Source organism: Populus alba, chromosome 14 (genome assembly GCF_005239225.2).
Source record: "Populus alba chromosome 14, ASM523922v2, whole genome shotgun sequence".
Lineage (NCBI taxonomy): Eukaryota > Viridiplantae > Streptophyta > Magnoliopsida > Malpighiales > Salicaceae > Populus > Populus alba.
This window is the reverse complement of record NC_133297.1, coordinates 19516386-19588474: the sequence shown is the minus strand read 5'-3', so window position 1 is coordinate 19588474 and position 72089 is coordinate 19516386. Positions and strand designations below refer to the sequence as shown.

At 35.1% G+C, this 72089-nt stretch overlaps 1 protein-coding gene and 1 pseudogene across 1 annotated transcript; one reads left to right on the top strand and one right to left on the bottom strand.

Moving 5' to 3' along the window:
- Nucleotides 1–51266: 51266 nt before the first annotated feature.
- LOC118050914 (glucan endo-1,3-beta-glucosidase 7) lies at nt 51267–53446 on the top strand. Its single transcript, XM_035061380.2, has 4 exons — nt 51267–51362; nt 51535–52199; nt 52291–52548; nt 53044–53446. The coding sequence occupies exons 1-4, from the start codon at nt 51296–51298 to the stop codon at nt 53308–53310; spliced, it is 1257 nt and encodes a 418-aa protein (XP_034917271.1). The 5' UTR covers nt 51267–51295; the 3' UTR covers nt 53311–53446.
- A 1008-nt stretch (nt 53447–54454) lies between these two features.
- Nucleotides 54455–57008, bottom strand: LOC118050913 (deoxyuridine 5'-triphosphate nucleotidohydrolase-like; annotated as a pseudogene).
- Between the last annotated feature and the right edge of the window lie 15081 nt (nt 57009–72089).

The window sequence follows — 72089 nt, the reverse complement described above, 5'->3', positions numbered from 1 at the left end:
TCTACATCGTCTTTGAGTCCATCTGTGCAGAATGTTTGGGGAGAAGGCTAACCTAAGAACATATTCGCCAAAATAGAAGAATGAAGCCTGCCTTCATATTGCCTTTTGTTTAATGCTTTTGAACAAGACTTTCTCTGTCAATGAGCTTTTCTTGTGAAATAAGATCATGTGTTTTCTTGTGTTCATATCATACTCTTCATTGTTGTTATTACATGTAAATAACATTTTGAGCATAACTTTTTCTCACAAAACTACAACATGAAGAATCCTTTGGTGTTCCTTTCTTCCAGAACCATACATATCTCATATGTTTTTAAGGATATTTTTTGGGACCTCCAAAGTGAGTACAAAAAAAAAATCATGTTGATATTTGTCTAAAACAAATACATTCTGGAAATTCAAGTGCTTTCTTAGATAGGTAAACATATACCTAGAAAACTTGAAAGAAAAAAAGAAAAGAAAAGAAAAGAAACCATGAGGTGACTTAAAAGCTGAGTTTTATTTCAATGAATAAATCACTTTCCATACGCGCATGAAAGCAAGACTTATCGATCCTCAATGCATTGAGTTTGAGATGAGGAAAGGCCATCTTTTATAAATCCTTTCACGAGGCTGAAATATATCCTTTGCAGTCCCATTTTGAGCTTATTACATTTTTTGAAAACAAACCTTGACTAGGATCACTCCCCACACTAGGGGGTAAATAAGAGGTGTTTTTTATCATTTAGACAAAGCAGTGAAGATGGGTGCTGGAATTGATCAAGTAATTTTTAGTCTTTCATTATCATCCAAATGAAGCAGTGAAGATAAATACTGTGATTGGTAAAAAAAAAAGAGAGAAGAAGATCTAAATGATCTAAAAGATTTGAGTTTCTCATAAAAACAACTAATGTGATTATGCTCAACCAAACAAAAATGAAGAAAACAAAGAGAAAAAGCCCAAAACCCGACACTAGGGTGCATGAAGACAATGTTGGGAAAAAAAAATCCAAAAGACAAAGGTCAAGAAACAAGCACAAGTGATCCTTAGTCTTGAAATCCCTTAAACACCTTTTGAGCCTGTAAAATATCCTTTCCTTTGTAACCAATAGCCAAAGCCAACATTACGTACCTAATCAAGCCCTTTCTGATCAAAGGCAAGCAATTTGGATTGGTAGGTAGTGCTTTCACGTGTGGGTCAAATCTTTATTCATGAGTCAAATCTTTATTCATGTGAATAAAATGAATGCTTTGAACCGGTTTGGTTCTTAATAACCCTCAAATTGAAATTTAAACCTTTTGTGACCAACCAGATGTCACTTCATCTTTAAACCAAAAGCAAAAAGCTTTCATCACTTCAAGAAAATTATCCATAGGAATCGCTTGAATTTTTTAGAACAAGTTTGTTTTAAACCAATGTCAAAATGAGTTTTGTGGTTGGAATAACTTGGAAGTTCCAAAAATTTTGCATGAAAACATTTCATTATACAAAAAACCCAAACTTACTCTCACATATCCTCACCCCAAAGAAAACCTGAATTGAACATTTTGGGGGGCATGCTCAAGCTGGGGGGCAGTCAAAAACACATGGTAGGGCTGGCTCCAAGATTCCTTTTCTAAGGAAAATGTTGGGCAAAATTGGCAACCCTTGAGATAAAGGGTGAAGGAAAAAGATGTATGATGGCATCAAACCCTTCCCAGAGGTCAAGATCACAAGATGTGACTTGAGTAAGCAAGAGTGAAAAGGCCATCGAAGTTTATTATCAACATTCCACTTTTGAGAAAAAAAAGACACCATGAAGAAATTAGGGCCTATATTTCTCAGGTAAGTATACATGCATATCAATCATAATGCATTTGCTTTCAACATTGACAGATCAGTGTTTCATGCACCCTTTTTTTAGTGTGCCTTTGAGCCCTCACCTCCATTTTGAGTGCACCTTTGAGCCCTCATCCCTTTGGTAGTGCGTTTTCTAACCCTACCTCCTTTTGAGTGCGCCTTTGAGCCCTCACCTCATTTTAAGTGCGCCTTTAAGCCCTTACCTCTATTTTGAGTGCGCCGTTGAGCCCTCATCCCTTTGGTAGTGTGTTTTCTAACCCAACCTCCTTTTGAGTGCGCCTTTGAGCCCTCACCTCCTTTTGAGTGCGCCTTTGTGCCCTCACCTCCTTTTGAGTGCGCCTTTTAGCCCTCACCTCTTGGGTAGTGCGTTTTCTAAGCCTACCTCCTTTTGAGTGCACCTTTGAGCCCTCACCATTCAATTTTTAGGTAGGTCACCCATTATAATTTGACCATTTCTCCATGTTTTTATCTGGGTAGGTCACCCATTACAATAAGACCATTCCTTCACTTGGGTAGATCACCCATTACAACACGACCACTCTTCCTTTTTTTTTTCTATTTTTGGGTAGGTCACCCATTACAATTCGATCAATTCTCCATGTTTTTATCTTGGTAGGTCACCCATTACAACATGACCACTCTTCCTTTTTCCATCTGGGTAGGTCACCCATTACAACATGACCACTCTTCCTTTTTCCATCTGGGTAGGTCACCCATTACAATTCGACTATTCTCCATGTTTTTTTCTCTAGGTAGGTCACCCATTACAATGAGACCATTCCTTCACCTAGGCAGGTCACCTTTTACAATAAAACCACTTTAAGTATGTGTGGGCAAGTTGCCCATGAAAATAGACCAGGGTAAGTGTGAGTGCATGGGCAAGTCACCCGTGAAAATAGACCATCTTTCTTAAAAAAAAAAAGGATTTGAACATATAGGATTTTGGTTCTGGTTAGACAGGATTGGCAAAAGGAATCTCAGTCTATCCTAACCATAATAGGATTTTGGTTCTGGTTAAAGGGGATTGGCGAAAGGAATCTCAGTCTATCCTAACCACACACATAGGATTTTGGTTCTGGTTAGAGGGGATTGGCAAAAGGAATCTTAGTTTAGCCTAACCACACACAATATTTTGGGTTTTGGTTAAAGGGGATTCGCGAAAGGAATCTTAGTTTAGCCCAACCACACATAGGACTTTGGGTCTGGTTGAAGTTTTAGAAAACCAATTTTGTTTATCTTTACAACACTTACTACGCAAAATCTTTTCTCCGTAAGCATTGTAAAGAGAGGCAACTGTTGTAACCCATTTTTAGGTCCCCACACAAAAAATAATAAAATAAAAAATATATATATAAAAAATATTAACGAAAAAATATGACAGTGAAAAAAGATGTCAAAACACTCAAAAAATGGTCAAAAATTGGTTGAGGAGGTTTAAAAATACAAAAATTAAAATTTGGCAATATTTTATGGACTGATGATAGCTCTGTTAACAAAGAAAATTCAATTTGAGGAAGAAAAGTCCAAAATCAGATGTTTATGGACTCAATTAAATTTTATTGAAGGTTTAATTGAATTTATAGAGTTTTTAATTGCAAGAAAAATTGATTTTGGAGTTAATTTGGGCTTTAATTGGAAGAAATTAAAGTTCTGGAGTCAAATTATAATTTTTGAGAGTTAATTTGGTCAAATTAGGGGTTTAATTGCATAAATATTGAAGTTTGATAGCCAATTAGGGACTTAATTAAAGAAATTCGAAACTAAGGACCAAAATGAAAAACACGCGTAAATAGAGGGGCTGCAATTAAAACCGGATCAGGGGCCAAATTGAAAAAAATAGAAGTTTATTCCTCAATTGAGGGTCAAATTGCATTAATTCAAGACCAAAGATCAAAGTGAATAAGGCGGCCAAATTCAGGGCCATAGTTGGATTTTTGGCAGGGATGTAATTGCATTGTTTTTTTAATCAAAATTACAATTTAGGACTTGATTGAACAAATTACAAATTGAGGACCAATGTGAAATTTAACACATTTTGCCGCCTTTTTCTTTTAAATGAAATGGCGCGTTTTGTTTAAAACGACGTCGTTTCATGCACTGTTTACAAAAAAAAGGGCCCAAAATAGTGCCATTTTGAACGACACTGTAACCTTTGACCTATTGGTGGTGCTTCATCAGGTTGAGTAGACGTTCTCTCTCCATCTCTAGCTCTGAACATTTGCTTTAGCATACTGGTCAGGTGCACCACATCATTCCGAACTCCTTCAAGCTCTCATTGGTACTGAGCTTCTAGTTATGAGCTTTCTTTGTTTTCCATTCTTTTTCTTTGTCGAATGTTATGGATTCTAGAAGGGGGACCTATGTTTCTTAATCTACAGATGCGTGCATAGATGTATGAGAAAATGCATGATTGTAATAAGAATGCTTTATACATTGGGTATGGATGTAGCCTTCTTGTGAATGAATAATAGCGATCGCATTATAAACATAGGTTCTCTTGTCACATTGCTTTGATAGGAGTACTGCCTTTCGAGTCGTTTGCTTGAATCATATTAACCAAGAGACATATTTTACATAAGAAGATGTGTCAATGCCTTTTTCATTAATGCTTGATAAGTTTATTACATTTAGAAAAAAAAAGAATACAACATGTTAATCCCTTTCCTCCACAAACTCTCTAGCCAAAGGTAAGAAGACAAAGTCGTGGTTCTCAATCTTCTGTAGAAAGGCATCGGTTTCAGCTAGGCTTCAACGATAGCGAATGATGTCCCCTCCCACATTGTGTGCATTGATTCTAATAATACGAGCATGTGCAGCAACTTTGTCCATTTTCTCATCTATCTTGGTCATCTTTTCTATGAGCAACATATTAGTTTTGTTCAAAGCAGCGTTGTTGGCGTCAATTTGATCCTTGTGTTTTTTCATTGCTACTAGCTTCTCGTCCAAATACTTCACCTATTCAAGTTTCTTGTCAAGTTTTATCCTCATAACTTTTATCTCATTCTTCTTAACCGCTAACTCTGCTTCAACACCCTCGAAACCTCTCCTTTTACTTTCTTCTTTTGCAATCCCCATCGAACGGCTTTCCAACTGCATATATTTGTTGTTTAAATCCTCATACTTCCCAATCCTATCCATTAGTTCGAATGGAACTTGTGCAAATTTTTCTTGGTAATATTCTGCACTTCCTTGGCAATCGTTAAAGTCAATCTTCATTGCTTCAAGTTCAAAGCAACTTTGCATCCAATCCAAACTCATCCCTCCTAGCTCCTTCTCACTTTGTTCCCTAGCAATCTTCTCCTCACCTAGCTTTAACTCAACCTTTGTTATTCTCGCATCTATAGATTGTATTTGCTCATCTAGAAATGCTCTCCTTTTATCCCCTTCCAGCATCATTTCTTCCAACATTGCCTTGTCTTTTCTGCTCTTGCACAACTCTATCCGAAGTTTTTCCACTTGTCTTCTCAACTCCTCTTCATTGTTTACCCTTTTTCTCTTAATAGGTTCTTCTACAGTTTGGGGAGATTTGGCTCCTACACAAGGCATGGCTGAAGCAGCTAAGTCTCTCCATCTTGCATATCCTTCGCTTGCACTTGGATCCTTTAAACCTTTTATCTCAACCAAAACCAAATGCTTCCAATCTTGTTTAATGATCTCCAAAACTTCTTGTGCATTGAGATCTTTGAACAAACCAAAGAATTGAGCAATTCCCATAGTCATTGGAACAAACTGGATGCCCCCAAGTTGTCTTACCACTAAGGCAGAAGCATAACTCACATAAGCTGTAATCCCTACCAATGGCACCCTCTTTGTCCACAACTCATTAGGACTTTCACTGTCGTTACTCATGGAGCTCTCCACTTAAAATCACTATTAGGAAAACATTCTAATTTGTCAACCCAACCTTGGTTGTCTAGATCTCCCCATTCTTCTTCTTTTACTAACTTCAGGGGTCTTTGGGTGAACCACAAAAAATTATTGAAGACAAGCTTTTTTGTTTTGATATGGCTAACCATCCAGATATACAACAATTACGTGTAGCATCTCATTGCTCCTTTTCTGGTCCTCCTACAATGGTTAAGTGTCAAGATGGTTTCGGCTAAAATAGCAGCCACTAGATTGATTTGTGTATTCTCATACTTACATAAGCAGCAGCGACCTCAAATATGCCCAGGCAATCAATCTTTCTTTTTCTAATCCTGACTTCTTTTCTAGTTCAATTTCTAGCATCCTCCATTTCAAACCGGTAGCATTCTTTTCCAAAAACTTTTCCAAGTTGGAGATTCTGAGCAATTTTGACAGTTCGGGGATGATCTTGTCAAATCTTAAAGGCAAATAAATCCAATACAAATTGTTTGGAAACTCAGTCAACATCCCATATTCCTCAACAGTGGGACATAGGTTTATGCTTCCAAAAGAAAAACACCAATAGTCTGGATCCCAAAAATGAACTAAAGCTCACACAGTTGGGCTTAAAACTTCTACCCTTGCAATTTCCACCAAACGTCTATATTTCCTAAAAAATGCATCTTTATCAACATTCTGAAAATGAGTCGTTAACTTGTTCACCTCATTCATAATGCAATTCAGGTTCTTGATTGGTGACATCTTCTTAGCATTGCTTCTAAGGCAGTCTTCTTCAGTCAATTGTGACAATTTAGAATTTTTTCAGGTTCTTGATTGGTGACATCTTCTTAGCATTGCTTCTAAGGCAGTCTTCTTCAGTCAATTGTGACAATTTAGAATTTTTCCCATACTCTATGAAGGAAAATTTAGCGATGGTGGCCATTTTGTTCACAAGTCCTGCAATTCAAGATGCATTGGGATTAGACTTGTTTTGATGCAAAAGATATTATGAAGCATACACCCTAAGGATAGGTTCTAGTTCCTTTACGTGAGATAACACGACCAAAAGATTGATGTCTTCTCCCAAGTGCAGGAGTGTCGAAGTAATAAATAACTCGGCAAGACCGGGGTCAAACCACAATGAGGTTAACTATATAAATTATAAATAACAACACAACAACAACAACAACAACAACAACAACAATAATAATAACAATACTAATAATAATTAGTAGTAGTAGTAATAGTAGTATAGTAGTAGTAGTAGTAGTAGTAGTAGTAGTAGTAGTAGTAGTACTAATGATATTAATAATAGTAATAGTAATAATAAAGAGGACTTTGAGATGTAAGATTAATTTGAGGATTTAACAATAATAAAAAAAATATCAAGGGTAGAGGATCCATTAATGGTACTTCAAACAAGTATAGTATAAATTCTTATTACTTAATTGGAAACCACACACAAAGGAGGTTCCAATCAAATTATAATTGTTAACATGATTACATTAATTATCTTGTTCGAGTAATGCCAATACTTGAAAATATTATCAGGTATTCATGGTGATAACTTATGTTAACAACAAATCAAGTTCCTTTCATAGCACAGGTGTATGTTATACCATACGGTTAGGCTATGAAAGTGCCAAGCATTTGTTGTAGCAAGGGTTGTTCAACACAAATCTAGATTAACCATTTAACAAGCAAGGTATTAAGAGTGAGCAAGATAATAAATATAAAACATGTTAGTATCAAGCATTAAAGTCCATGTTAAGTTTATACTATATTTATTCTTGCACCATTAGTGTAACCTTTTCACCTTGACATAATAGATTTCGCTAAACATAATGAAAGAAAGAAACATAAATAAACAATAGAGTTAGCTAAACATAATGAAAGAAAGAAACATAAATAAACAAGATAAGAACATAATTATATAAATAAAGGAAAGGAAATGAAAAGCATAAACAAGAGTTTAATATAACATAAAATAAAACTTAAATATTACAAAATACAAAGAAAGAGAGCAAGAGCATGATCTTGATCTGAACACCAAGATGCCTAAATGCATGCCAAATGCCTCCTTTTATAGGACAAAATTTGGAACTATTGATAGTTGTAGGCCTATGTCTTACCAAAAATTGAGATCATTTGGACATCTAGAACTCGAGATATGACCCAATTATCGAACAATGTTCTAGTTTGGACTGCACCGACATCTCTTTTCTAAGTTTGGCCCTCTCTTTGTCCTTTCAATTTCAATACTTAAACTCATCAATCAATATTTTTATTTATGTGATAGGCCTGCATTTAAGATAAACATTTACCATAAATTAAAGGTATCTTATATTATTAGGTATGTTATTATAAAACATGCTTTAGTTAAGGAGTTATTGATACTTCAAGTGCAAAATGATGATATAAAACCTTGATAAAAATGCACTTTTAAGTACCAATCATGAGACATAGGTAAGTTTACTACTTGGTCTCTAAAAAAGGGTCTCTTGCTGTCCCAATGATCGCCCTCGTAAAGACAATATGGGGGTTCAGCAGATAGTGGGAACGCACGTGTACTAATCACTATCAATCCAAACACTTAGCAAATAGTTGGAGTTTACACAAACTTAAACCTTGACTGAAGTCACAATGCAAGCTGCTAGTTCCCCACTTAACTTAAAGTTAAATGTGTGTGCCCTCAAAAAGATAATAATAATAAAGTGATGCATAACTATACCATGTATGACAAAATATCAAGATGCATGCTAAAGCTTTTAAACAAAGTATCATTCATATAAGAAAACAAAAACCAATAACACATAGCATAAACAAACAAATTACCAAGCCTAGTCCTAAGTCCCAGTGGAGTCGCCATCCTGTCACACCCTCGCAGCGACCCTCGATTGATTTCAAGTTTTTTTTTTTTGTATAAAGGAGTCGCCACCTGGTATTATGGTCACTAGGAAACCTAACTGGTCTTTCAGAGATTCTAACTGGTCAAAACACAAACATCACAATTAGACGTAAACACCAAAATGGAAAGTAGCAAGCCATCATTCATATTACAAGAACTACAAGAAGCTTGAAATAATTCATAACAAAAACCATTCAAAGCCAAATCAACTTAAAATTCTGTAACTAGAAAGGACTAAAAACCCATATGCATGAGGGGGCCAAAGTTATGAAACTGAAATTTTGAAATCAAACCCCTATGTCAGTGCCTCACAACCCCATTATTTCCTCACCTTAAAAACAAAACTGCCTTATTCGTTTCAAAATGCCAACAGAGAGAAACAAAACAGAAACTGGGAAAGCATGCTTTATTACAAACAAAAAGACAAAGTCATGGTCGGCTAACCTTTCCTCCATCGGGCGTAAGAAGAGAAAAGAACGTGAGGGTCCCTAAAGTTCTCACAGCTGGAGCACTAGGGAAGAAAGACCTGCAGATCCTGTTTTGCAGGAAATGAAACAAAAGACCAAGAAACAGCTCACGTGTGCCTCTTGACAGATGAAAACAATGATGTTGAAGTTGTGATGTGCTGGTGGAGTCTGTGTTCTCTTGCTCTTTCTTATTTTTCCTGCAGCTTGCCTCTCTTTTTCTCCTTCTTTTTTTTCTTCTCCTCCTTTTTTTTTTGCCCTCCAAATCTCATAGCAATGCAAGGATGAAGGAAAGAAACTCCCTCTATTTTTTGCGTTTTATTTTTTTAACTCCCTACCTCTCTTGTGTTTTTCTTGTCTTTCTTTTGCTGTTTTTTTATGCTCTTCTTTCCTGCCTCATTAGGTCATTATAAGGGCTTATATATAGTCTACATATATATATATCTATTTAAGAAAGATTAAATGCATTAACTCGAGGATGCAAATCCTTGCTGATTTGCAGTAAAAAACACAAAAAAGGAAACTATAATATTCTGATTGTGATTTTATGATCATGTCTGATTTCTTTCTAGTTTTTTAGAGGATGGTGTGGCTCCATTCTTTCCTTCCATAGGGCCAGCTACTGCCTTTGAAATGAGGCAATAAAAATGTGGTCTGCAACTCTCCTATCAGCAAGACAAACATGGAGACCAACATGAAATTTGCAAAGAAAAAAAGGAAAGAAATCAGATGGGTAAGGGTGCATGCTACAAAGTCTTATTTTCCTTATTCTTTGTGGTAAAAATCCTATAATTTATGATGATCCAACCCCCCACTCCAGCTTTCAACATCCTTCTTCAATTCAATCCCTCATTTTAGCACCTTTTGATTCAGTCCTTGGTAAAAAAAAATCCTTCGAATCAGTCCCGCGTACTTGGGCTAGATCCTTCCCGCAGCAGAATTTTCTACCTTCAAGATAGATATTCAAACAGGAATATCTTGAGCTTTTGATATCGAAATAAAGCAATTTTGAAAAGCCCAAATTTATCTATGCATCCAGGACTACAACTTTGATGAAGGAGTCGAAGTGAGATAAAATCGTTTTAGAGAACAAAATCTGGTAGTAATCTAGTTGGTCAAAAAGGATCTCCAAGTCTAACTCAAAAACTGACAATGTCGAGAATCCTAATATGACTGAGAGTATGATCTAAGAACAAATCAACAAAATTTGTGACGGAAATAGAGTTTTTAGTGGAAAACTCGGGGCAGGATCCTTCGCGTGGTAGAATTCTCTACCTTCACGTTAGATATTCAAACAGGATTATCTTGAGCTTCTAATATCGAAATCAATCGATTCAAAAGCCTAAATTTATGCACGCGTACAGGACTACAACTTTGATGAAGGAGTCGAAGTGAGATAAAATCATTTTAGAGAACAAAATCTGGCAGTAGTCTAGTTGGTCAAAAAGGATCTCTAGTCTAATTCAGAAACTGACAATGCCGAGAATCCTGATATGACTGAGAGTATGATCTAAGAACAAATCAACAAAATTTGTGGCAGAAATAGAGATTTTAGTGCAAAACTTGGGTCAGGATCCTTTGTACGGTAGAATTCTCTACCTTCATGTTAGATATTCAAATGGGAATATCTTGAGCTTTTGATATCAAAATCAAGCGATTCAAAAGCCCAAATTTATCTACACGTCCAGTACTACAACTTTTATGAAGGAGTTGAAGTGAGATAAAATTGTTTTAGTGAACAGAATCTGGTAGTAATCTAGTTGGTCAAAAACGTTCTTGATCTGAATCTGACTGAGAATCTGCCCTAAGAACAATGATCCCTAAGACCTAATAAAGGTGTAGGTCAAAATGTCATGAGTGAAAAAATATAGCTAGGATGGTCAGATATCGTATGTAATCAAGTCAGAATCAGAGCCTAAGTTGGAATAAAAAAATTGTGACAGCAGCAGAACCCTTTTTTTCTTAGTGCAAATTATGAGGGATTTATCCAAACTTAAAGACCAGATAAAGAAGGAATGAATTAGCATTATGAAGACTCCTGATCAACCTAAGAAAACCTGACAATTTTGGTAGCAAAGGGGAAGTATAAAAAGAGCAGAAAACAGCTCAAACAAGGTTTCAAAAAAAAAAACTAATTTTTTGCTTTTATCAATCTTCTAGCGAACATGAGCTAAATTCCTACACTCAGTTCAAAAGAGGTATACACCGTCTCCAACACGTGGGGTTCAAAATTGAGTAACAACAACATGTATCATCACCCATCCTTGATCTAATGTCCATTACCATTTGATGGAGTTGTTCATAATTAGTCGAGAGTCGTTCATATTGTTGTTTCAAGGCCATGAACTCCTCAGATTGGGTGCTCGATACTGATGGAGAGCTTCCAATGGTTGAGACACTATGGGCCACCCACAAGTTTTTGTTCGTAGTGTTGGAGAGCCTGTAGACCTGATTTTTATTGGGTCCACTAAATGATCCTACCTCCATCCACAAATCCAGATTAAAATCTAGATGGGTCGAAGGATCGTCCCCATATCTTCCCTCAACCAGCTATTATAGGTGTCCTAAAAATTAAAACAAAAAGCATCATATTCAATTCAAGAAAATAATAATTTACAAAATAAAATGATTGAACGAACATACCACAAAGTGTTGAGCACAGTTGTCCACAAACTGTTGCACCCCATTTTGGCGGTCTTCACCCCATTTGCCAATGAGTCCTACAAGGCCAAGTCATCAAATAACATTGATCAAGATAAAATAGCAGCACTAGAGGCTAGAATCAGAGTCATCGAATGGGTGAATTTATATGACCTAGAACGAGTAGCAGAGATGTGCTGGTCCCAAATGTGGTTGTCCCCAAGATGTTTCGTGTTCATGAATTCATCAAATATAGTGGAACACAATGCCCATGACCCACCTCAAGTCCTATTTCAATAAAATGGTAGAAGGAGTACATGATGAAAAACTATTGATGCACTTTTTTTAGGATAGCTTAAGTGAGGCAACATTGACCTGGTAGATGTGATTGGATAATACAAAGATCCAAATATGGAAAGATCTGGTGGACAAGTAGTATAAGTACAAGTACAACATAGACATTGCTCCCGACAGAACCTGTAAACCCTAAAAAATTATTAATAATAATAAAGGTTGCTTAAATTGCAAACTAACTACATGGGAAATAAACGTGAAGAAATTCATGCATAGGGTTAAACAAAAACAGGAATTCAGAAATTTTTGGATATAAATTTCCGAGCGAAATAATTCGAGACATCATAAATTAACCCGGTAATGTTGAGGGTTGGATTTAATTGAGCAAAATAAACTTCTGGGGTGGAGTTATAAGAAAATAAAAGATTAAAGCTTGATTTTAAGGAGGAAAAAAATATAGGGGTAAAAATAATACACTTAAAAGAAATGGGGCCTAAGTACAAATAAGAGAAATTATAGAGTATAAATACTCCTCTCCTCACCAAAAAATGTACAACAACCAAAAGGAAAAAAAAGAGGGAGTTTTTGTATCCATTCTCTAACTCGAAGACCTATCAGTATACCTAATTTTAGCAGAACACGAGCTTATATGAGAGAGATATAATTTTTCTAAGATGACACATGAATTATGCTAGCAGACAGGTTTTGCGAAGAAACAAGTCCAAAGTACTTCTCAAAGCATCTAAACCGTCATCCAAATTTTTATTTCAGAAATTTAGCTTCTCTAAGTCAAAAGTCAAAGCTTGAAGATTTTATGCAAGGCTATTTCTCCTCTTTTAGGAAAATTGTTGTTGAAAGGCTTAAATGTAAATTGTCTACTTAGGAAAGGACTATTTTATAGAAAAAGGATTAGAGTTTCCTAGGATATAAAAAGAAAGAGAGAAAGGACAAAAGAGAGCAGCCAACTAAGAGAGAGAAAACACCCATTTCCTCCAACAGCACCCAAAATCATGTTTTCTTCCTTCTTTTTGATTAATTGTTCAGTGGACATGCAAGGCTAAACTCTTTTTCTTGGTTGCAAGGACACATAAACCTTTAGATTTCAAGAACTATAATATTTATTTTACATTTTCTATTTAGTTTATATGATGAATATGTTTGTTCTCCTATGCTTATTTTTCCTATGATTGTTTATTTTAATTGCTAGAGCCGACTCTTAGTTAATATTGTAGACAATCTGTTGCTAAGTTTGATATCAAAACCGGAGTTGTGGTATATGAACTTGTGGAGCAACTAAGTTTAATAATTATGGCAGAACTATGTTATTAACCTTAGGGAGAACATTTGAACAAATCAAACATGGACTATAGACAATTATGTTGTCAAGATTAATTAATTTACCCAGTTCTTAATGCTGCCATTCAATTAAATTACTAGTACGAACATTGTGGTTATTTGATGTGTAGGGTTAGTTATACAGCGAATCCGTTAATTAACTAATGTCAAGAAAGGATAAATATTCAGAATATAAAATTGATGTATCATTTCAGTGATCAGTTCTATTTTTTGTAGGTGGATGTTTACTTAAACCAAGGTTTGCTCTCTTGATAATTTTATGATTTTATTTAATTTCGCTTGATAGTTTTCTGTTGACTTTTTCATTAGCCTAAATAACCTCCAAACCCCCCCCCCAAATTTCATATCATATAGCATAAAAATCTGAACTAGACCTTCCTCATGGGATCGACCCCTTGATTGCTCTATACTATCTTGTGTGTTGTGTTTTAAGCTAGGGTAATTAAATTGTGCGACCATGACATCGCAACTTGTCTAGATCCTCCTAAGCTACCCCTTGGGGTGAAATTCCCACCTCTTTTCTGGAACTGTCCCAATGATTGTCCACTCTTCCTTTTCTTTGGAAAAGGAGGTCTCCTAATTGAAAACCTAAAATCTCTCCTCTTAGCACGAGTCACTTGACTCTACTCAACCAACGGATTCATAGCATCCCTCATCACCCTCTCCATACCCTAAGCAGCCCGTACCAAATCCTGAATAGACTGAAACTGCATGGCTATCAATATCACCCTCAACACCTGCCTCAGTCCCACGAATCCTCTCTACCCTGTGGTGCTTGGTAGGAAGGTAAGTAGAGGTAAAAACTGCTAAGTCCTGGAACCTCCTCTCATACTCCAAAACTGTCCTATCCCCCTACTTCAAGTCAAGGAACTCCTGCTCTTTTTCCTTTCTATGCTGCGAAGAGTAATACCTTTCTTCAAATTCCTCTTGAAAATCTCTCAAGTTCAACCCTTCTCCTGCTCTATTTTCTCTGATAGTTTCCCACTAGGAGTGGGCACTCTCTGTCAACAACTGAGTCACACAATCCACTCGAGTTTCCTTTGGCACTTGCATTTAATCTATGACCCTTTCCACCTTTCTTAACCAATGTCTTATTACTTCAGCATCTTCTTCCCCTAAATAGGTTGTATAACCCATCTCCTGCATACCTTTCACCCATTCAACTAAAGTAACCACTCTCTCTGCCTGAGGGGTACGACTGGACGTGCCTGCGGCCATCCCTGCTACCATTGCCTTGACCAGTTGCTCCCACAATTCAGAGTCTGAATATGGATTTGGTATGGTTCCCGGTGAAGCTGGTGGAGGCCTATTTCCGAGTCTATGGCTACCTGTTTCTCCAGGCAAGAACAATTTTGCTCTATGGGATGCAAGGTCATCTTGATGCCCCCTAGATTCTTCCCTGTCAGAATAGGTTGATATTGCAAGTAGATGAGAGGTAGTATCTACCAGTGGATCCCCTTTAGCTTCTTTACCATCTAGTGAGTCATACTCTCTCCTCCTTATGGGAGATGAGTTTGTCACTGCTCCTTGTCATGTGCAAACCATCCTGCAATATATTTTCCAAAACCACATCATTACTTTAGTTCCTGAAATTTCAACCAGATGCTCTGATACCAAAATGTAACATCCCCATATCCGGGATAAACACAACAATCGCATGTCGAATGGAAAATGGAAAATAGGGTAATTTGTTTTTATGTTTATATAATTTTCATATAAAAGTCTATCAAAATTTTGACAGAGTCTACACTATACCAGGAGGTCCCAAGTTATCAACATATAACCTGTTTACACTTCTAATATCTTACATCTCATAACTCGATCACGACCCAATCATCCTGGGTCTCAATCCCACAAACACCATCATCAACACAACCATAATATTTATAACATACATTGCACAACAAATATCATTATAGAGGAATAAATGAGATAAACAAGCATACATGGAACATGATTATATGAATTTCAGAGTTAAGTTTATCTGTTCATATTTAAACATCAAATATATAAATTACATTATATAAATATTGTAACATTACAAAATTCAAGGATATGCTCTCTAGAAATAGATAACAAAAAGTAAACATAAGCTAGGATCTACTTCTGTCATGCATGTGATGGTCCTGAAACAAAATACATATTATTGAAACATGAATATCACAATGAATATAGTAGCACAATTATCCAACATTTTTTTAAAACAAACAAACATGTAAACATATTCTATTGACTTCTCCCTTTTTGTTTCCATTGGAACTCTTTCTCATTCAAGATTTCATAAGATCAATGTAACGGACCTGACTGTACGATTTGATTGACGCTAAAAGATCCCAATATATGCTCTTAATTTGAGGGTAAATTTTTTTTTCAAAAGAATTCTACCAAAATTTCAGCAGATTTTCGTTCGTATTTAGGAAATCCCAAGTTATCGATTACTATTAGTTTACTCAATCAACCAATCATCACAAGGTCCCATAATTCCAGACCTTATTTCAACCATCAATATTCAATACCTCATACAATCCACCCAATATTTATATCCTACAAATAAGTTCAATATGAACATAGCCCACAATTCATATTATAAAATTTAAAATAAAAAGGGATACTAACATGTAAAGAGAGAACTTAAAACATGATAAGTATTCTTAAACATTTCAAAAGGGTTAATTACAAGATAATTGATGTACTACATGCTGACCTAAGGCTTTTATATATACATCAAGGTTTACACAAAAGCATATTGTATAATCGCGTTAATTTCATTATGCTTAAGTTAAATATTTACATAAGCTTAACATAGTAGAGTTCTAAACTAATGATCTTCCTAGACATTTGATGGACCTGTTACACAAACAACCCAGTAAGCATACCATTATATTAATAAAAGAAATATATATGATCATGTAATGTAAACAAATGAAGTATAAATTTTCTATCGAACCATAGGAATTCTAACAATCAACTTATAATTTGCTTATGAATCATAAAACACTATTAAAACTCATTTGCATATCATTAGTTTGAATTCTCTTATTTACTTGCATGAACTGGGTGACTTTACATAGTCCAACCTGAATATTTTTAGGCAATTATATCTATCAATTTTCCCCAATTCATTCAAAAATGGATACACTTTACACATCGAGTCATATCAATCATTCTTGGGCGTTCCAATGCGGACATCATTAGCCAAAGTCCTATCACAAATGCCATTAGCTTAAGTTAATCTTGTAATTCATCTCCCGACAATTCTATCACGAATGCCATTAGCCGAAGTTAATCTTGTAATTCATCTCCCGACAATCCTATCACAAATGTCATTAGCCGAAGCTAATCTTGTAAATACGCTAGACTTTATTTACATTGAACATGACATTCATTGTAATTGTGTTCACCAGAAGAACTTTAAATTGCATAACTGCAAAGATGAGGGACATCACACACCTGCTCTGCTTGTTTTGTGGCCTCCCCCATCAGAAGATCCAATCATGGTCATTCCTCCTGAATCACAAAGAAGTCTTTGGTCATGATCCCTTCAAGCCGAATGTTATAGAGAATCCATATTCATTCATTGCACATATGTTACTTTCTATGTATGTTCATTTTCTCATCATAACATTCATACACATATCATGTATATTTTCAGAGTTAGTATCTCAACATGCAAGTGTCCACATAACTCAATTCTTATATATATACATATAGTATTCATGTGAAAGTCTAATTGTTATTATCTTAAACTTTAATTGTTACTATTTGATCTGTTATTGTCTTACACCTCCACCATTACTGTTTGATCTGTTACTGTCTTACACTTCAACCATTATTGTTTGATCTATTACTGTCTTAAATCTCAACTGTTACTGTCTTATACCTAATCTGTTATTGTTTGATCTGTTGTTGTCTTAGACCTGAGCTGTTACTGTCGTAAACCTGAACTGTTACTGTTTGATCTGTTACTATCTTAAACCTCAACTGATATTGTTTGATCTGTTACTATCTTAGACTTGAACTGTTACTATTTGATATGTTACTGTCTTAAACCTCAACTGTTACGATCTTAGATATCTCACATTTTATAATAGTCCCATTGAATTTCATGGATTTTAGCCACCAATTTAACATCTCTAATGAATTATTATGTTTCATAACTCTATTACATACAAAATCTAATAAGGACCAACAATCAACTATATTCCTCATCAGACATCTCCATGAAATTTAAGAAGTTGTAAAGAGATATTCAAAACAATAGTTCTACTACCTACATTATTCATCAATTCACATCATGGAGTATAAAGCATTAATAGAGTAGCATAAAACAAGATTGAAAGACTCTCAACATTGGCCAACCACTAGCTCTATTTAATTATCAATTTTTTTTACTTCAACTACAATAATTTAATCACTTTACTCTAACTTTCACATTATTCCCTATGATAGTTTACAGTAAAATTTTATTTCCCCCAAATTCAGTTAAGAACCCTAACTTTCCAAATTTCAAAAATTCAATCAATTAAGGATTTTAAGCCATTAAAAATCAGACCAAAAGTCTTTAGAATGCCTACCAAGCAAGTAATTAAACTCTAAACACTACCCAATTCAAGCTTCCAACTCCTTTTCTTCTTTAATCTTGGTTGAACTTCCTTTTTGCTTTTATATTCACCTTCACTAGATTTTTCTTCCTTCCAATTATAATCACTAAGCTTGGTTAATGTTCCCTCAAGATCTCCTCTTAAGATTTTATGTTTCCTTCACCATTTTTTCTCTCTCACATGTAAATGGTAGTTTCCCCTCTTTCTGTATTCTCTCATTTTTCTTGTTGCTCGTGCACACACACACATACACACACTAATGTTTTACCAAATTTCCTTTATATCCCAAATAGTAAATTTCTTGTTCTTGAGATAAAATTCCTAGAACCTGGTATTTGTCTATTTAAACCTTTTACCCGGGTGAATTAGAATTTCATTTAGTTACATATTGATAATTTTATTTATAGGTAACTCACTCCAAGTAATATTTTATTCAATTTTTTGTATTTATTTAATTTTTTTTGTACTTGGTTTGTTCTAATGCTTATTTGGTACTTTTGATAAATCTATTATATAAGCATTTAGATTGCTTTTCTGCCTAATTTTCAACTAGGGTTTACAATCAATCACGACTATTTCCACCCAACACATTGATGATACCAATTTCACCAATATCATCATCACCTTGTAGGTGTCAATGCATAGCGATCCCCTCACCCGCAGGGGTGGAATTAAAGGGAGGCAGGTAGGGGCCGGGGGCCCTGTAAAAAAATTTAATTTTTTTTTATTACATAGTATTTAAGTGTGGGAAGGTGAAATATTTTTTATTTTAAATAGGTGGGCCCTTCCCATAGTAAATATATTTGCTAAAGGATATAGGATCACTTTAAAACTCCTATCTACATGGAAAGAAAAAACATAAAGTTATAAACCTTTTCAACTAAATTGACTTTGTCGTCACTCTCTAGAGCCCTAACATAAAAGTTAAAAAATAGAAATAAGAATACAAATTGCAATAGCAAGCGAAAAGGCTAAAGCAGACAACAAACCCATCAATTAATTCATTTTTCATCAAACAAAGCAAGGTAATGGGTCATTAGTAACCCAAACTTAATTTTTTTTTTGGAATATTTGTTAAGAATTTGATGATGTTTTTTCATAATTCTGCTATTTTTGTCTTTTTTTTTCTTAGATTTGCTAGTTTTACCAAAAAAAAATTTGAATTCTTAATATAGTGATGTTTTCTTTTCTAATTAGTTGGATATATTTTATGGGTTTTGTAATAGTCCAAAGTGTATGACTCGATCAATGTTAAAAGATCCCAACATATCCTCTTTATTTTAGGGTAATTTGTTTTTTCCAAAAAATTTGGCAGAGTTTCGTTTGCATTTAGGACATCCCAAGTTATCGACTACTATCAATTTACTCAATCAACCCATCATCACAAGGTCCTATAATTCCGGACCTTATATCAAATCTCATAATTCCTCACCTCATACAATCCACACAATATATATATCCTATGAGTAAGTTCAATATGAACATAGTCCAACTCATCATGTCATAAAATTTAAAAGAAAAGGAATACCAACATGCAAAGAAAGTATTTACAATATAAGAAGTGTTCTTAAATATTTCAAAATGGTTAATTACAAGATAACTAAAACACTAAATGCTAAGCTGAACCTTTGTAAATACATCAAGATTTACACAAAAGTATACTACATAAACACATTAATTCCCTTTTGTTTTAAGTTAAATATTTACATAAGTTTCACAAAGTAGAGTCCTAAACTAATGATCTTCCTGGATATTTGATGGACTTGTTACATAAATAAACATAGCATTATGTTGATAAAGAACATATATATATGCTCATGTAATGAATACAAATGAAGTATTAACCTTCTATCGCATCCATAAGAATTCTAACAAAGGACTTATATTTTGCTTGTAAGTCTTTTAAACCCAATTAACACTCATTTGTATACTCTTAATTTGAATACTCTGATTTACTTGCATGAACTGGGTGACCATGCCAAGTTTAATCTTGTAATTCATGTCCCAGCAATCCTATCATGGATGTCATTAGCCGAAGCTAATCATGTAAATCATATCCCGGCAATCCTATCACGGATACTATTAGCCGAAGCTAATCTTGTAAATTGAAAGGACAAAGAGAGGGCCAAACTTAGAAAAGAGATGTTGGTGCAGTCCAAACTGGAACACTGTTCGGTAATTGGGTCATATCTCGAGTTCTAGATGTCCAATTGACCTGAATTTTTTGGAAAGATTTGGTAAGACATAGGCCTACAACTTTCATGGAGTACAAGATTTAAAAAGGCTGTTTTCAAGTCCAAATTATAGCAACAACGGAGAAGTCTGAATTTGTCCTGCAGCCCAGACACTGTTCAGTGTTCAGCCCACATATCAAGTTCTAGAAGTCCAAATGACTTCAATTGTTTTTCCTAGAAAGATAAGACAATTTCCTATAACTTTCATGAGTACAGGTGGTTCCAGATCTGATGCTAGCAATGATGTTTTATTAAGACAAGAAGATAAGGATTTTCACCAAGTCAAGAGTTGGCCAACCACTCAACAATTAGTCATCAAATCAATAGTTCCAAATTTTGGCCTATAAAAGGAGGAATTTGCCATGCATTTAGGGCTTGGTTGTTCATATCAAGAACTTGCTCTTGCTCTCTCTCTTTATATATTTTTTTGTAATTCTTAAGTTTTGCTTTCATTAATATCTTGTTTATGCTTTTCATTTCCTTTCCTTTACTTAGTTAACTTGTATCTTATTTATGTTCTTATTTTGTTTATTTATGTTTTTCTTCTTCATTATGTTTAGCTAAGTTTATTATGTCAAGGTGAAAAGGTTACACTAATGGTGTAAGAATAAGTATGGTGTAAACTCAACATGGACCTTAATGTTTAATATTAACATGTCTTATGTTTTTATCTTACTAATTCTTAATACCTTTCTTGTTAAATGGTTAATCTAGATTTGTGTTGTATAACACTTGGTACAACAAATGCTTCGCATTCTCATAGCCCAACCGTATGGTATTACCTACACATGTGCTATGAAAGGAACTTGATTTGTTGTTAACATAAGTTAGCATCATGAATTTCTGACAATATTTAAGAGTTTGGTGTTACGTAAATAAGATAATTAATATGATCATGTTAACAATTTATAATGAGCTATTAATGACAAATCATCTTATTGGAACCTCCTTTGTGTGTGGTTTCCACTTGAGTAATAAGAGTTTATACTATAGTTGTTTGAAATAACATTAGTGGATCCTCTAACCTTGACATTTGTTTTTATAATGGTTTAATCCTTACATTAATCTTTCATCTCAAAGTTCTCATCAACTTCTTCTTCTTCTTCTTCATTATTATTATTATTATTATTATTACTATTATTGTTGTTGTTGTTGTTGTTGTATTATTGTTATTTATAATATATACAATTAACCTCCATGTGGTTCGACCTTGGTCTTGCCGGGTTATTTATTACTTCGACACTCCTGCACTTGGGAGAAAACATCAATCTTTTGGTCGTGTCAAGTTTTTGGCGTCGTTGCCGGGGAGGTAAATTCTTGTACAAATTATAGTATTTATTTTATTTTCTCTTTTCACTTTTATTGTATCTAACTTTGTTTCTTTTCCTTTTCTTTTCTTCTTCCTTTTATTCTGTTTCTACACGTGGATGAGTGTTTGGTCATGTACATTAAGTTGTAGACTTTGTAGGGTATCCTCATCATTTTCAGAAAATATGGTCGAAGAAGATAACTATTCACTTCATAATGAGAATAATGAGAATAACCGTGTTAGAACACTTAGAAACCACATGAATCCCACAAGAACAAGTGCAACCTCATGCATAGTTTTCCCTCCTGATGTATCTCATTTTAATTTTAACCAGGCATTATTCAACTTTTATCTTCTTTTCATGGCTTAGATCTAGAAAATCCATATTTGCATTTGAGAGAATTTGAAGAAGTTTGTAACACCTATAATGACTTAAATTGTAGCATGAATACCATTAGATTAAAGCTTTTTCCTTTTTCATAAAAAGATAAAGCTAAAACATGGCTACAAAATCTTAGGTTAGGATCCATTCATGCTTGGGATGAAATGCAACAACAATTTTTAAAGAAGTTTTTTCCATCTCAGATAACCAACTCTTTCAAAAGATAAATCACCACTTTCACTCAAAAACCATATCAAACATTTTACCAATGTTGGGATAGGTATCGAGACTTGCTTAATACTTACCCTTATCATGGTTTTGAAACATGGAGATTGGTTTCACAATTGTATGAAGGGTTAATAACAACTAAACATAGGCAAATGGTTGAATTGATATGCAATGGAACTTTTGAAGATAAAGACCCTAATGAAGCAATGGAGTACCTAGACTTGCTAGCTGAAAATGCGCAAAATTGGGACAATACGGGCGCTTATAAGGCACCAAGTAAAACCCAACCTCGTACATCTAGTGGAGGTATGTATAACCTTGGGGAAGATCATGACCTCCAAGCCAAGTTTGCATCTTTAGCTAGAAAATTCGAGGCACTAGAATTGAAAAAGAGTGGTAAAATAAAATATGTTTAAGACATTGTGTGTCAAATTTTTGAAATGAATGAACATGCAACCAATGACTGTCCAACTTTACCTTCTTTCAAGGAATGCCTCTATGAACAAACCCATGCTTTAAACAATTTCCAAAGGCCCTGTTGTTACCCAATTTCGGACCCCCACGTGCTGGAGAGGGTATATACCTCTTTTGAACAGAGTATAGGAGTTTAGCTCATGTTCGCTAAAAAAATTTGACGTACACCTTTAATAGGTCCTAGGGATCATTGTTCTTAGAGCAGATTCTCAGTCAGTTTTGGATGCTCAACATTGTCGGATCAAGAACCTTTTTGACCAACTAGATTACTGCCAGATTCTGTTCTCTAAAACAATTTTATCTCACTTCAACTCCTTCATCAAAGATGTAGTCCTGGACGCTTAGATAAATTTGGGCTTTTGAATCGCTTGATTTCAATATCAGAAGCTCAAAATATTCCTGTTGGAATATCTAACGTGAAGGTAGAGAATTCTGCTGCGAGAAGGATATTGACTCGAGTCTGCACTAAAAGAACTCTATTTTTGGCCTAGTTTTTGTGATTTTTGTTCTTATTTCATACTCTCGGTCATATCAGGATTCTCGGCATTCGTCAGTTTTTGAGTTACACCTGGAGATCCCTTTTGACCCACTAGATTACTGTCAGTTCCTGTTCTATAAAAAGATTTTATCTCACTTCGACGCCTTCATCAAAGTTGTAGTCCTAGATGCGTAGAATAATTTTGGGTTTTGAATCACTTGATTCCGATATCAGAGGCTCAAGATGTTCCCGTTTGAATATCTAACGTGAAGGCAGAGAATTCTGCCGCGAGAAGGATATTGACTTGAGTCTGCACTAAAAGAACTCTATTTTTGGCCTAGTTTTTGTGATTTTTGTTCTTATTTCATACTCTTGGTCATATCAGGATTCTCGGCATTCGTCAGTTTTTGAGTTAGACCCGGAGATCCCTTTTGACCAACCACATTACTGCTAGATTCTGTTCTGTAAAAAGATTTTATCTGACTTCGACTCCTTCATCAAAGTTGTAGTCCTAGATGCATAGAATAATTTTGGGTTTTGAATTACTTGATTCTGATATCAGAAGCTCAAGATATTCCCATTTGAATATCTAACGTGAAGGCAGAAAATTCTGTCGCGGGAAGGATATAGCCCAAGTTCGCGGGGCTGATTCGAAGGATTTTTTTGGACCAAGGACTGAATCGAAAATTGTTAAAATGAGGGATTTAATTGAAGAAGGATATTGAAAGCTGGAGAGGGGGCTGGATCATCATAAATGACATGATTTTTTCCACACCGAAATAAGGAAAATGAGACTTTGCAGCTGCACCCTCCATCTGATTTCTTTCCTTTTTTCGCTGTCATCATGCCTGAATTTCGGAGCTGCAACCACGTTTTTTTCTTGCCTCATTTCAAATGGAGCAGCTAGCCCTATGGAAGGAAAGAAAATAGCCACACCCTCCTCTAAAACTGGAAAGAAATCAGACGTAAAGCACCAGCATAAAATCAGAATATTGCAGCTTCCTTTTGTGTTTTTTTTACTGCAAATCAGTAGGGATTTATGTCTTAGGATTAATGCCTTGAATCCTTCCTAAATGGAGACATATTTAGACTATATATAAGCCCCTCTAATGACCTAACAGGGGCTGGAAAAAAAAGAGAGAGTGGAAAGAGAGCAAAAATAGCAGAAAGAGAGCAGAAAAATATAGGAAAAACGCAAGAGAGTGCAGAGAAAAAAAACGCAGAATAGATTTGTTGCAGTAAACGATTGCAGGAGACCCGCAGCTGTTGCAGTAAAACCATTTCAGCGAGACCTACAGGTAAGTCCTAATTTTCTCCTCCTTTGCTGCCTTTAAATCGTTTGTATCTGTTTCGTTTTTTTGTTTTGCACATTCGTTTTCCATTTTAGACTGTATAATACCCGTTTGCTTTGTGTTGTTCCTGCCGTGATTTTGAGTCTTGGATAGTTGACGATGTTAAGCTTTGGTTAGCCTTTGGTGTTTCTTTTTTATCTCCTGTCTTTCACTGTTTTCAAAGTTAAGGAACCGGGAAAGGGGGCTATTGTTTTCTTCATCAGCAGCTCCTTTTCTGTTTGTGTCCTTCCATTTTTTAGTGAAATAGCCGGCCAGGTCTTGCTTTGGTTTCATAGTCTATGATATATATGTGTTATAAGAGCATGTTATCCCAAGCTTTTCTTTTTCTGTATGAAACTAGCATGACAAAATTAAGGAACCGGGGAAGGGGGCTGTTTGTTTTCTTCATCAACTGCTCCTTTTTTGTTCGTGTCCTTCCATTTTATTCTAATAGCCGACCAAGTCTTGCTTTGGTTTCTAGTCTATGACATATATGTGTTATGAAAGCATGTCGTCCCAAGCTTTTCTTTTTCTTTTTTGTATGAAATTTGCATGGAGTCATGGTCATATGCAGTAGGATTTCGATTTAAAAATTTCAGTTTCAAAACTTTGGCTCCCTCATCCATACGTGCTTGGTCCTTTCCAATGTATAGAATTTTAAGTTGATTTGGCTTTGAAAGATTTTTGTTACGATTTTTTTTTAGTTTCTTGTAGTTCTTGTAATATGAATGATGGCTTGCTATTTTCCATTTTGGTGTTTACGTTTAATTGTGATGCTATGTGTTTCGATAAAAAATTTTAAAAGTTTTCTTGTGTGTTGCATACGGCCAATACCCTAACATGTTTTGAATTCCTTTTTTTGATATATATATATATATATATAAAAAATATTTGAAGTTTCGACAAAAGGTGTTTTCGCATGAATTTCGTAAACACAACAAAAATTATTTTCTTGCATTTCTGGATTTTACAACATGTTTGTAAAACTCCAAAGGGTATTGGCCAATATTTCAAAAAATATAAAAATCCTATTTTTGGGGGGAATTCATCTATTATTCACCGCTAATGTTTGGATAAAGAAATCCTTAAAGGATGAATATCCAAAATATTATTAGGAGTAATAAATCCGCACGCATCCGTGAGAGAAACCTTGATTTCTAATCGAAGACATTTCAATTTTTTTTACTCCACGGTTTACGAGCCGTGAAAGTATAAAAATACTAAAAAATATAGGTTTTTTTTAGCGCCCTAGATTTCTAAATTTTTTGTCATTCCTTGTGATTTACGAGTCGCAACTGATGGGATTAGAAAACACCAACACCATAGCAATTATAGAGCAAACCAAACACCAAGCAGCTTACCTTAGGTAGGGCGTACTAGGGGTGCTAATACCTTCCCTTTACGCAACCAGTCCCTTGCCTTAGAATCTCTGAAAGACCAGTTAGGGTTCCTAGTGACCATAATACTAGGTGGCGACTCCTTTATACAAAAACAAAAAAACCTGAAATTCAATCGATTGGTCGCTGCGAGGGTGCGACAGGCCCAATCATAACCCATACTCGCAAACATACAACCCTAGTTAGAGAAACCACCCAAATTTAAGTTGGAAGAGTGATAATAATAATACACAAACTTCACAGCCACCGTTTCAAGCACACCATAATTTTCAAAATTCTCATGAATATGCACCTCCTTATGCTCCACCTCCTAGAAAAAATCTTGAGGAAACATTGCATGCATTCATTGAAAAGCAAGAGGCAATCAACACTCAACTTGCTTAAGGCATAACATATTTTAAAGATACTTTTACAAAGTTAACATCTGCTCTTAGTTTCCAAGAGAAAGGTAAGTTTCCATCTCAACCACAACAAAATCCAAAAGGGCAATACAATGCAAATGCAAGTAGTTCCAGAAGCCAACACGTGGATTAAGTCAAATCAGTCATCACTCTTCGCAGTGGTAAGGTTATTGAAAAGTCCACTCTTGAACCTTGTGAGAAAGATGATGAGTCAATCTCTAAGGTTAAGGAAGGGGTTGAATCTAAACATTCTAAAGAAAAGACTGATTCTCTGCCACCACTTCCATTTCCTCACACCATGACCAAACAAAGGAAAGTCAATCACAATTCTGAAATCCTTGAAACTTTCAAACAAGTAAGGATCAATATACCTTTATTGGATGTTATTAAACAGGTACCTTTCTATTCTAAATTTTTGAAAGATCTATGCACTGTGAAGAGAAAAATGAATGTGAAAAAGAAAGCATTTTTAGCCGAACAAGTAAGTGCTATTCTTCAGAACAATAATGCTTTGAAATATAAAGACCCTGGTTGTCCTACAATTTCTTGCTTTATTGGAGAACATAAAATTAAAAGAGCTTTACTCGATCTTGGAGCTAGTGTGAATTTACTTCCATATTCGGTTTTTCAAAGTCTCAATCTAGGTCAATTAAAACCAACTTCTATAACTCTTTTACTTGCTGATAGATCTATAAAAGTGCCTAGAGGAATAGTTGAGGATGTGTTAGTACAAGTTGATAAATTCATTTACCCTGTAGATTTTGTTGTCTTGGATACACAACCTGTTGAAGCATGTAATTCAATTCCTGTTATTTTAGGACATCCATTTCTTGCAACTTCTAATGCATTGATTAATTATAGGAATGGACTGATGAAGCTATCATTTGGAAACATGACATTGGAGATGAATATTTTCAACATTTGCAAGCAACTTGGAGATGATAATGATTTACAGGAAGTGGACTTTATTGAAAAATTAGTTCATGATAAATTTCAAACCACTTCCACTGAAATTGAGATTGATGAACCTGACGAGTTGCAAATGGTCTACTTTCAGGATGAAGTAAAGGAATGTAATTGGAGACCATAAATTGAAGAATTACCACCATGATCAATTGAGTCCATACCTTCAAGTGTTCAACCATCAAAACATGATTTGAAGCCGTTACCATTCAATCTCAAATACTCATTTTTAGGAGAAAATGAAACTTTTCCGGCAATAATCTCTTCCAAACTTAATGCACATCAAGAAGGTAAGTTATTACAAACTCTGAAAATGCACAAAAATGCATTAGGATGGACCATAGCTGACATAAAAGGAATTAGTCCTTTGATTTGCACACACAAGATTTATTTGGAGGAAAATGCTAAACCCTCTAGAGAAATACAACGAAGACTTAATCCTAATATGAAAGAAGTAGTGAAAAATGAAGTCATTAAGCTTCTAGATAATGGAATCATTTATCCTATTTCTGACAGCAAATGGGTAAGTCCTACCCAAGTTGTACCCAAAAAGTCTGGAGTCACTGTGATAACAAATGAGAAAAATGAGTTAATATCAACTCAGACTATTACTGCTTGGCGCATGTGCATTGACTATAGGAAACTTAATTCAATGACTAGAAAAGATCATTTCCCTTTACCTTTCATGGATCAAATCCTAGAAAGAGTTGCAGGTCATGAATTTTATTATTTCCTAGATGGCTATTCAAGTTACAACCAAATTGAAATTGCATTGGAAGATCAAGAGAAGACTACTTTCACATGTCCATTTGGTACTTTTACATATCGAAGAATGCCTTTTGGATTATGTAATGCACCAGCCACATTTCAAAGATGCATTCTTAGCATATTCAGTGATGGTTGAACGTTTCCTTGAGATTTTTATGGATGATTTTTCTATTTTTGGCGATTCATTCGATGATTGTTTAACTAACTTGGAAAAGGTTTTGAACAGGTGTGAAGAGAAAAATCTTGTACTAAATTGGAAAAAATGTCACTTTATGGTAACAAACGACATTGTACTTGGTCACATTGTTTCATCGAAAGGAGTTGAGGTTGACAAATCTAAAATCGAGCTAATTGCCAACTTACCAACACCAAAATCTGTTAAAGATGTTAGATCATTCTTAGGACATGCTGGTTTTTACAGAAGGTTCATCAAAGATTTTAGTGTAATATCTAAACCATTATGTAACCTTCTAACAAAGGATAATATTTTTAAATAGACTGAACTTTGTGAAGAAGCCTTTGTTAAACTTAAAAACTTGCTTACTTCTGCTCCTATCATTCAACCTCCTGATTGGTCATTACCTTTTGAAATAATGTGTGATGCTAGTGATTATGTCGTGGGTGCTGTCTTGGGACAAAGAAAAGATAAGAAACCTTATGTGATTTACTATGCAAGTAAAACTTTAAATAATGCTCAAATGAATTACACTACCACTGAAAAGGAATTACTTGCAGTAGTATTTGCATATGACAAGTTCAAATCTTATCTTGTTGGCTCACCTGTTGTCATTTTTAGTGATCATGCAGCTTTGAAATATCTTCTTTCAAAAAAGGATTCTTAGACTAGATTGGTATGATGGATTTTGTTACTTCAAGAATTTGATATCACAATCAAAGACAAGAAAGGCACCGAAAATGTTGTCGCAGATCACTTGTCAAGATTGATAGCCGATTCGAGATCTGACATCACACCAATCGATGACTACTTTCCTGATGAATCTTTATTTTTTGTCTCTACAATGCCTTGGTTTGCTAATATTGTTAATTTTCTTGTTTCAGGACAATTGCCAGCTCATTGTTGTACCCAAGACAAAAGAAAGTTCTTGAACGAAGTGAAGAACTTTTATTGGGATGACCCTTATTTATTCAAATATTGTCCTGATCAAATATTTCAAAGATGCATTCCTGACAATGAGGTAAGTAGTGTCATTAAATTTTTTCATTTTGAGGCATGTGGGGGTCATTTCTCATCAAGAAAGAAAACTGCAAAAATCTTACAAAGTGGATTTTACTGGCCCACCATGTTCAAGGACTCATATGCATTCTGCAAGACTTGTGAAAATTGTCAAAAGTTGGGATCTATTTCAAAACGTCACATGATGCCTTTAAATCTAATTGTTGTCATTGAGATCTTTGACTGTTGGGGTATAGATTTCATGGGTCCATTTCCTCCATCATTTGGTTACTTGTACATATTAGTCGTAGTAGATTATGTTTCAAAATAGATAAAGGCAATTCCAAGTCGAAACAATGATCACAAAACAATGATAAAGTTTTTAAAAGAAAATATTTTAAGTCGATTTGGAATCCCTCGAGCCATAATAAGTGATGGTGGAACACATTTTTGTAACAAGCCATTTGAGTCTTTAATGAAGAAATATGGAATCACACACAAAGTTGCCACCCCTTATCACCCTCAGACAAGTGGACATGTAGAACTTGCTAATAGGGAGATCAAACAGATCTTGGAGAAAATAGTGAACCCTAATCGAAAAGACTAGTCTTTAAGACTTAATGATGCACTTTGGGCTTATCAAACTGCTTATAAAATATCATTAGGTATGTCACCTTATAGACTAGTCTATGGAAAACCTTGTCACTTGCCTGTGGAACTTGAACATAAAGCTTATTGGGCTATTAAAGCTTTCAATTCAAACCTTGATGATGCTAGTCAGGTGCGAAAATTACAAATAAATGAGCTTGAGGAAATAAGAAATGATGCATATGAAAATTAAAGAATTCATAAAGCAAGAATCAAAGAGTTTTATGACAAGAAAATACTGAGAAAAACATTCAATGTTGGTCAAAAAGTCTTGCTTTATAATTCTTGACTCCATTTATTTCCTGGAAAACTAAGATCTAGATGGAGCGGTCCTTTTATTGTGAAACATGTGTATCTATATGGAGCCTCTGATATCGAGAATCCAAAGAATGACAATGTTTTCAAGGTAAATGGACATCGTTTGAAAGTTTACTTTGATAATTTTTCAGTTGAACATTACTCTATTGAATTGGGTGATCCTGTATATAAAGATTGATTTTTTTTTTCTCTCACATTGTTTGTATGTTTCTTTTTTTGTGTGACTTTTGTTTTCCTAGTCTCTCTCACCCCAGTCAAATGGCGGATAACGGTACTCCATGACTCTTAAGTCGGTTATTTCAGTTTCCCATGATAACTGATATCTGTGTATATATTTGTGCAATTCTTTGCTCTTTCTACTTTCTTTGAATCTCTCCTCCAATTCTCATTTGAAAATGGACACCACTCTTGAAAAATTGAAAAAGTATTTTCATACTCTACCTCACAATGCGATTAGAAAAATTTACCGTGCCAGATATGCAAGATTGAGGTTGTTAATGAACCATGGAACTCCTGAAGATATTCGCTGGCTAATTAAGCAAAGGTCCGATTATCAGGTGAGTCCTCCAATTATTTCATTTCATACATGCCTGGAACAGGTAAAAACACTTTTGCGAAGAAACGTCATGCAAAATGATTGAAAGTCTATCACAGATATGCCAGATAGACTTGTAATGCGACATGTCGATCTTTAGGAATGGTATTTGTAAACCGTGAAGATAAAATACAATTCATTAAGGATGGCCTAAGTAAGGGGTCTTTAGATAATCTTCTATTGACTCTTGAGATGCTCCCTAGTGGAGATGTGCATCGTGCAATTCATGATTTATGGCCACAATTCTATAAAGAATATGCTCGACTTAGTCTTGGGAATCTGACTAAAAAAGACCTTGTTTGCCAGTTTTTAAGAAAACTGGATGGAAAGCTTATCCTCGACCCATAGAGGGCATTTAAGCCATTCTTGGACGTAAAACCAAGGAAAGAATAAAGAATATGCTCGACTTAGTCTTGGGAATCTGACTAAAAAAGACCTTGTTTGCCAGTTTTTAAGAAAACTGGATGGAAAGCTTATCCCCGACCCATAGAGGGCATTTAAGCCATTCTTGGACGTAAAACCAAGGAAAGATGTAAGCCACAATCATAACTACTTGTACATACACAAGCTTTTTCAAAATAAAAAAAATAAATAAAGAGAGAGAGAGAGAGAGAGTGAGACTATAGTTGGCCTATATATAGGTGGTATGATTGCATTTTAAATTTCTCATCTATAAATTCTTCTCTTCCTTCCCTTAATTTCTACTAGACCCATACATTTATCAAATATAGAAGTGTGTAGAAATGAAAAATTCCTCAAGTCATCACATAAGAAATATTTGTGTTTTCGGTGGATCCAGTCATGGGAAAGAAAAAGAGTTTTTAGAATCAGCAAATCATCTTGGTCAGGTACTAGCTAAGTGAAAGATTCATTTAGTATATGGAGGAGGCAACCTTGGGTTAATGGGGGGAGTGTCAATAGCTGTATTTTTAGGAGGTAGTCAAGTTTTGAGGGTTGTCCCCAAAGCTTTAGCACAAGGGGACATCATTGGAAAAACAATTGAAGAGGAATTACAAGTCCCCATAATGTCTAATCGAATGAATGCAATGTTTAACCATGCTAACACCTTCATTGCCTTACCAGGTGGTCTGGGCACATTGTAATAGATCTTTCATATTTTCTATTGGGCCCAACTGCACATTCACCATAAACCCATAGGTCTGTTAAATATTAATGGTTTTTATGATAAGTTGTTGTCTTTTTTTTATCATGTTGTGTAACAGGAATTTCTAACATCTTTGGCACGACAAATCATGATCTATGCTGCTACTACTAAACAATTGATTGACCAACTACAATCTTTCATCCCTGTAATTGATCCCTCCATGAGTCATATAAATTAGTCAACTAAGGAAAGCCGTAAAAAGCTTAGATTGGATTTGAGCCTTCGTTTGTAAAACTTTGTGTCTTTTGGTTTTATTATTTCTTTTTGCTGTTTTTTATATTTGTTTAAGTGTGTTTCAGGTTTGTCAATATTCTCTATTTCAGGTGATGTCTTCTATACTCTATCTTTCTACCTTAGGACAAGGAGGACAATGTCTCATTTTGGTTAGGGGGAAAGGGTAGTAGTTGATATATTTTTTAAAAAAAAAACTAACTGTGTTTTTTATTTCATAAACTATTTGCAAAACTGTTGTTACTATGATGACAGAGTAAAATGAGTTCTTTTGTTAAAGTGACTCTTAAGACACATCTTAGTAAACATTCTTAACAAGGTCTATCAGAATACTTCTTGAAACATTCAGGTTTACAAACTCTCATATTGTTATCACTTGATTCTGCTCATATGCTCATTTAACAAGTATTCTTAAATCTTCATTTTCACACACACACTTTAACATATGATTGTGGGTTGCATATTGGATTATTACATTATTTATGTTCTTTTGTTAAAGGTAATAATTAAGGGAAAGGGATAGTATATAATTTACAAAAAACCAAAAAACTAAACAAAAAAAATTAATAATAATAAAAACGTAAATAAGTTTGGTTTCGTAGCCTCCCTAAACTAAGCAATTAAGCTCAAAGGGGTGTTTTAACACTTTATACCCTAGAGTCAATTGAATTGAGAGCTATTGGCCCAATGCTTATTACATGGGTTAAGGAGAAAAGCTTAAGGGAATCAAACACATAATTCCCAAAGACCAACTAGTCTGGGAGTCATTAGCCAAAAGCTTGTTACATGGGTTAAAGATGCATTGTGTTTTAAGTTATATGTATATATTAAAAAAAAAAGATAATAATCTCAACCTAAGTAAGTTAACCTTAAAAATTAGAAAAAAAATTGTTTTTCTTCCAAGTAAAGCCCCATAACTATATATTGATATTTTGAGCACAAAAGGAAGGTTTATTGATATCTTGTTTAAGAGGTATTGAGCGAATATATGAATTTAATGAGAGTTTGTTTATCTGGATAAATTAATAGAAGTTGAACGATGAATGCCTTGCTTTGTGAAATTTGTAAATTATTTTTCTATTTTAATGCTTTAATTACTAGGGACTAGTAATAAGTTGGTTGGGGGGGTGTGATTAGTACTTAAAACTGCATTTTTATCAAGGTTTTATATCATCATTTACACTTGAAGTATCAATAACTCCTTAACTAAAGCATGTTTTATAATAACATACCTAATAATATAAAATACCTTTAATTTATGGTAAATGTTTATCCTAAATGCAGGCCTATCACATAAATGAAAGGATTGATTGATGAGTTCAAGTATTGAAATTGAAAGGAAAAATAGAGGGCCAAACTTAGAAAAAAGATGTTAGTGCAGTCCAAACTGGAACACTGTTCGGTAATTGGGTCATATCTCAAGTTCTAGATGTCCAAATAACCTCAATTTTTTGGACAGATTCGGTAAGACATATCCCAATAACTTTCATGTGGAGTCCAAGATTTAAAAAGGTTGTTTTCAAGTCCAAATTATAGCACCAATGAAGAAGTTCGAATATGTCTTGCAGCCCAGACACTGTTCAGTGTTCAACCCATATCTTGAGTTCTGGAAGTTCAAATGACCTTAATTTTTTTATTTTGGAAAGATAAGACAATTTTCTATAACTTTCATGAGTACAGGTGGTTCCATTTCTGATCCTAGTAATGATGTTTTATGCAGACAAGAAGATAAGGATTTTTATCAAGTCAAGAGTTGGCCACCCACTCAACAATTAGTCATCAAATAAATAGTTCCAAATTTTGGTCTATAAAAGGAGGCATTTTCCATGCATTTAGGGGCTTGGTTGTTCAGATCAAGAACTTTCTCTTGCTCTCTCTCTTTATATTTTTTTTTTGTAATTCTTAAGTTTTGCTTTCATTAATATCTTGTTTATGCTTTTCATTTCCTTTCCTTTACTTAGTTAACTTGTATCTTATTTATGTTCTTATTTTGTTTATTTATGCTTCTCTTCTTCATTATGTTTAGCTAAGTTTATTATGTCAAGGTGAAAAGGTTACACTAATGGCGTAAGAATAAGTATGGTGTAAACTCAACATAGACTAAAATGTTTAATATTAACATGTTTTTATCTTTTTATCTTACTAATTCTTAATACCTTGCTTGTTAAATGGTTAATCTAGATTTGTGTTGTATAACACTTGGTATAACAAATGCTTCGCACTCTCATAGCCCAACCGTATGGTATTACCTACACCTGTGCTATAAAAGGAACTTGATTTGTTGTTAACTTAAGTTAGCATCATGAATTTCTAACAATATTTAAAAGTTTGGTGTTACGTAAATAAGATAATTAATATGATCATGTTAATAATTTATAATGAGCTATTAATGACAAATCATCCGATTGAAACGTCCTTTGTGTGTGGTTTCCAGTTGAGTAATAAGAGTTTATACTATACTTGTTTGAAATATCATTAGTGAATCCTCTAACCTTGACATTTGTTTTTATAATTGTTTAATCCTTACATTAATCTTACATCTCAAAGTTCTCATCAACTTCCTTTTCTTCTTCTTCTTTATTATTATTATTATTGTCATTGTTGTTGTTGTATTATTGTTATTTATAATTTATACAATTAACCTCCTTGTGGTTCGACCCCGATCTTGCCGGGTTATTTATTATTTCGACACTCCTGCACTTGGGAGAAAACATCAATCTTTTGGTCATTTCAGATGCCATTAGCCAAAGCTAATCTTGTATTTACGCTATACTTTATTTACATTGAACACGACATTTATTGTAATTGCATTCACCAGAAGAATTTTAAATTGTATAAGTGCAAATAGGAGGAAAATCACGCACCTGCTTCGCTTGTCTTGCGACCTCTCCTAATAGAAGATCCAATCCTGGTTGCTCCTCCTGAATTATAAGGAAGTTTTTGGTTATGATTCCTTCTAGCAGATATTATAGAGAATCCATATTCATCCATTACTCACATGTTACTTTCTATGCATGTTCATTTCCTCATAATATCATATATACATATATCATGTATATTTTCAGAGTTAGTAACTCAATGTGCAAGTGTTCATATGACTTAATTCTTTATATACTTATATATAGTATTCACGTGAAAGTCTACTGTTATTGTCTTACTTTGAACTATTACTGTCTAATTTTCAACCGTTACTGTCTAATTTTGAACTGTTACTATCCAATTTTCAACCGTTACTGTCCTTACTGTCCAATTGTTACTGTCTAATTTTGAATTGTTACTATCCAATTTTTCAACTGTTACTATCCAAACACTCACTAGATTTTTAACTATATCTAAAGTTCTAAAACTTCATTTTAAGTGAGATTAATCTCGTTAGAAAGCTAAGACATGAGGCTACAAGTTCTTTGAAGGGAGTAGAACCCAGTTTTGCCTCCAAGATAGTCAAAATTGCTCATTAACTAATCAGTCCTACTGCCCTACATAATCAGTCACGACTTAGTCTCAGTTGGTAACCCATAACTGGAGTTCTACATCTCCAAATTGAGCAAGACCAATTTCTTTGGTTAGCTAACATTCAAATCTACAATTTCTATGAGAAACTCGATCCTAATCCCCTCATCCTCCTACCGACATCTCATTGAAAGTTAGGAGACTTGTGTGTCCAGATTCGTCTTCCCTTCCCCTTCATACAATACTTTCATAAACTACATACCTCACACATGAATGAACTTAATCTCAACAATAAGTACTTTTCCCCAATTTATTCTAAATTCTCATTCTTTATGAATTAAAAAAATGAATTTTTTTAAGATCATGTTTAGAATACCTTACCCGGTACAAATTAAGATTTTGATCTTCAACCAGTTTAAGATTTTCAACTCCCTCCTTTCTTTTCTTCTTGTTCAATTTCTTGGTAATCCTTTGCTCTCAAGTGTTTATCCCATCTATAAGCTCTTAATCTTGGATGGGTTCTTGAAATTTTAGTGTTTCTCTCTTGATTTCTCATGAATGGGTATAAAACTCCTTATCTTCTCTCCTTATGGTTCCTATAGATTTTTTTGGTGAGGAGAAAGTATTTATACTCTATATTTTCCCTTATTTGCGTTTAGGCCCCCTTTTCCTTTAAGTGTATTATTCTCTTCAATTAAATCCAACCCTCAACAGTACCGGGTTTATTATAATGTCTCGAATTATTTCACCGGAAATTTATATTCAAAAAATTTTGAATTTCTGTTTTTATTTAACCATATGCATGAATTTCTTCACTTTTACTTATTTATTATATATATATAATTTTTTTTTCCCGGGGTTTACAGGTTTGTTTCGATTATGCTTGAATTTGTTTTATGTTTTGTTTTTTAGCAGAGCCACCAAAATTACCAATTTTTTCTCACAATATATGTTTTGATTTTAGGTTGAACCATAAAAAAAAATAAGAATAGATTCTTTTTTTGAGAAAAAGAGGAAAAATATTGATAACTCATAGCCTAGTGAACTAACTCCAATGTGTAATGTTGAAGTTATGGTTGAGTAGCCCCAATGTGCTTCAGTTTATGAAGAACCTACAGTTTATGAAGAATCGACATTACTTATTTAATTAGAGATCTAGGCAACTGTCCTCAAATTTGGGAATACCCGGTTAGTCAACAAGATGAAATTCGAAGGGCATTTTGAATATTGAAAGAAAAATATTGCATTTTGTTTTCCTTGCTATTTATTTTCAAGTAAGCCATCTGAAAAGCTAGGATTAGACACATTTACTATTAAAGGATTCAATTGTTGGAAGAAAGTTAATGATGGGGAACAATGTGCTTTTTTGACTCATATAAGAAAAGGTCCAAATTCAGCTCATAGATTTGCTACTAGCTCCTTGGAAAATTTGAAAAATTAGTCATGTCATACTGATAAGGTAAAGAGGCAAACTACCCAAGAAATTCTAAATAATCGATTGCGTATTAGCTTCAATAAATATTGTTCATTGGCTCACATTTCAAGCATGTGCTTTTAGAGGGCATGATGAACATCCAGAATAAAAAAACCAAGGTAATTTTCTTGAAATGATGGAACTTTTAGCATCTTACAACTTACAATGAGCAAGTAGGTGCTCTTGTTTTGGGTAAAATGCTCCATAAAATGCTAAATACACCTCACATCAAATTTAAAAAGAAATTTTGCTTTTCTTTGCTAGAAATGTTCAGTCTTCAATTCGCCATGAGATTGGTGATGCAAGATTTTGTTTAATTGTTGATGAAGCTCGAGATGAATCCAGAAGAGAGAAAATAGCCCTTGTTATTAGGTTTGTTGATAGAAATGGATTTATATGAGAATGATTTTTGGATATAGTTCATGTCAAAGATGCAACTGCTTTAACTCTTAAGGAAGATATTTCCTTTGTTTTATCTCATCACAATCTTGATGTTCAAAATATTAGGGGCCAAAGATATGTTGGTGTTAGTAATATGTGTGGAGAGTGGAATGGTTTGCAAGCATTATTCATTAATGATTGCCCTTATGCATATTATGTACATTGTTTAGCTCATCAATTACAATTGGCTTTTATTGCTACAACTAAAGAAATATCTGATGTTCACACTTTCTTTCAAAATTTGGTTTTATTATCAACATTGCTAGTGCTTCTTGTAAGCATAATGATGAATTATGAGCTTTTCAAGCAGCTATAATCGAACATCTAGTTGATATTGGTGAGATTGAAATGGGTAAAGGAGTTAATCAAGTAGGTGGTTTGCAACGACCTGGAGATAGTAGATGGAGTTTGCACTTCAAATCAATTTGTAGTTTGATAAAAATGTATGGAACACCTTGCTTAGTTCTTAAATACATTGCTTTAGATGGATCTACTTATTCTCAACATGGTGATGCGGCTTTTTCAATTAAGTTGGTAATGTCATTTGATTTTGCATTCATCTTACATCTAATGAAGAATGTTATAGGAATTACTCATATGCTTTGTCAAGCCTGGCAACAAAAATCTTGAGACATTTTAAATGCTATGCATTTGGTGACTACCACAAAGACATTAATTGAAAAATTAAGAGATGATGGTTGGGAAACTCTTTTAGAAGAAATGACATCATTTTGTAAGCATCAAAGCATTGAAGTTCCTGATATGCATGCTTGTTTTTATAGTGTGGGACGATCTCGCCATAAAAAAAAAATCAGTAATAGTTGAGCATCACTGTCATAACCTATTTTTAGGTTATTCCCCAAATTCAATTTATTTTCCCAACCTAAAAAAAAACTAAAACAGTGTCGTTTTGAATGACACTATTCTCCTTCTTCCCCTGCACACGCAAAGGTAGAGGAAGAAGGGGTTTATTCCCGTGTTTTTTCCCGCTTTCCCTCTCTCGCCCAGAGATCCAAAATCAACATGACCCACACCCATTGACCTACCAAAAAAAAAAAAAGCAAAGGAGACCAGCTCTGTGGTGCCCCTCAAATGACTACCTAGTGGCCGCTCAACCACCCTACCCATTCGGCGCAATTGGACTAGGTAGGGGTGGCTCTCTCCCCTAGCCTCCAATAAATACAGGAGAGGAACGAATGAAAAGAAAAGAAAAACCAATGTAAAGGGGGGCGATAATGGTTGGAGTTACTTGAGAAGGAAAACAAACAAGGGAAGCAGAAGAGAGGAGACGAAGACCCTTACAACAAACACTTTCTATCCGCCACCATCACCACCCACCTTCCTTGTTGCCACCACGAGAACTGCCTTGAGCCACTATCAACAGCAGCTCTACCACTAGCAGAAACACATGAAAAACTAAAACAAAACAGAGAAAAGGAGAAAGAACACGAGGGAGAGTAGAAATAGAGGGCAAGGAAAACATAGAAAGAAAAAAAACACCGACCACCCTACTCCCTAGTTCGCCATCGCTATCACATCCATGATGCCACTGCAGACAGGGAAGAATATTGTTGATAGAGGGTGTCGCACCCTCGCGAGAGCACAACATCGCGGCGACCCTTCTCGTATCGGAGATTGATGTCGGGGCCTTTGTTTGCTGAAAAAGGGAGTCACCATCTAGTATTATGGTCACTAGGAAACCTAACTGGTCTTTCAGAGATTCTAAGGCAAGGGACTGGTTGTGTAAAGGGAAGGTTTTAACACCCCTAGTACACCCTACCTAAGGTAAGCTGCTTGGCGTTTGGTTTGCCTTATAATTGTTATGGTGTTGATATTTTCTAATCCCATCAGTTTTCCTAGAATAAATCTGCTATGATGAATGAACTTGGGCTCAAAGTCTAAAATAAAGAAAAACATGGCCAATATCGATCATACCTTTAGATATGTCAATAGAGTGCCAAGGAGAACCAATGCAGATCTCTTAAAAATCTGTGTTTGATTTGGAATAAATTTATAACCTATGAATTAAGAGATAGCTAAGATAGAAATCAAAGGAGATTCAATGTGCTTAAAAGCTCATTTCCCCCCTAGTATTTCAAGTATTCGCAACTCGTAAATCGTAAGGAAAAGAAACAAAAATTTTAAAATCTAAGGAAATTCAGAGTGCTTTAAAAGCTTTTTTTTGCCTTAGTGTTTAATACTCTCAAGTATTCGCAACTTGTAAATCGCAAGGAAAAGAAACACAAATTTTAAAATCTAAGGAAATTCAGAGTGCTTTAAAAGCCTTTTTTGCCTTAGTGTTTAATACTCTCATGACTCGTAAACCGTGGAGTCAAAAATGGAAATGTTCACAATTATAATTAAGGCTTCTTTCAAGGATGTGTGATTAAATAAATAATAATGACTTATTATTCTTAGAAAAGTATTTTGGATATGTCACACTTAGGGTTTCTTTATCCAAATATTAAGAGTGAATAATAACAAATTTATCCCAATAATATTTTGGATATTAACCCCTTTTGGATTTCTTTATCCAAATATTAATAGTGAATAAAAATGAATTCTCTAAAAATAAGATTTTTATATTTTTGGAATATTGGCCAATACCCTCTAGAGTTTTACAAACATGTTGTAAAATCCAGAATGCAAGAAAATAATTTTTTTTTTTAAGAAATTCATGTGAAAACACATTTTCAAAACTTCAAATGAATTCCCCTAGATGATGATTTCGGCAATGAAGGGGAAGGATAAAGAGAGCAGAAAACAACTGAAACAGGGTTCAAAAAACATTGCTTTCTTCTCTACTTTTGTCAATTCCTCAACAATCACTCCTGCATTTAGTTCAAAAGAGGTACACACCATCTCCAACATGTGGGGCTTAAAAATGAGTAACAACAATGATGTTGAAAATGCTAAAAAACGATGCAAATATATCAAAAATGCTTTTTTTTAGGGTTTTCGTTGCTTTTTGTTATTTTTTGTTTTTTTTACCAAAAATTTATTAAAACATGGGTCAAAAATTGGGTAGCAACAGAGGGAACGAAAAACTGAGGAAGAAAATAGCATCGGGCATGTTGCTCCCGAACCTCTGGCACCTTTGTAGCCACCTTACCCTTACTAGTGCAAGCTAGTGCTCACTTATGAATACCATGCTGGTGTTGTCGGACATAGCATCCATACTTGTAATGCCTTCAAGAAGAAATTTTTGCAATTAATCAAGGCAAAGTGGATAGCATTTGAAGACACTCCTAATATGAACACAAACCCTCTAACTAATCATGCTTCAAGTGGTAGATTAGAAATGCACTAGTGATAGAATGTCCGGGAAATCTGAAAGCACCAATTGGCTATAGTGTGTTAAAACATGAACATGGAAACAAATTTATGTGTGCATGCTCTTATGAAGCTAACTTTGAATATATAAAATTTTAAAAATGATCATTGCTGAGAAATATCTTGTGTTGTATACAATGGATGTTAGAAAGAATGAAGAAATGCATGAAAATAATTGCTTATGTGTTAGAAAGAATTCTAGACAATGTTGTTAGCTAACTTGTGACCAAAATGTTTTTAACAAACACATTAGTTCATATATATAAATTTTTTATTTTCACTCTTTGTTGACACTAAACATTTAACTAATATACATCACTTAGACACTTTATTGTGTAAAATAAAAGAATATACTTATTTGAATAAAAATAAAGTTTAAATACCCAATTTTAAAAATCAATAAGTTCAAACACTTAAAATCTTAGCATTCCTTTGATTATCTCGATAGTGGAATAATAAAATACAAAATGTGCATCATATTAGGGTCATTTTAGGGAGGCATTCATATCATTTCCCCTGTATTAAAGCTATTTTTGGTTCATGTCGCCATGTTTAAATGTTCCATGCATCATGATCCATGCTTTCAAGTTTACTAGAATATTCCTCGTGCTTCACAACGAGTTTGATCAATTTTTTAAAAATTTTAAAAAAATTATTAGAAGCATGGTTCTTACACCTATTACTCGAGAGGACTAGATTAAGGAGAATGGGGGTTGGATGGGGGGACCTATTCCAGAAACGTTGACAAAAAAGAAATGGATGAACATGATGAACAAAACCTAAACTAAGAGCCAACCAAGGGAGATAATGGAAAAGGATTAAATGAAATGATAAAAACTGAAATTTGTGACCTTGTTTAACTCATGGAAACATACATCAGCTGAGGTAAAAATTCATGTTCATGATAATGAATGGATTTAGCATGCATGAGTGAAGAGTTGTGTGAAAATAAAATGGAAGAATATGCAGAGTTATTGTAAACACCTAAAAAGAACAAAAAAATATAGAAGTAAAGCTGGAATGACTCCACCATCGCTGCCGATTTCTAAATCGGCAGTGACACAGTTTCTGGCTACTGATTTTTGAATCGGCATCGACATAGTTTTGGGATGTCGATTTTTAAATCGGTAGTGGAAAGGTTTTGGCTGCCGATTTCTGAATTGACAGCGATGCAGTTTTGTTGCCAATTTCTGAATCAACATTGGAAACGTGTTGGCTGTCGATATATGAATCGGTAACGACATAGTTTTTTGCTGTCGATGCCTGAACCGGTGCCAGTACAGTTGGCAAATCAGCAGCGATGTAGTTTTTATTGTTGATTTCTGAATCGGTAGCGATAGTGTAAGACCTAACAAAATTTAGAATTGGACCAGCCTATCCTAGGGGAGAAAGAAAGGGTGGCTGCCCACTCTTCCCAAAACGAGCTGCATGTTCTTGCCCCCTTCCTAAAATGAGCTGTATGCTCTTGTTCTTTCCTCCTTCCTAAAGAGAGCTCAACAAATCTACTGCATGTGCTTAAGTGTGAGAGAGAGAAGGGAGAGCTTGATAGGACGCTGGACAACTGCAAACATGAAGGGAGTAGAGGCCTAAAATTAGTGGGAAATTGACAGGAGGAGGAGAAAACCAAAAGGGAGGAAGAGGAAGAAGCAAATCGAGAGCAGAAGGGGAGAAATGCAGTCAAACCCGTCCCAAAAATACTAAATTCATGAGGTATGAACCATGTCCTTCTCCACCTGTTCTTAAGACCTTGAAACTGAAAGGAAGAAGAAAACTATGGATGCATGTCCTAGGAACTTTACTCCAACTGTTATGGAAAGAACTAAGCTAAAAGGAGGGACAAAAATAGGGCTAAATTGGTGACCTAATTCCAAAATATTTAATAAAAGAAATATTGCAAATTTGAATGCACAAACATGGAAAGTTAGTCGGCCTTGTTGAGGGTGGACAAAAGAGGTATTTAAGGAATAAAATGCATAGATGACAACCCTATAAGAGATGTTAGATGATGTGAAACAAAAACAAAATTATACTTGTGTTAATGGTGTGATTCAACATGTTTGGTTGATGTAGCTATATGAAAATATGTTGATAATAAGTCTTGAAGAAGCATGTTGCAGCTGAAACGGAAATTGCCCTTGACAATGCATTGATTTTGTTGTGTGATGAATGGATTCGTATAACTTGAGCTAGTAGTTAGAAGATCCTAAATCAAATATGCATATTGAGATTTGATGGTGCACTGTTCATGCTTTTGTGATACAAATTGGAGTATGACCATTGTCGTTATGTGTACAAGTTTCAGCGAGGAAGTGTTACAAAGGAGAAAAGCCAAGTGTAATCTTTACACTTGCCCAAAGGGAAGAAGTTAATTCATAAACAATTTTGTCGCTGCTACCGATTTGTGAATCGGCAATGACAAGGGTTGCGTTAATGATTTCTAAGTCAGCAGCGACTCAGCTCTCATTGATAATTTATGTCTCAATAGGGAATTAGCCTCGCTACTAAATTGTGTTATCTACAACGAATCAGTTTTCGCTGCCAAATTTTGGTGTCTACGGCAAATCTGCTTTCACTGTTGAATTTAAGGCCTAAAGTGAACTAGTTTTTGCTGCTGAATTGTGTATTCTACAACAAATTAGGTTTTCGCTGCCGAATTGTATTGTCCACAGCAAATAGGTGTTCACTGCTAAATTTGTGTTGTTCGCAGTGAATCAGGTGTTCGCTGTCAAATCGTGTATTTCACAGCGAATCAGGTTTTCTCTATTGAATTGTGTTATCCATAACAAATCAGATGTTTACTGCCGAATTGTGTTTTTTGCAGTGAATCAAGTGTTCACTACCAAATTTATGTTGTCCGCAATGAATAAGGTGTTCGCTGCCGACTTGTGTATTGCGTAGCGAATCAAGTGTTCTCTTCCAAATTATGCTGTCCATAACGAATCAGGTTTTCACTGCTGAATTTGTGTTGTCCACAGCAAATCAGGTGTTCGCTGCCGAGTTGTGTATTTTGCAGCGAATTAGGTGTTCATTACCAAATTATGTATTGTGTAGTGAATCTGGTGTTCTCTACCAAATTGTGCTATTCGCGGTTAATCAGGTTTTCACTGCTAATTTTTTGTTGTCTGCAATGAATTAGGTGTTCACTGCCGAATTTGTTATCAGCAGCGAATTAGCATTCACTATCGAAAGTGTGTTGGCTGCAGCGAATCAATGTTTGCTACCGAAGTTGTGTTGTCTGTAATGGAAGTGTGATTCACTGCCGCAATCGAGTTGCCTGAAGAAAATTAGCATTCGTTGTTGAAAGCGTGTTGGCTGCAATGAAGTAGCAATTGTTGCTGAAATTGAGGTGCCTACAGCGAATCAGTTTTTGTTGTTGAATTGTGTGGTTGCAAACAAGTTTTCGCTGCTGTAGTGTATGGCCTGCAGCGAACCATTTTTCGCTATTGAATTGTGTGGCCAACAACGAATTAGTTTCACTATCGATTCACTACAATTGACCCTGAGGCAGAAATGACTTAAATGCTTGTAACAATTTCATTTTATGATGGTGTAAAATGTGGAACACTTAAAGGTGAACATATGCAAATGTACTGATTTGTGGCCATTGATGTCTTAGGTGGTGTGGCCGGGATCGGACCATCGCTAGGACAAGGACAACCCGCAAGTGGAGCAGGTAGGTGGTTTCCACCTTTTTCTTGTGTAATGTTTATGTTTTGAAACAATTTACTTATTATGGTATCTTATGAAATCCTTGTGGAATGATAAAACGATGATGAAGTCTTGATGATTGTTGAAACGACTATGAACTGTCGATCGGGCTCTTGTTGAATATTGAAACAATGATGAAAATGTTAATGTTCTGAAATGACCTGTTAGAGGTGGTATATTATTGTTTTGCAATGAATACTAAACTGACTATGAGATGTTGATTGGGCTATTATGAATTTGGGTTGCTGATGAATGGTAGTATGAGTATTATAGAGGATCTACTATTGTATTTTATTAAATCTAATTGTGACGAATGAACGTATGAATATTACGAAGGATCTACTATAAAATGTATTACTAATTGCATCCAAAGCAAATGACCAAGATGAACAAATGATTGATTAGCTTCGGCTAATAGCATCCAAATAGATGACTGAGATAAATGATTGATTAGCTTCGACTAATGGCATCCAAAGCGGATGACCGGGATGAGTAAATAATTAGCTTTGGCTAATGGCATCCGAATGGATGACCGGGAGTAGTGATTGATTAGTTTCATTTAATGGCATCCTAAGTGGATGGCCAGGAAGAACAGATGATTAGCTTCGACTAACAGCATCCTAAGTGGATGGCCTAGATGAACAGATGATTAACTTCGGCTAATAACATCCAAAGTGGATGGGCAGGATGAAACAAATGAGTAGCTTTAGCTAATGGCATCCTAAGTGGATGAATAAATAATTAGCTTCGGTAATGGCATCCTAAATGGATAACCAGGATGAATAAATGATTAACTTAAGCTAATATCATCCTAAGTGAATGATCAGAATGAACAAATGATTAGCTATGGCTAATGGTACCCTAAATGGATGACAAGGATGAGTAAATGACTAGCTTAGGCTAATAGCATTCTATATTAGGGATAAAATCCCAGCCATTAGATGATGGTGAGGTTCTTCTCTTCACTTTGTGTGCATCTTCAGGGAATTCGGTCAACACACTATATTCTGCAATGGTAGGTACCATGTCGACATTTCAGAATATGAAACGTCGGTAACGGGGATCCCAAAAATGGGACTGGGCTTTTATAGTTGATGACAATATCGACACTTTCAAAAGGTACAAAATCCTTCCATATTTCATGGCAAATTTTGCTTAGTCTACCTGATACTTGGTGAGTGAAAAGAATCGGTTGGTGTCATTTATTATGCACCTAATATGTTTGAGTACTGGTGTCTCACTGGCATTTAGTCTAGGGCAGTCTCCCTCGATCATTGGCAAGGATTCAGATTCAAGTCCATACTCAATAGTTTTTACCTCACGAATAATGACCATTATGTCACCCGAAAGCCTTATAATAAAGACGCTTACATGTTAAGCTTATCTTAGTGAAATTATGTAGGGATTTACCTAAAGGATAGGTTATAATCATTAAATGCATCAAGGTAGTTTTGCTATCTAGTCTCAAAGGTCTTTCGCATGCTTAGTGATTGTCCTTAAAAGCTCGATATGAGGTTTACAAACAATGTGAAGATAGAGGCTCTGAGTAATATCAATTTGGCATATCGACCACTGTCGAGCAAACAATCATGCGAGAGTTGGATAGTTTCATGAGCCTTACCCAGGTTAAAGTCATTGGGGTGCCATTACTCCTCCACTTATCTTAAAGTTGATACCCATATAATTTTAAAAATGGGATGAGTGATTCGTGAAGACCTAATATGTATGCAAGATATACATGAATAATTACATGTGCTAAAACAGTAAAAATAGCAAAAAAATAAAAAATAAAATTAAAACTTGATAAATACAACATAGTAACAATAAAGAAAACAATACAACAAATATTATTTAGCAACAAAAAGACAAATAACAAAGCTTAGTCATAAGGTCCCTATTGGAGTCGCCATTCTGTCATACCTGGACATCACAACGACTGATTAAAAAAATAATCTTGATTGGAAAGAAAGAATAGATATATAGCATCTTGTTCTTTTTTGGGGAAAATGTCTTGTTCAAGGAGTCGCCACCTAATATTATGGTCACTAGGAACCCTAACTAGTCAAAAGAGATTCTATGGTACGAGACTGGTAATGCAAAAGGGAAGATGTTATCACCCTTTAAGCGTCCTACCTGAGGCAAGTTGCATTGCTGGTTTTGTCTAAAATTGCTAAGAATTTGTTCTCTTTTTCCTTTTTTTTATTCTTCCTTTCATTTGCCTGACTCTAGCATCAGTGAACAATTCCTACGAATATTTCCAACTCTGGCATTGGTAAATATCACGCAAATCCAAAAAATACGATACTCTTGACTTTGGCATCAGTAAATAATTTTGTAAAAAATGAATTTGAACAAGAGATTTTCTATGCCATTTTTTCTTGTTTATCCTTTATTATTATTTGCCCTTTTTAGATGGAAATAAAAAACCATTGCATGACATATTTTGCATTTAACAGTAATAGTCCGTAGATTGAGCACATAACTAAAAAAAATACACACATAGAGAAAAAAAATAAAACAAAGTGCGAAAGGCCCACAAATGAATCAATGAAGGCCCCCAAATATTTTTGGAATTTTTTGTTATTGAAAAGGGGTTTGTTTGGTCAAAATTCAAATTAGAATGGGTATAAAAATTAGGGCCAAGGTATAAGGATGTATTTTGCCAAACACACCCTTAGCAAACATAATTTGGGTCGGCTGGGCTTAAAGCCTAGACCCGGCCCACTCTTTTTTTCATTAGTAACCCGACCAATATATTTTTTATTTGCAAGCGTGCGCGAGTCCCTTGCTATAGGAAGAGGGTAATAAAAAGTGAAAAGGAGGGGATGAAAGACTTACCTGCTGCTAGACTGCTATTGATAACGTCTTGAGCGAAGATTGATGAAGGCGGTCTTTGCTGGGAAACCTCGGTATTATTCCTTCTGCTTTTGTTTTTGTCCCCTCTGTTTCTTCTTCCTCTCACCTTTGCGTTGTGTGTTTTTTTTTTGTGTTTTTTTTCGAGTTCTTTCTCTCCCTTTCTCTCTCTCGTTCTCTCTGTTTTCTGTCTTTTTTTTTTCTTTCAATTTCTTTCATCCTCTGGCTTTCTTCTCCTCTGCCTTTTATAGGATTCCATGCAGCTTATCTTCCTAGGACCATGATAAAGCTTAGGGACATTGTGTTTCAGTCGGATTGAGGCACTGACAGTCCCACCGCTGTTGGACTCCCTTTTATAACCATGAGGGCGTGAGAAATTTATCCTTATCTCCCCGGGGTTGTAATCTTCACAAAGATAAGATTTGCAAATTGAGTTCTGGGAGGACTGGGATGCCGGTGTTTCACCATTTCTATTCCTTCTTTGCATGTGGGCTTTTAGCGTCCGAGGAAGAAGAAGAGAAACAATGCATGCTTGAAACGATGTGTTTTGGACTAAAAATGACCCTTCAAAGCTTTCAATTTGTGTTGTCTTGAGCCAAACCTCAATTTTTCATTCATTTCATTTTTTTGAATTTTATGTTGTCCAAAATTAGGTTATGACAACCTTAATTCATTCTCATTGCATCCATAACCATATTCCTATAAAGATTACTATTGTCATTTGCAACTCCATACACGTTGCTAGCATAAGAAGTTGACTCAACCACCCTTTCTACCATGCTATCATTACAAACAAATAGTTCTTTGTGTGCATACCAACACGGGTAATCCTCCATGAACCCTTGTTATATTTATTTGATTCATATGATAATAATTTTGTGTTGTAGCGTACTTAGTTAGCACACGTTTCTAAATATATCGATAACTATGTTTTCACAGCAAACATCTATCCTTTCCTAAGTCATCTACGGTGTGCCCACGTATTAGTAGGTTCAGATAAAAGGAAAATTGTGCATGTATTTGTTTCTTACAACTGAGTAATGCTTGAGGTTAAGCAGCAAGATAGTGTGATTTGATCAATACAAACAACAATAAAATATATATAGCCTTGTTGCAGGGGGTTAATAAAAAGATAAAAAAAAAAAAAACCATGAAACACCCGTGTGTTCGTTAACAAAAGGAAGTTATTCACCGAACCCAAAACTTTTACTGCTAAGTCCATGCTGAGTTGGTGATTGTTATTATTTTTTGGTACTTCATTGTTCAATATATTTATTTGATTCATATGATAATAATTTTGTGTTATAGCGTACTTAGTTAGCACATGTTTCTAAATCTAGAGGAAAATTGTGCATGTTTATTTCTACAGAGAAGCTTTTAAACTTAGAAGGACAACTTGTCTTCAAAGAATCTATAAGCAGATGCAATGGTTTTGACAATGCTTAGTGTTAGTTGTTAGGGCTGGAGGAACTACACGTTGACAAGCTAGCTTTGAAGTGTTTGTCATCGTACCATAACTTTCCAATCGATTTGAGTTCATTTTATCCACATAACGCTAAGAAAAAAAAAATAGTTATCTATTATATTCGAATATATAGGATTAACCAAGGCAGCAAAAAAAATTAATGATCAGAATAATTAATCAGTTTGGTTTGACTAAATTAACATGTAAAAGTATATTTTCACATGAATTCTAGAAAAGCCGTGCTATTTTTTTATGTCCGGTCTCTTTTCTTTTAAATATGTTTTTATGCTATAAATTTAAACTTTACCTCATCGACTTTGCCTTGGATCAAGTTTGGACAATTAACTCCCAAGAATATATAAATATAAGAGATCATCAACTCAAAAAAATCACATGAAATAAATAAAAAATTTAACAACTAAAAAGACTCTATTGAAATGACTGAAAAAACCAAACTAAACCCAAACCAGAAAAAATCAAGCAAAAACAGAAAAAACCGAGTCAAACCGAACCGAACTAGAAGTAGTCAATTTGAACCGGTTTTTATTCTAAAATAACTAAACCAAACCAAGCCAAAATAGCTTTGGACCAGTCACCGCTGGATCCATCAACATTGGGTCCTTTTGCATCAAGACCTGCCTAACCCAACATTATGGATCCTGCGTCAGGACTCAATCTCTTGGGTCCTGCGTCAAGACCCAAAGCACTTGGGTTTGGCATTAGTAACCAAGGCTAATAGGTCCTGTGTCGGAACCTTGTTGCCTTGGGCTGAGTCAGGACCTAAAGCACTTAGGTTTGGTGTCAAGACCCAAGGTTCTTAGATCTTAGGTTTATAAATATAATTATTTTCATTATAATTAAATGTATTAATATAAAATTATTATTATTATTATTGTTATAAATAATATTATTTTTATTATAATTAAAAATAGTATTATTTGTGTTATAAATATAATTATTTTTATTATAATTATATTATCAATAAAATAATTAATAAATTTGAAAAAAAAGTATTATCAATATTGAAAAACAACCATAGATTTGATTTGAAGTGTAAAAATAATTATAATAATAATAATTATTATTAATATTATTATTATTAAATTTTTAAAAAAACTATTATCACTATCAAAGAAAAACCATAATTGTTTTTTGAAAGATTAAAAAAAATAAAAATTATGGCAAACAAGTGAAATATTATTATTAATATTATAAATATTATTGTTTGGTTTGGTGTTGCAGTCAGACTCAATATTTTAATAATGCTTTTACATCTTATAATATTATTGTTAGGTTTGGCGTTGCTAAGGCAACTTTACTATTACTTTGCTCAAATTTATAGTGCCATGAATCTTGATGAACAAGATTTTTGGTAACACTTTCCAATTTACAGTACAGTAAGTCTTTATAAACAATCCTTTCCCCACATAATTGACCTTTATATATAATAATTTGCAGTTGTGTTTTTTTTTTTTTCTTAGGACCACTGACCTGCCTTTTGGTTATGTGGAAAACAAGAGGGAAAGGCAGAGAACTCAAATGGATCCAAGTCCTTGGAAAGTTATGGTGCGACGACAAACACTTGAAAGCTAGCTTGTTAACGTATATTTCCTCCAGCCCTAACAACTAACACTAAGAATTGTCACAACCATGGCATCTGCTTATAGATTCTTTGAAGACAAGTTATCCTTCCAAGTTTCAAAGCTTCTCTGTAGACATAAACATGCACAATTTTCCTTATCTGAACCTACTAATACGTGGGCACAACGTAGATGACATTGAAGTTTACATAGCAATTTGATATATGGATTTCACACCAATAACACTTTGTGAGTCTCAAAAAAGAGGAAACCTTCTCGTCTAATTCTCCGTTTCACTTGTAGGATTGAAGGGTGGAGAATGCTTTTCAGTTTTCAATACTTCTTTTCAACATAAACTTGGCCCCTAACGATCTACATACAGGACATCAACGTCATCCACGTAAATTTTAAAAAAAATTAATATCAATATTGAAAAACAATAATAGATTTAATTTGAAGTATAATAATAATAATAATAATAATAATAATAATAATAATAATAATAATATTTTATTATCATCATCATTATTATCATTAATAAATTTTAAAAAACTATTATTATTATCGAAGAAAAACCATAATATTTTTTTAAAAATTACAAAAAAATAAAAATTTTGACAGACAAGTGAAATATTATTAATAATAATATTATAAATATTATGGTTGGGTTTGGCGTTGCAATCAGACTCAATGATCTTGAGTCCGACATTACATCCAGACTTAATGTTTTTATAATACTTTTACATCTTATATTTTTATGATATTTTAAAAGGTAAACCCGCAGCGCAGTGGAGGACACCAAACTTGTATATTTTCTATTTGAAGGTTCACCACCCATATGATATTCTATAATAAGAATATATCCGAAGTCATCTTTACGCTTCTGCCCTTGACTTGTAGCATATTCTATATTTAATGCCCACTCCAGTTTAAAAAAATGCAGATGAGAAACAGCTCCTCCTGAGCCATGGTGATGCTTCCTTATACTGTTGCTTTCCTACTCCTTTCCTCCTTACAGACAGTAAAAATCGCAAGTAAGTTTGCGTCTCTTTCTAATTTAATTACCTCCTTCCATTTCAAAAGAATTTACCTTAACTGAGCTGTCTTCATTTCAGTCTATGAAAACAAAAAATGGTGGTGTTCTGTTTTGTCGTTTAAAAATTGCTGTTTGATCATCTGCTTTAAATTTTGCTGCTTTTTGTGCAGACTCGCAATCATTCATCGGTATAAACAATGGCCAAGTTGCGGACAACCTTCCACCACCACCATCCACCACAAAGCTTCTTCAATCCACTTCAATCCAAAAGGTCCGATTATATGGATCGGACCCCGCCATAATCAAAGCCTTAGCCAATACCGGAATTGGAATTGTTATCGGCACTGCAAATGGTGACATTCCAGGACTAGCCTCTGATCCCAATTTTGCCAAGAGCTGGATCAACACAAACGTGCTTCCCTTCTATCCAGCTAGCAATATCATCCTCATCACTGTTGGCAACGAGGTCATGACTTCCAATGACCAGAATCTCATTAACAAGCTCTTACCAGCAATGCAAAATGTACAGAATGCTCTAAATGATGCATCGCTCGGGGGTAAAATTAAGGTCTCCACAGTTCATCCGATGGGAGTGCTTAAGCAGTCTGAGCCACCTTCTTCTGGAAGCTTTGATCCAAGTTATGGGGATCTGATGAAGGGCTTGTTGGAGTTTCATAGTGCGAATGGTTCGCCTTTCGCAATCAATCCCTACCCTTACTTTGCCTACAGAAGCGATACAAGGCCTGAGACTCTCGCTTTTTGCCTTTCCCAGCCGAATGCAGGACAAATTGATGGAAACACTAAGATCAAGTACATGAACATGTTCGATGCTCAGGTGAGAGTAAATCAAATTGCAAGTGCGAAAATTTTGTATCACTAGATGATCGAATAAAAATGCTACTGACAAGTGGTTTAATCAATTGCAGGTGGATGCAGTTTATTCTGCACTGAATTCTATGGGATTTAAGAATGTTGAGATTGTGGTGGCTGAGACTGGATGGCCATTTAAAGGAGATGACAACGACGTAGGGCCAAGCATTGAGAATGCCAAGGCTTACAATGGCGATTTGATTGCACACCTTCGATCGATAGTGGGCACTCCACTCATGCCAGGAAAATCAGTGGATACATTTGGACCTCGTTCTGAGCAATCATTTGGACTTTTCAAGACTGATCTCACCATGGTAAGAACAAAATTTACGTGCATTTCATTGGTATTTCGAGTTTTCAACAGCCAAGTGTTCTATTCCTGAGCATTTGGTTGGGAAGATGGGTTTTAAAACATCACTACGCATTTTTTTTGTTAACAGAATGGACAGTTCCTTTTCAGGAAAGAAAAAGGCCAAATTGTACACAAAAAAAAAAGCCGCTTGAACTTAACTTCTGAACAAAAAAAATCCTGATTTTCGATCCTAAACATTATGATTTTTGGAATAGGCTTGTTCTGTTAGGAAATTAACAAAAAAAGAAAAACCCAGCCATAACATCTTTTTAATCGCTCTCTATGTCTCTATTAATAATGATAAAAAAAAAAAAGGTAGAAAGAAATATTCAATTTTTTAATCTAAGATCTTTATCAACCATATTTGAAATACATGGAATCATCATTTTTATACAAATAAATCCAAAATATTCTCGCATATTTCACCTACAAAAACCCATTGAATTTTTTGAAACAGACTGAGTCACTAGCAGCAGCACCACAACCGCCACCAGCAGCAGCCACCAACACCAGCACCAGCACCAGCAACAATAACAGCACCACAAGCACAAGCACGAGCACGGGCACGGGCACGAGCACGAGCACGAGCTCGAGCACAAACACCATCAGCATCAGCAGCGGCAGCAACAAAGTATATATAATTAGGATTTTCAATTTAGGTTTGTTGTATGGGTTTATGGGACTTTCTTTGATTTGCCTTTTCTTTTATGACTTGAAAACTTAGAATAAGAAGTTGTAAAGAGACGATGAAGATGGATTAAGGTTTTTCTCACTATTTTATAAGTTTCTTTATCGAATCTATTGTTTAGGAGTAAATTGAAAAAATAATTGGAAAATCAGTTCAGGGGATATTTGGTGGTTTAGTATTATTATTATTTAGAAAAAAGAAAACAATTTAGCAAAGATAAAACAAAGGAAAAGTTAAGTTTATGAACTAGCTTCATTTACACTTTTACATGGTTTGTTCAGTTCCTAATCCAATGAGGCGAGGAAAGGTGTTGTTGTATTTGTCATTGTGACTTCTTTATATATTTTATATCTTGACCAACTGGCTCATTTGATAGAAATTTGATCTATATGATATCGGAAATCCTAATTTTGGACAAATAAATCCAAAATATTCTTGCAAATTGCATCCCACTTAATTTATGAAACAAACCCAACCACTAGGTAGCACCACCAGCTGTAGCACCACCTGCCAACACCAGTAGTAGCAGCACAAGCACCAACAACAACAACATCAAAAGATGGAGTGTTTTTTGGTGGGTAATTTTAGAATAGAAAATTTTTAGAATTGAAGTTTTCAAAGGTATATTCAATTAGGATTTTCAATTTAGGTTGAAGTTTAACTATCACTAATAATGAATAAATTGAAGAATGATATTATCTATTGTATTGTCTATTGTTTATTATGTTTTCCACAAAATAAATAAAATAAAATAAAAAATGGTGCGCTCAGTTCCCAATCTAATGGAACGAGGAAAGATGTTGCATATTCAACATTGTGACTTCTTTATAAATTTTATATCTGAACCAATTGGCTCGTTTGGTAGAAATTTGATCTTTATAAGTATAGAAATCCCAATTTTGGTAGATTTTGTTGGTGGAATTGTGAATATTTTTACATGATCCTTCTTTTATAGTTCCTATCCATGCAAACAACAATAAAATATATATAGCCTTGTTGTAGGTGGTTAAAAAGAAGATAAAAAAGGAAATGAAACCATAAAACACCCGTGTCTTTATTAACAAAAGGAAGTTCTTCACCAAACCAAAAAATTTTATTGCTTAGTCCACCTTCTATTCGCTAAATTCAAACACCAAGAAATAGAAACATTTAAGAAAAAACATTATAAATCACAAGAAGCTCAAACACCAGTAGATCCAAACCCTCCAACACCTCTCATAGTTGTACTCAAATCCTTGACTTCCATGACATCAGGAGGATCAATTTTATCAAGAATCAACTACGCAATTCTATCGCCAACCTTTACCTCAAAATCAACATTAGAGTGGTTAAACAATATAACCCCAACGAGGCATCTATAATCAACATCTATGACACCAGCACCCACATCAATCGACTGCTTCCATGCCAATCTCAATTTGGGTGCTAAAACAACAAAACTAAATTTTAGAAACAAAACGAAACCATTTGTGAACATAAATTAAAAGGTACAAAGTAAGATTTACCAATATGAGCATAAGTTCCTTTAGGTATAGCAATGCTCAAATCTATTGGGATAAGTGCTTTTCCTCCAGCTAGAACCTCTGTCTATGAGGTACTGCGCAACATTAGAAACAAAAACCCATGAATTTGCTAATAATCTTGCATCCTTCGAAAAAATGAAAACACTAGAAAAGGGTTTGGCTTAATACTTGGAGAGATCATAGCCAGTGGTAAGCAAAGAGCATCTAGAGGGCAAAACAACGCTTTCAGAGAGCTTTTTCACTTTCAGGAGAGATGATGGGATTGGAGCGGCTTCATGGATGCCATTTTGTTAGAGCTTGGGGATTTCATGAGAAGTGTTGTTACTTAATTTTGGACCCCACGTGCTGGAGACGGTGTATACCTCTTTTGAACAGAGTGTATGAGTTTAGCTCATATTTGCTAGAAGATTGACAAAAGCACAGAAAGAAATATATATATTTTTTTCTTTCGAAACCTTGTTTGAGCTGTTTTCTGCTCTTTTTATCCTTGCCCTTCGCTACCAAAATCATCAGGTTTTCTTAGGTTGATCAGGAGTCTTCATAATGCTAAATTTGTTCCTTTTTTTATCTGGTTTTTAATTTTGAATAAATCCCTCATCATTTGCATTAAAAAAAGAATGGTTCTGCTGCTGTCGCAATTTTTTGTTCTAATTTAGGCTCTGATTCTGACTCGGTTTCGTACAATATCTAACCATCCTAGGTATATTTTGTCACTCATGACATGTTGAAAAATTGGCATACACCTTTATTAGGTCCTAGGGATCATTGTTCTTAGGGAAGATTCTGAGTCAGATTAGGATGCTCAGCATTGTCAGATCAAGAACCTTTTTTACCAACTAGATTACTGCTAGATTCTGTTCTCTAAAATGATTTTATCTCACTTCGAGTCCTTCATTAAAGTTGTAGTCCTAGACACGTAGATGATTTTGGGCTTTTGAATCGCTTGATTTCGATATCAGAAGCTCAAGATATTATCGTTTGAATATCTAACAAGAAGGTAGAGAATTCTGTCGTGCGAAGGATCCTGACCCGAGTTTTGCACTAAAAACTCTATTTTCATCACAAATTTTATGATTTGTTCTTAGATCATACTCTCAGTCATATCAGGATTCTCGGCATTTGTCAGTTTTTGAATTAGACCCGGAGATCTTTTTTGATCAACTTGATTACTGCCAGATTCTGTTATTTAAAATGATTTTATCTCACTTCGACTCCTTCATCAAAGTTGTAGTACTAGGCATTTAGATTGCTTAGATGTGTTGTATAATTTTTCTTTTGTGAAATTGTTGTATTTTATTTTTTTTAATTATATGGAAAATTTATGTTTTACATGTCCCTCCCATTCACGTCAGGAGTAGAATTTAGGTTATTTGATCCCTTTTTGTATAAGTTAGGAACTTAGGGATTATCCATGTAATTTTATTATGTAGTAAACATGCAACCTAAATATAATAGTATACTTGTATTTTTTGTGTTTGGAATATTAAATGTATCAACATATGCTTGGGATATTATAATGTACTAGTTTCTGTTTAGAATCCTAAATTGTGTTGTTTTTATATATGGAATTTCAGCGCTTGGATGGTTCTCTTAATTACTAATTTATGCATGTGATATGAGATGGAGATTGAGTATGAAGTTTTGTCTTGACTATATTCTCGAATGAATTAAATATTGAATTGGACCTATTGTGGATGTTTTTATGGGTGGGATGTGATTATAAATGCATGTAGGGTAAATTATCGATAACTTAGGACCTCCCGGTATGGGGGGACTCTGCCAAAATTTTGTTAGAAATTTCAGTGAACTCAATGTATAAAAAATAAATAAATTATGCTCCATTTACCCTTTACATGGAAGTTAAATGAATAAATTGATTTAACCATTGAGGTTGTTATAGTTGGTACTGGAACTTCTGGTTGAAGTTTTAGAGATTGAAATACTGGTGTGATTTTGGAAACATGGTTGAGGAAGGTAGAAAGGGTCATAGATCGATGCAAGTGCCAGAGGAAATTCGAGTAGACTGTGTGACCCAGCTATTAACGGAGAATGCCCACTCCTGGTGGGAGACTATTAGAGAAAGAATGGCAGGAGAAGAATTGAGGTGGAAAAACTTTCAAGAAGAATTTCAGGAGCGGTACTACTCCTAGCAGCACCAGAAAGAGAAAGAACAGGAGTTCCTGGATCTAAAACAAGGGATATGACCGTCATGGAGTATGAGAGGAGGTTTCAAGACTTATCTATCTTTGCCATCGCCTATCTTCCCACTAAGCATCATTAGGTGGAACGGTTTTGAGATGGGCTTAGGTAGGAGTTGAAATTAATTTTGGTGGCTATGCAGTTTCAGTTGGTCCGAGAGTTAGTGTGAGTTGCTTAGGGTATGGAAAGAGTAATGAATGACACCCTAAGGTCAATAAGTGAGCAGAGTGAGACTACAGGATTCAAAATAAGGCACTCCATACCTCCTATAGGGAGGAATCCTCGTCTAAAAAAAGAAAAGAGTGGGTCATCATTTAGGTCATTTCCAAGGAGGGGGCAAGTTTTGTTCATGGTGGGAGTTCAAAAGGTGATAAATGAGCTAATACTGGGGGATCCATGGGAGGTCAGACTCGTCAGGGGACAAAAGTTCAGGAGGTGATAGATGAGCTAATACCAGGGGATCGTGGGAGGTTAGACCTGCCAGGGGATAAGTGTTATAGGGGGGTCCATGGAGCATAGGGAACCTATCTACCTGTTATGCAGGAGATGTAAGCAGAAACACCCCGGGGATTGTTCAGCTACACCAGGAAGATGCTATATTTGTAGAGGCGAAGGGCATCGATGATGGGACTTTCAGTATTTAGGAAGAGGTTGTTTCCATTATGGTGAAAGGGGTCACAAAAAGAAAGTATGTCCGTATAGAGCCATTGAAGCAGTACATGGACAGGGGATGGCTACCCAAAGCCAGCAACAGTTAGTGACAGTTGATCGGCTTGTACGACCTACTTAGTCAAGGACAAGTGCCAATAAAGGCCGATCCAGGTTTCAGGAGTAAAGGATTCAAGACAGAATATACCACATGACTTAGGAAGATGTGGGGGCAATGCTAGATGTCGTAGTAGGTACACTATAATTGGGTTTAATACAAGTTTATGCTTTAATCGATCCTGGGGCTAGTCACTCTTTTGTGGCCATCAAATTGTTAGTAATTTAAATGTGTTACCAAGTAGATTGAATGTAGGGATGGTAGTCAATACACCTTTGGGGAAAAATATAAACATTGATGAGGTATACAAGGGAGTGATACTATACATTAAGGGGGTCGAGCTAAGGGTGGACCTCATGCCTTTAGAATTATATGATTTTGACTTGATTTAGGGAATTGATTGGTTGAGTAGATATAGGGCACAAGTAGATTATTTCACAAAGACTATAACCCTTTAAGGTGTGAGTGGCAAAAGGGTAGTTTTCAGGGGAGAGAGGAGGGTGATTCTGAATTGACTATGAATACGTAATTGACCATCATCCTGGCAAAGCCAATGTAGTAGCGGACGTCTTAAGCCGAAAAGGGAAGGTGGTGGTAAGTGATACAAGAAATATAGAATAAGAGAATTTGATGGAATTGAAAAGGATGGGGTTACAATTAGGTGTGGGTCCTGAAGGGTCACTGCTGGCTCATATAAAAATCAGATCAATGCTGCGAGATAAAGTTCTAGAAGCTCAGTTAATGGATGATGGTATAGGAAAGATCAGAGGAAGGTTAGAGTAAGGCAAAGAGTTGTCTTTTCAAGTTTTTTCGGAAGGATTGGTGGTGATGGACAAACGAGTTTACTTACCTGAGGATAAGGCCTTAAAGAGTGAAATACTGAAAGAAGCTCATGAATCTTGGTTTGCAACCCACCCCGGGAGCACCAAGATGTACAGGGATCTCAAGGAGTATTACTGGTGCCCAAATATGAAGAAGGAAATAGAAAAATATGTGTTAAGATGTGGGATATGTCAACACGTGAAGATAGAACATGAAAGGTCAGCGGGGAAATTGCAACTGCTACCAATTTCGGAATGGAAATGGGAAAATATAACCATGGACTTTGTAACCGGATTGCCAAAGGGGAAAAAGGGCAATGGTGTTATATGGGTGGTTGTAGATCGACTAACAAAGTCGAATATGTTCTTGCCCACCAAGATGACGAACCTCGTAGACAAGTTGGCCATATTATACGTGAATGAAGTGATTAGATTACATGGGGTGCCCTTATCAATTGTGTCAGATCGAGACCCAAGATTCACCTCGAGGTTATGGCCATGCTTACAACGAGCTTTAGGAATCGAGGTAAACCTAAGCACAACATTCCACCCACAAACAAATGGCCAATCTAAACGAACTATCCAAACACTTTAAGACCTTCTATGGTCATGTGAGCTAGAGTTTGGGGGAGACTGGGAAGACTTATTACGGTTGGTAGAGTTCATGTATAATAATAGTTACCAAGCTTCTATCAGGATGGCTCCATATAAAGCCCTTTATGGGAGGAAATGTTGCACTCCAATATGCTGGATTGAAATTGGAGAAAGGAAACTCATGTGTCCTGAAATGGTACAATTAATGACTAATAAAGTGAGGGTGATAAGGCAAAGAATGAATGAAGCCCAAGATAGACAGAAGAGTTATTCAGATAATTGGAGGAGACCTTTAGAATTCTAGATAAAGGATAAAGTATTTTTAAAGGTGGCACCGTGGAATGGCATCATTCGGTTTGGAATGGAAGAAAAGCTTGCTCTAAGGTACATTAGCCCATTTAAAGTGATAGCTAGGGTAGGGTCGTTTGCTTACCGCCTAAGGCTACCAGCACACCTAGAGAAGATTCACAATGTGTTCCATGTATCACTATTACGAAAGGCGGAAGTGGATCCTTCACGAGTGTTACCTCTAGTTCCCATTAAAGTAAGGGAAGATTTGACCCTCGAGACCAAGCCAATCAAGATCATGGATTGGGGTGAAAAAACATTGAGAAATAAGAGAATACCATTAGGATGCCATTAGCTGAAGCTAATTATTTATCAATATCGGTCATCTACTTAGGATGCTAATAGCCGAAGCTAATTATTTATCAATCTCGGTCAACCACTTAGGATGCCATTAGCCAAAGCTAATTATTTATCAATCTCGGTCATCCACTAAGGATGGCATTAGCCAAAGCTAATCATTTGGTCATCTTGGCCATCCACTTAGGATGCCATTAGCCGAAGCTAATCATTTATCCATCTTGGTCATCCATTTTGGATGCCATTAGTCGTAGCTAATCATTTGTTCATCCCGGTCATCCACTTAGGATGCTATTAGTCGAAGCTAGTCATTTATTCTTCATGGTCATCCATTTAGGATGTCATTAGCCAAGGCTAATCATTTATTCATCCTGGTCTTCCACTTTGGATTCCATTAGCCAAAGCTAATCATTTATTCATCTTGGCCATCCACTTTGGATGTCATTAGCCATAGCTAATCAATCATTCATCTCGGCCATCCATTTGGATGCCATTAGTCGAAGCTAATCAATCATTTATCCCGGTCATCCACTTATGATGTCATTAATCGTAGCTAATCAATCATTTATCACAGTCATCCATTTGGATGCCATTAGCCAAAGCTAATCAATAAGTTGTCTCGGTCATCCATTTGGATGCCATTAGCCGTAACTAAGCAATCATTTATCTCGATCATCTATTCGGATGCCATTAGCCGTAGCTAATCAATCATTTATCGTAGTCATCCCTTGGATTGCTCATTCAAATGATTCATAACAACTTGACTTTCACTGCAACATATTAGCAGACCCTTCATGATACTTGTATGGGCGTTCCATAATAGTTTAACATTTAGTAACAAGATAATATGTCCTTTGTAATACATAAAAAAACATTCCATAATAGTTTAGCATTTAGTATAACACAACAATACACCCTTCGTATTACTCATCCAACCATTTATGAAAGTTAATGTTTAATACATTACAATAATAGATCCCTCATAATACTCATACAACCATTCGTGATGATTAACATTTAGTATAATACAACGATAGATCTTCGTAGTACTACTACAACCATTTGTGACAATTTCATTCAATATAATACAATGGTAGATCCTTCATAATACTTATACGACCATGCTTCACAATTACATTCAATAGAATAAAATGGTACATCTTTCATAATACCCATACAATCATTTGTCACAATTACATTCAATATAATAAAACGATAGATCCTTCATAATACTCATACAATCATTCGTCAGAATTACATTCAATAAAATGCAACAGTAGATCCTTCGTAATACTCATACAACCATTCATCATAAATACATTCAATAAAATACAACAGTAGATCCTTCATACTACTCATATTACCATTCATTAGCAACCCAAATTCATAATAGCCCAATCCACATCTCATAGTCGGTTTAATTTTCATCACAACACAATAGTATATCCACCTCAAATAGGTCATTTCAGAACATTAATATTTTTGTTATTGTTTCAACATTCATTAAGAACTCAATTGACATTTCATAGTCATTTCGACAATTATCACGAATTCAATCAAACACTTCATTGTCGTTTCATCATTCAACAAGGATTTAATAAAATATCACCATAAGTAAATCATTTCAAAACGTAAACATCATACGAGAAAAAGGTGGAAACCACCTACATGCTCCACCTGCGGATTGTCCTTGTCTTGACGATGGTCTGATCCCAGTCACACAACCTAAGACATCAATGGCCACAAATCAATACATTTGCATCCTTAAATCACATTCATCACCACACTTATTTCAAGAGTCCATATGTTCACATTCAAGTGTTCCACATTTTACCCCATCATAAAATGAAATTGTTACAAGCCCTTAAGTCATTTATGCCCGGGGGATCAATTGTAGAAATCGACAGTGGAACAGATTCGTTGCTAGCCACCCAACAAAAACTGTTTTGTTACAGGCCACCTTATTCGATAGTGAAAAAAAATTGTTTCGCTACAATCAACAAGACTTCGGCAGCGAACGCTGATTTGTTGCAGACAACACACTTTTAGCAGCGAACACAAGTTCACTGCTGACAACATAATTTTGGCAGCGAGCGTTGATTCACTGTAGACAACACACTTTTGACAGCAAACACTAGTTCATTGCAGACAACATAACTTTGGCAGCGAACACTAATTCACTGCAAATAACACACTTTTAGCAGCGAACACTAGTTGGCTGCACACAACATAACTTTGGCAGCGAATGGTGATTCGTTGCAGACAACACACTTTCAACAGTGAACGCTGATTCGCTGCAGACAACACAATTTTGGAAGTGAACACTAGCTCGCTGCAGATAACACATTTTTGGCAGTGAACACTAGTTCGCTGCTGACAACAAAGTTTCAGAGTGTTCGCTGCAGATAACACAATTTTGGCAGCGAAAAGTGATTCGCTACAGGCAACACAATTCAGCAGCAGAAACTCATTCGCTGCAGGCAACACAATTCGGCAGCAGAAACTCATTCGCTGTTGAATACACGATTCGGCAGGGAACATTGATTCGCTGCTGAAAACACAATTTGACTGTGAAAACTCATTCATTGCAGACAACACAATTTGGTAGCGAACACTGATTCACTGCTGACAACACGATTCGGTAGCGAAAACTCATTCAATGGCACTTGTAATTTAATTCAATGGCAGCTTTAAGAACTAGATGAGTTGGTTAATCTAGACAACATAATTGTCCACAGTCTATGTTTGATTTGATCAATCAAATGTTCTCCCTAAGGTTAATAACATAGATCCACCATAATTATTAAACTCAGTTGCTTCACAAATTCATCTACCATAACTCCGGTTTTGATATCGAACTTAACAATAGAATGTCTACAATAATAACTTAGAGTTTGCTCTAACAATTACAATAAACAATCATAGGAAAAATAAGCATAGGAGAATAAACATATTCATCATATAAACTGAAAAGAAAAAGTAAAATAAATCTCACAGTTCTTGAAATCCGAAGGTTTTCATGTCCTTGCAACAAAGAAAAAGAGTTTAGCCTTGCATGTCTAGTGAACAATTAATCAAAAAGAAGGAAGAAAACATGATTTGCGGTTTTGTTGGAGGAAAGGGGTGTATTTTTCTCTCTTGGCTGGTTGCCCTCTCTTTCCTTTCTCTCTTTCTTTTTATATCCTAGGAAACCCGAATCCCTTTTCTATAAAATAGTCCCTTCCTAAGTAGACAATTTACATTTAAGTAATTCAATAACTATTTTCCTAAAAAAGGAGAAATAGCCTTGCATAAAATCTTCAAGCTTTGACTTTTTACTTAAATGAGCTAATTTGCAGAAATAAAGACTTGGAAGACGTTTGGATGCTTTGAGAAGTACTTTTGACTTGGTTCTTCACAAAACCTGTATGCTGATAGAATTCATGTGTCATCTTAGAAAAATCATATCTCTCTCATATGACCTCCTTTTCTATTGAAATTTGGTAGGCTAATACATCTTTGAGTTAGGAATCCAAAACAACTAATTTTGCATCAAATGGACTTTTGTAACTCAAGATATTCAAGTCAGAATGGCTGAAGGTCAACATTGGTAAGGTGCGAGATTTGACTTTGAAGGCCATGATTTCCATGCGCTTTCTCTTTTTATTTTTCTTGCCTTTTATGTATAGAACGATATGGTTGTTAGCTTTCTAATTCCACTGGAATCACTTCGTTTCGACCTCTAGAGCTCAGGCTTTGCACAAAACATCGATTGGAGATCAAATCTGCCAATTATCTCCAATTTACTTGTTTTTGAACCTTTCATCCAAAAGTGCCTTCAAAACATAAAACAAAGAATATCAAGGAGTTTTATGTATAGAACATAGGCAAAACACTAGGTAAATGTGGGTAAAACTATCAAATAATATGGTTGCATCAACTATCCAAAATAATAACATTATTACGCAAACTTTCATCCTTTCACATAATATCCAACATTTGCTAATTCACATTTCACATCAATAACATATTAAATCATGGAATTTAACTAGAAAGTATAGGTGTGGTTCACCTACCTGCAGTAGAAGCTCTACTCGTGCTCCCCTACTGTTGTTGCTGCATAATACTTGTGGTCCCTCCTAGTAATCACCGGCATATCTCAAAGTTATCCTCATTCAAGGATACATTTCATAATAACCATATTAATAGCCAATATAGGTCTTTCTTTCCATTATTCCTTTCTTTATATTTTACATTCTCTCATTTCATCCGTTAATATCATCATTCTTTGTCCGACCATAGTTATCATTATAAATTTCCATTTTGAATATGGCTCATTTCTTCTGATGGTTTCTGAGTCAACGGTGGCTATGTGTGTTGAAAAATCCATGTGTTTTGTAAAACCTAACAAAAAACTTTAATGTTAGACAAGCCTATTTTAAGGAAAATTGGTGGGGGAGGAACCGACCTATCCTAGGAGGGGATTATAGAGGATATAACAAGCTATATGATAAGTCAATAAAGGGATAGAGACCAAGGATAACTAGCACTCAAACATCCCCTCTCATTTAAGATGGGTATAAATATAGGAGGGAAAAGAAAGTGACCTTTTGTCTTCCCCAAAAACAGCTACCTAGTAGCCTTGGCTTCAGCAACCCCTCTCTTTCCAAAGCAGAACCCAGTTGCATGCAAGCCCTTGATTGTTGTGTGAGGAGAGAGTTAGAAGAAAGGATAGGAGACCATGAAAGGCAAGTGAGCTAGAAGGGTCGACTGTTGCAACAAAAGAGGGAAGAGAAGAAAAACCGAAAGTAAAGAGGAAGAAGAAGAAGAACTACATAAGAAACCTACCTAGGACAACCCAAAGTTGTGAGGTAAGGAAAGAACATCATCTCATTACTTGCCTCTTGGAATTTCAGGACAGAAAAGAGAAGGAAACCGCAAAGGTTTGGCTAGGGTTCTTACAACTATTACTTGAGAGGACTAGATATAAAGATTAAGGAGAATGGGGGCTCGATGGGGGGACCTATTCTAGAAATGTTGACAAAAAAAGAAATGGATGAACATGATGAACAAAACCTAGACTAAGGGCCACCTAAGGGGAAAAAATGGAAAAGAATGAAATGAAATGATAAAACCTGAAATTTGTGACCTTGTTTAACTCATGGAAACATGCATGAGCTAAGCTGAGGTAAAAATTCATGTTCTTGATAATTTATGGATTTAACATGCATGAGTAAAGAGTTGTGTGAAAATAAAATGAAAGGATGTGCAGAAGTATGATCTTGTTGAACCCTTAGGATGATAACCGAGTTGAAATAGAGTTTGTGTTAATGTTAATGCTTTGATTTTATTATGAGGTTAATGAATTTGCATAAATATGGTTTAAGTGAATGAAAATGTTGTTGCAACATGATTGTTGTGATTATACTTGTGTTAATGACATAAATTTTGCATATGTGGTGGATGAAGTTATGTGAAAATGTGTTGAAATCATAGTAAATGTGCAAAATTGTGTTGTTGTTAAGTGTAAACCCTGGGAAAAAAAATAAATAAATAAAGGTTTCTTAAATTGCAAACTAACTACATGAGAAATAAAAATGAAGAAATTCATGTATATGGTTAAATAAAACAGGAATTCAAAAATTTTTTAATGTAAATTTCTGGGCGAAATAATTCGAGACATTATAATAAACCCGATAATGTTGAGGGTTGGATTTAATTGAAGAGAATAATACACTTAAAGGAAATGGGGCCTAAATGCAAATAAGGGAAATTATAGAGTATAAATACTCTCTCCTCATAAAAAATCTGCAAGAACCATAGGGAAAGAAAATAGGGAGTTTTGTATCCATTCTTGCAAAATCAAGAGAGAAACACTAAAATTCCAAGAACCCATCCAAGATTAAGGGTTTATAGATGGGATAAACACTTGTGAGCAAGGGATTAACAAGAAAATTGAACAAGAAGAAAAGAAAAGAGGGCGTCGAAAATCTTTAACTGGTTGAAGATCAAAATCTTAATTCGTACCGGGTAAGGTGTTCTAACCATGATCTTAAAAATTCATTTCAAATTTGATAATGAATTGATGCCTTGATATTGAATTGTAGTTTAGGGTTCTTAGACATGAATTGGGGAAAAAATATTTGTTGTTAGAATTAAGTTAATTCATGTGTGGTATGTAGTTTATGAAAGTATTGTGTGAAGGGAAGGGGGTGATGAATTTGGACAGACTTGTCTCCTGACTTTCAGTGAGATTTCAAGTAAGAGGATAAGGGAATTAGGATTGGGTTCCTCATAGAAATTGTAGAATTGGATGTTAGTTAACCAAAGAAATTGGTCTTGCATAATTTGGAGATGTAGAACTCCAGTTATGGGGTACCAACCGAGACTGAGTCGCGATTGATTCTGTAGGGCATTAGGACTGATTAGTTGATGAGCAATTTTGACTATCTTGGAGGCAGAACTAGGTTCTCCTTCCTTCAGAGAGCTTGTATCCTCGTGTCTTAGCTTTCCAACAAGATCAATCTCATTTATAATGGAGTTCTAGAACTCTAGATATAGTTAAAACTCTGATGACTGTTCAGATAGTAATGGTTGGATAGTAATAGTTCAATGTCTAGACAATAACAGTTGGATAGTAACAGTTCAATGTCTAGATAGTAATTTTTGGACAGTAATGGTTGGACAGTAATAGTTTAATGTCTAGACAATAATGGTTGGATAGTAACAGTTCAATGTCTAGACAGTAATGGTTGGACAATAACGGTTGGATAGTAACGGTGGGACAGTAACAATTGGACAATAACAGTTCAATGTCTAGACAATAACAGTTGGATAGTAACAATTCAAAGTTAGATATTAATAGTAGACTTTCATGTGAATACTTTATGTAAGAATATAAAAGAATTGAGTCATACGAACATTTGCACATTGAGATACTAACTTTGAAAATATATATGATATATGTATGTATGTTATTATGAGAAAATGAACATGCATATAAAGTAACATATGAGTAATGAATGAATATGGATTCTCTATAATATCAGCTTAAAGGAATCATAACCAAAAACTTCCTTGTGATTTAAGAGGAGCAACCATGATTGGATCTTCTGTTAGGGGAGGTCACGGGTGGAGCAGGTGCGTGATTTTCCCTCTTATTTGCACTTATACAATTTAAAGTTCTTCTAGTGAATGCAATTACAATAAATACCATGTTCAATGTAAATAAAGTCCAGCATATTTATAAGATTAACTACGGCTAATGGCATCCATGATAGGATTGCCGGGAAATGAATTAATTAGCTACGATTAATGATAGGATTGCCAGGAAATGAATTAGAAGATTAGCTTCGGCTAATGGCATCCATGATAGGATTGTCAGGAAATGAATTACAAGATTAGCTACGGCTAATGGCATCCATGATAGGATTGCCAGGAAATGAATTAATTAGTTATGGCTAATGATAGGATTGCCAGGAAATGATTTATAAGAATAGCTTCGACTAATGGCATTCGTGATAGGATTGTTGAGAAATGAATTACAAGATTAGCTACGGCTAATAGCATCCTTGATAGGATTGTCGGGAAATGAATTACAAAATTAGCTTCTGCAAATGGCATCGTGATAGGATTGCCGAGAAACGAATTACAAGAGTAGCTTGGGCTAATGATGTCCGTGTTGGGACGCCCGGGAACGATTGATAAGACTCGATTTGTAAAGTTTATCAGTGTTTGAATGACCTGGGAAATTGATAAATATAATTTCCTAAAAATGTCCAGGTTGGACTTTGCAAAGTCACCCAGTTCATGCAAGTAAATAAGAGTATTCAAATTAAGAATATGCAAATAAGTGTTAATTGGGTTTAAAAGATTTACAAGCAAAATATAAGCTGTATGTTAGAATTCTTATGGATCCGATAGAAAGTTAATACTTCATTCGTATACATTACATGAGCATATTTATGTTTTTTTTATCAACATAATGGTATGTTTATTTATGTAAGATGTCCATCAAATATCTAGGGAGATCATTAGTTTAGGTCTCTACTTTGTCAAGCTTATGTAAATATTTAACTTAAACAGAAGGAAATTAACACGTTTATGTAATATGCTTTTATGTAAACCTTGATGTATTTATAAAAGTTCAGCTTAGCATGTAGTACTTTGGTTATCTTGTAATTAACCCTTTTGAAATGTTTAAGAACACTTATTTTGTGTAAATGCTTTACATGTTAGTATTCCTTTTTCTTTTAAATGATATATGGGCTATGTTCATACTTCATATTGAACTTACTCATAAGATATATATATATATATATATATATATTGTGTGGATTGTATGAGGTGTTGAATTATGATGATTGATATAAGGTCCGGAATTATGGGACCTTTTCATGATGAGTTAATTGAGTAAATTGATAGTAGTCGATAACTTGGGATGTCTTAAATACAAACAAAACTCTGCCGAATTTTTGGTAGATTTTTAAAAATATTTACCCTTAAATTAAGAGCATATGTTGGGATCTTTTAACATTGATGAAGTCGTACAGTTGAGTTTGTTACAGTTGGTATCAAAGCCCTGGTATGGGTTATAGAAACAATTCAAAAGAGGTTGTTGATGTTCATTAATTTATTGCAGAATGGTATGTACCCGATAAGAGATCAGAACAGATCTAACCTCTGCAGGGTTGGGGAATAGAGATATAGACTTTTTCGAGTGGCAAAAAGAGAGCCCTTTGGAAGATACTGCTTCACATGCACTAATAGTATTGACTTAAGGAGGGCATGAAGAATCGATGGGGCCTCAAATTAGACAGGCACCAAGGAAAACTAGGGATGTTTGGCTGACAATTTCAGCCCCATGGGAACGAGTAGAGGAGCCTCCTCAGACTACACCTGTAGGGCCATCTATTTCTTATGTTGACTCCAATGCTCCTGGCCCAGCTAGTCAAAGCAGTAATGGAAGGTATGGCTAATGCTGACACTCCTATGCCAACACCACCACCTGCACCCATCATACCTGTCGCACGTGTGCAGCGTCGCGGCGTAAACATCCACCCTCAAAATCTTATCTAATGCGGCAAATGTGAGCAGACAAGGAATTCTTGTCTTTTATGAGTGGAAAAATGGAATGGGAGTCGCCACCTAGTATTTGGTCACTAGGAACCCTAACTGGTCTCAAAGATCTGGTACGGGGACTGGTTGTGTAAAGGGCAGGTTTTAGCACCCCAAATACGCCCTACCTAAGGTAGGCTGCATTGTTTAATTGTCTGATAAAATTTAAAGTCTTGTTGTGTTTTCTAGTTGTTGGTCCGTCTATGGTTTAAGAAAAGTCCTCTTCGGTAAAGAGATCCTTATCTTATCGGGTAAAACCTAACTGTTCTAATGTAAAAAAAAAATAGAATTAAAAAAATAATTAATTAATATCCGGAATATGTCTTACGTATAAGATCATAACCCTAGATATTAAAAGAAAACAAAATAATTTTCTTGGAATTTTTGAAATATTAGCCTAGTTCTCGTGACTTTAATAAATTGGTTATTAAAGCCAAAATACATGCTAATATCAATTTTTGAAATTTTCTTGTATAAAAATTTGATATGATTTTTATATATATTTTTTGAAAGACTAGGCCGTATGCATGAAAACAAAACATTTTATTTTATTTTTTAATTTTTTTCCCTTTTTTTGATTTTTTATGTTTTGACAAAAACCAGGTATTTCAATACCAGATTTGTATATTTACAGTATAAAAATACAAACCAATATTGATCAAAATGCAGTAAAATATTTTCAGAAAATCACAGATTTTTTAAAATAATTTTTGAAAAAAAAAAGAAAAAAATATTTCAGGCTGAGCCCAGCTGGTTTAGACCCGCAAGCGTGCGTGAACAATTCACGCACGCTTGCTACAGTGCGGATGTAATTAATCATAAAGTGCACAGTGTTTGTGCATTATCTGCAAGGTGAAGACGTTTACCTGGAAGCAAGACGAAAGCAACGACATGCTTTTGACCTCTCTCCTCTCCTTTCGTTTGTTTTTCTTTTGGTTCCTCTGATTCTTCCTTTTTTTCTGTTTCTGTTTGCAGTTCTTCTTGTGGTCTGTTCCCTTTCGTCTCTGTCTTCTCCCTCCCCCACTGTTCTTTTTCCTTCTTTCTCCCGGCTACTCTCTATTTTTTTTTTACGTTCTTTCCTCCTCTGTTCTCCCCGTGTTCTTTCTACCCCTGCTCTCCCTTACTCTTCTTCTTTATCCTCTCTCGATATCCTCACTATCTCGTTATTTTCTTTCTTTTTTTTCTTCTTCTCCCGCTGTCTCTTTTTTTCTTTCCTCTGTCATTCTGCCCTCTCCTCCTCCGGTTCAGTCTTCTTCTGCTGCTTTTATAGATCAGAGAAGGCTTTGTGCTGGTAACGGCTGGCTTGATAACGATTTGCAGGGGGATGATAGCCGTGAAACACGCCCCTTGATGGCTCCATTGCTAACGTCTCCTTCCATTATCGCCATCGATTCACAGTTGTTCGAAGACCATTAATGGTGGAAACGACGCCGTTTCAAAATTTCAAAATGAATATTTCTGATTTAGTCCTTGGATGTTTTTTACAATTTTGTAATCAAGCCCACCAGAAAAATTATAATTAGACCCCTTGATTTTATCGCCTATTTCGATTTAGTCCTTGGTTTTGGATTGTTTCAATTAAGTCCTTAATTGGCCATCAAACTTCAATAATTATGCAATTAAACCCCTGATTTGACCACATCAACTCTTCAAAATTGTAATTAGACCCCATAACTTTAATTACTTCCAATAAAAGCCGAAATTGACTTAAAAAATCAATTTTCTTGCAATTAAACCCTTCATAAATTCAATTAAACCTTGAATAAAGTTTAATTGAGTCTATAAACATCTGATTTTGAACTTTTCTGAATTTTCCTTGTCCCCAGGGCTCTCATCTATGAAACATATAATGTTAAATTTTAACCTTTTCCATTTTTGAACCTCCTAAACCAATTTTGACATTTCTTCAGCATTCTAGCATCCTTTTCTTGCTTCTATTATTTTTTTGATTTTTTTCAAATATATTATTTTTTTGTATTTTCTCTATTTTTGTATGGGAACCCAAAAATAGGTAACAATAGATGCCCCCTCTTTACAATGCTTACGCAGCAAAACATCTCAATGTCTTGCATAGTAAGCTTGTAAAGAAAGAAAAAGAAAAAGAAAATGATCACATTATCTTGGGCGATTTGCCCCTTTTGAAGAAAATTAGTTTACTTTCACAAGCAACCTGTCCACGTACACTCACTGGTCTATTTTCACGGGCGACCTGCCCACACAGTCACACGGTCTATTTTCATGGGCGACCTGCCCTCACAATCACACTGGTCTATTTTCACGGGCGACCTACCCACATAAGTTTATCATGGTCTATTTTCAAGGGCGACCAGCCCACATGTTCACATGGTCTATTTTCATGGGCGACCAGCCCTCACATTCACATTGGTCTATTTTCATGGGCGACCTACCCTTACACTCACATTGGTCTATTTTCACGGGCGACCTACCCACACATGTTCATCATGTTGGCAAGGTTTGAATTTGCTTCCCTTTTTTTTTTTTTTTCTAATGGTAGGGTTCTTCTCACTTTTCTTCCCGTTCCAGGATCACAACAATGATTCTCTTTTATTATCAGCTTAATTATTCTTCTTTCTTTTTTTCTTTTTTTTTTTCTTTTTTTTTTTTCTTTTTCTTTCAATCTTGCTAGTCCATTTTTTTTTTTTTAGGATTTTCCTGTAATGAATAAAAATATGTATGCAATGCTTTGAGGTTAGATGACATGCATGCATCCTTACCTGATTTGAAATATAGGTGCCCCCCTTCTTTGATGTTCAAACGTTATAAGGTGCCTTTATTTGCTAACCGAGGCCTTCTTTGCTCTTTCCATGTACTGACCCGTTCATGTGCTAGCCATCCATTCCACTGTAAATGCAACGCCTATCATAGGCTATCTTCGATGATTATTGGTTTCACTGTTTATCAAGTTTGACAATGCCCAATACCCCCCAAGTTTGGTGTTGCTTGATTCGTCATGAAGGAGCTTAACAAATTATTTCATCCCCTGGATTCTTTCGAGAATCGTTCTTTGATTAGCTGTGTGCATCCTACCAGCACTCATCAAGAGGTTTTCTAGTGTCGTCCTCATCTTAGATTGCTAATCAGCCATTGACTTGTCTCCAGTGCTCGTTCATTTGATTATCTTCCTTTCAACACCATTGTCCTCAGCTTCAC

Bases quoted from the DNA above. Each gene is read 5' to 3' on its own strand.
- LOC118050914 (XM_035061380.2), top strand. From the start codon at position 51,296: ATGGTGATGCTTCCTTATACTGTTGCTTTCCTACTCCTTTCCTCCTTA. The intron at 51,363-51,534 runs GTAAGTTTGCGT...CTTTTTGTGCAG, and splicing joins ACAGACAGTAAAAATCGCAA to ACTCGCAATCATTCATCGGT. The intron at 52,549-53,043 runs GTAAGAACAAAA...TTTTTGAAACAG, and splicing joins TCAAGACTGATCTCACCATG to ACTGAGTCACTAGCAGCAGC.